The sequence below is a fragment of the Brienomyrus brachyistius genome, chromosome 3, assembly GCF_023856365.1.
Source record: "Brienomyrus brachyistius isolate T26 chromosome 3, BBRACH_0.4, whole genome shotgun sequence".
Taxonomy (NCBI): domain Eukaryota; kingdom Metazoa; phylum Chordata; class Actinopteri; order Osteoglossiformes; family Mormyridae; genus Brienomyrus; species Brienomyrus brachyistius.
Window position 1 is genome coordinate 32,524,000 of NC_064535.1, and position 72,089 is coordinate 32,596,088.

Here is a 72,089-nt window from a genome sequence, read left to right on the forward strand (position 1 = left end):
GTACCTGTGAACAGCTGCATGTCACCAAAGCAGAAACCGCTTCACAGTTAAACATCCAAAAATGCTTTGGAAAGTCACTCCCAACGTGCTGATGCAACATGCTTGCAAGGATGACAGAAAGACAGGAAAAAGATGTTACTTCCTAAGACATCGCGGTGCTTCTTTCAGTCACACGATGGACAGAAGGAAAATTGAATATAGCAGGACCACAGCGAATCACTCATCGAAGGCAAATACTTGGACTATGGGTTTCTCCAGCGGTAACTTGTGCAACAGAGTTGACTCATGGTTAGCCATTGCTGTATGGCATTGCTTTGGCTATCCATGCTCAGGTCTCTGGGGAAATTAGCAGTGTGTAAATATGAGGGGTATTTTCTTTCAGGGTAATTATAGTAGATATCAATAACTGGAAAGTGGGTTACAGCAGGGGAAGCTTCGGCTCAATCGCTGCTAGTCCCATGTAGTGGAATCTTGCAAGCAACTAACCAATCATGTGCAAAGAGCTAAGAGGACCATCGATCAGGTCTCTTGGAGTAAAGAGTAATTGCAGCGCAAAAATTTTTACAACTGCCATGACTGTAAGTGATTACAATGGAAGTGTTGAAGATTTCTGTGGTTTAAAGACTTGCGTCATGTCCAGCACAGAAAAAAAGTAAGTAGCTTTACTTTTAGCACAGGCAGAGTGTGAACCTTTTGTCAAACGATGCCTTTTCACAGCAAGGAGAGGGTTGGTGACCATGGAAATGAAACCACCATGTTGATAAAAAAATAATCACTACACTTTTAGAGAGGGAACAGAATAGCATAACATTGATAGTATCACAATATCTTATAAGCAGTGAGTTGTTTATGCTGTTTAGAAGGGCAACACCTCAACAGTGGCTTATCTCAAGGGCCTGACAGCCCATTAGCGTAATTAGCAGGTACATGTACACCTTCTCTCTGCTGACTAACTGCACTTCCCATTCTGTTCTCAGTCGGCATTAACTTTACTAAATGCAGTTTATCTGCGAAATGAATAGCATGGAGGGATGCAAACACAGACACAAGTTTAGTTTTCACACAGGGATTTGCGAGGAACCCTCAGGGGGTTAACAAACGGCGAGAAGCATGACACGGGAGAGCAAGCAAACAGATGGAAAAAAAAGCGATAAGCCGCAATTAAATTCTTGCATTAATTTACCGATCGGCGCACAGGTTGAAAGCTGTCTTCACACAGTGCCCATGATGATAAGAATAAAGATAATAATCAAAAAATCAAACACAGTAACTCAGCCTCCAATTTGTCTTTCTGTTCTAACAAGCCTCACTGTCTACCTCATCAGAGGGACAACAGCCAGCTGCTGCTGTTTCAGATCACAGATTTTTATATATTGTTTTACAATACAGGTATATGGTATATTTTATATCTTTGTGGTTATTGTTTCGTTTGTAGTAGGGTGTACCACAAAGTAATATATAATCTGGGATTATATTCATATTCTCATTTTTAACAGCATTTACAGTTTTTAGAGTCTGTATTTCTGTTCTTGGAATGGATTTAATTATCGTTGCATAATAGGTACGAAGCAAAAAAGTATCTGGAAAAAGAAGGTCTGCACTGGGAGTCATCGCTGATTTAAGTCCATGTTTCTTCAATGACCAATTATCAAGTGTGTGGAGCTGGCTGGGTATGGTGTGAGCCTGTGAGGTTCAGACCTGTATATCTGACAGACCACCCCGCATCTATGACAAATTGTAGCTCGAACGTGGGGTGGAAGGTCTTTGCCTGCTGTGTTACCATGTCTGTCACCTGTCTGCTGTGCCCCCCCCCCCCCCCCCCGTGTCAGTGACATGCAGGAGCCTGGAACCACCTCCCCGTGATGTTGTTCTTTTCAGTGACCTTAGAGCGTTTGATGAACAGGAGCTCTGGGGAAGGGGGGCTCAGGGGAATGGGGCAGAGGTCGTCACGGAGACGGAAACCTGTAGCTGAAGTACACATATAAGTAAAGGGTAAGGATTTGGTGGTGGGAGACAGGTACTCAATGACGCTTTCATTCTCTGTTTGGAAACACACGTCAGCTAGTGCAACGCTGGCTGTAGGTCGGGGCCACATCCCTCACCTCTTCTCTCAAAGTCCTCTTTCTCTGGGTTCCTTCAGGGCAGATTGCGGAGCAGCTCTCAGCATTCTGGCACAGATATCAGGTCCAGGCTGCTTGTTGGAGTGGGGGCAGGCTTGCAGGCTTGGGGGGGGGGGGGGGGGGCTGACTGGGTTGCCAGAACGGGGAGCCGCTCTTTCTGTGTAGCAACAGTAACCCTGTAACTCTGCTGGCGGCACATAAAAGGCAGGCGTGTGTACCCACGCGTGCAGACACACACACGCACGCACATACAGACACGCACACACGTGTGCATGCGCTCAGAGAGGCGCTCGCACTGACACTGCCGTACACACAGCCCCCACCCCCTTTCTTCCCTCCCTCATTCACTCACTCAGCCAGTATTGTTTCATCTCCCTTGCCGAGCTCCAGCCGTTCAGATCCTGTTCAGTGGACTAAGGACTGACTCTTGTCTGCATGTTACTCTCTGTCCACCTTCCATAGTGGTTTTCCTCAAGTTTTTTGATTCGACTCTACAGACCGGGGATGTTTATGATGTCCGCAGTCTGGCTGCTGAACTGTCACAGGAGTGCAGCAAGAGGGGACCAGCGGGGACACAAGTGACAGAAACGACAATTCCCTCTCCAGCACTTGCAAAGGTAAGTTCACAAAGCTGCGTATAATTACTTTTGAACAAAGCTTTCCAATTTCTCTGCAGGACAAGCTCATCTTTAAGCTTCGTTAGAAATAACTGACAAGTGCAGACACATGTTGTGTCCCTGACACGCCGGTGCCTAGTGCATTCTTGTTCGGATCTCCCCTCTTGAAAGCTGTGAAAGCTCTCTGCTGATCCTCTTACTAACAGCTCTCTAAGTTTCATGTTATAGAAGCTGCGAAACCCCTGTGATTCAGCCTCATTGCCATTCTTCTGAAGCCTATAATTTGCTTTAATTTGAGTTGTAGCCCAGGTCTCTAAGCATATGCTGCATAGCAATTAGGCTGGACTGGCATCGGTAACCAGGAGACCAAAACTTGGGTATGATAGATCGGGTTCTGGCGAAAAATCCCAAGCTTCTTTGCTCAATCACAGACAATGTTCTTAATCACGATCATGAATAATCCAAGCCATGAAATGTGCATGAAAGAGTATCTTCAATCTATTTTTAAGTCTGGATGGCGACTTTTACCATCCAAGGAAAGATCCCACCTGCTTTATCGGGTTCCTCTGTAGTGAAAATCCTCACCAAGTTAGATAAGACAGTGAAAGGTAGCAGATATTTCAGAAAAAAACTCCTGAGCAATCTTTATTGACTGGAGCTGATTAAAATGAGCTGATTACTTCCAACTATCAGATAATATGGAGAATCTCTCGATTTTTTGTTGTAGATAATGACAATTGTTGACCAGGGACTGGTACAATGGCATTGAAATTATTAAGGAAGCAAAACAAAATCCAGCTTGTTAAGTATTAGTTTACTCTAGATGAATAACCAATGGGCAGAACATTATTTCTTATGTTTCTAAAAGTAAAAGCATCAATTAAGCATTGATTAGGGAATAGAGTTGGTAAAGTTTGTTTTATGGTGAAAGTGAAGAATATTGTTTCTGAGATGGCAGTAATAGAATATTGCATTGTTTAACAAAAAACTGGAAAATAAGTGTTAAATAATTATATCTAGTGATGCATTTGCACTTTGAATTTTGATTTTCTGATAACTGGACGAACCCCATTTTCATGATGTTAATTATCTGAATGTGAACAGCCTCTTTATATTGAGCACCGGTTAGGTGTGAGAGTACATTCATTTACAATCAATCAAAATCAGTCGTACAATTCTGAACTCATGGATTAGTGGCCACACTCACTGTTTCATACTAGCTGAAGTGCTGATTTGAGTTCCTGATTTGAGTTCCTCCTCAGCAGCACAATAATAAAATTTATTTATATATATATATATATATATATATAATGTTAAATAAATGTCTGAAAAGGAACTGAAAAATCACAAAACTAAGTTAATTGGACAGGCACTAAACTGGTGAGTGTACTAATTACATAAAATTTCATGGATAGATGATATAATAGGTCAGCTTGGTAGTAGAGCCTAATCTGTGAAAGCTGAAAGTTTCGCAGTGTCCTCCAGAGGGGGGTGATTTCCTATGTTTGGCTTGTTAAATGTATGTGGTATGAGGTCCCTAAAAACACTGTACTGTAACCAGGCTTTTAAATGTTTTATTTTGTATTTACTCGTGCTCAAGTCTAGATGTGCCCACCCCCTTCAGTAAAACTGAGACAACTGGAAGCTAAATTTATTCAGTGAAAATCCCAACTGTCATCGGCATCAGGTGAGAAACAGGCTTTCGAGCCAAACGAAATGGCAGATTTGGTATCAAAGCAGAGCACAGTTCCCTGTGTGGATGGGGGAGGGCTGAAGATGTCTGGCGGGAAATGATAATTAGAGGAACCGTGCATTCGACTCTTAAAAGGGACAGAGAAATGACATGTCTGTGACATGCGATTGTTGATACAAAAGAAGGTGCATGGTAAAGGAGATTCATTAGAGCACAGTTGTAGTGTGATTTAACAGGCCAGTCTAAAAAGGGCTACTGGATTAGTTAGAGGGGAAAATGTACTGCACATCGACATGTGTTCCTCCCTGTGTTACTTTATCTAGTAAAATTACAAAATGATCCACATTTATATAATAAATGTGCCAATAGTGTGCATGTGTGAGTGCATGGTGTGTGTATGCATGGTGTGTGAGTGAATGCTGTGTGTGTGTGTATGTGTGTGTGTGTGAGTGCATGGTGTGTGTGTGCATGGTGTGTGAGTGAATGCTGTGTGTATATGTGTGTGTGTGTGTGTGTATGTGTGTGTGTGCTCTGCGATGGGATAATGCCCCATCCTAGGTTGTTCCCAGTCTAGTGCTCATAGCCTCCTGAATAGGCTCCGGAACCCCTGTGACCCTGAATAGGACAATTTCAGAAAATGGATGGATGGATGGATGGATGGATGTTCTGAAATTTCTTTTTTCCTCACATTAAGACGGTTAATATGTGTTGACCACTTGTGCTCAGAACCCCTTTTGCAAGCTAAGATTCCATGATTGATATGATGCAACTTTTGTCCCCTTTCTTAATAGCTTTTTTCAATAATATTTAAGAAAATAAGAATATTTTCTGAATATTTCCAAAGGTAATTAAATCAGAATTTACGTAAACTCTTTAAATCTTTTTCCCTAGACTGTAAATGAGGCCTGGCTGATTTAATTAGATTCTAGCAGGTCTGGTTCTACTCATACTTCTTTATTTTTACTCACCAGCCTACTTGTAAAAAAAACATCAAAAAAGTCCAGGCTTAGAAATCTCTTTAAAATAGGAAATTGGATCACTGTGAGAACTTCGACCAAAGCGCTTCAAGCATCAGTAAGAAATGATTCCCAAAAAATTTCAATTCTACAAATGTTCAAAAGGGACGGCCTGGCAGCACCCAGCCAACAGCATTTTTTATTTCACTCTTTACGGTCACTCTGCCCTGTTCCGAGACCCTTTTTCTCCACACCGTGACACATAGCAGAAACATTAGCTCAGTTCTGGCTTCATAGTCTTTTCTGCATGCTGGTTATCTTCTGCAAGTTAACACACCTTCATTATGATTAAGACCTTCAGCACTGAGGATTTCATTCTGTCTCTGTAACAGTTAGAAAGAATTAAACAGTCATCCAGAGGAGACTGTCCAGTGCAAGACACTGGTCAATTCTGTGAAATGCGGCAGAAGCATCCGTTTCTTTTAGTGAAATGAAGCTGACTGATGTGCTGTGTGATGTGCAAAGGCTGGTTTCTGGTTTTTAGGACAGAGATACTGATTTCAGGATTCTAGAAGCAGAGGTCTTGGGGAACGTGAGGATGGGGAAGCCTCAACTGTGACGTGAACCTGACAACTAACAATCTGTAGTGAGAATGACGTAAAGGGGCAAACTGCTGTGCATTGTAATGGAGAGGCATCACCTGTTGGACAACAGGGCACAAGAGTCCCAGGAAAGGGGCAATTACGTCAAACGAGTCATGGTTGGCAGAGTCACCACTGGGCCCTTGATCAAAGCCGTTAACTCCAATTTCTCCAGAGACTGGCTGACCCTGCTTTCTCAATTGAATATTGCTTTGGATTAAAGCATCTGCTAAACAAATAAGTGTGATATAATAAAAGAAAGCTCAACAACTTCTCACATGAATGTATCCAGATACTACAGCCATGCAAAAAAATTAAGAGACCACAGCACAATTTTTTGTTTTACTCATTACTCAATTTATGGGTGTGCGTCTGCTTCTAGCAGGCTAGTATGAACTGTCCCAGCAGTGCACTTCACATCTACACTTAATGTTTCCCATTCCTTTTGTAGGTCACTTGATGTCATCCTACAATTCATGAGAAACTATCTGATAAGTTAACAGTCTTCTCTAGCATTAAAATGTGGCTTCTGCCTTTTAGCTGGCTGGTTTCTGGTCGTTCCCAGCGTCTCCTGCTTCACCTTAATCTTGTGTTCTGCTGTCTTTGAAATTTTGAACCTGAAAGCATCCTGCTGCTCAGTGTAGCCTTCAGCGAGCAGAACCACAATTAAACTATGATCTAAAAATGCAGATTTGTTTAAAAATTTATAGTGGCCTCTTAATATGTTTCACAGCTTTATAAAACAACATTCTCTGCTTGATCTTAATAATATTATGTATTGGTTCATGTAATTTGTGAACAAGCATTTCATCATCCAGTCATACTCAGAGGGTTGCTGAACTTGCCCCTTTTCCGCCCTCTTTGATGTTACATACTGCCCCTCCAGTTTGCCGTTTCACACACACTTGGTGAACAATGAGAAGGCTAAATGGGGAGACCTGCTGGGGACACAAGCCCTGAGTGCCTACTGAATGCTCGCGTGCTGGTAAGACTTACAGTTCCGTATTCATGAGATTTACAGCAATGCACTGTGGGAGAAAATTTACAAAGAAATGGCTTATTTTTCAGGTACTTCTAATTCAAGCTTTTGTATAAAGTCACCCATATTTAAAGGTAAATAGAAACTGATATTAAGTGAGTTTAACACCTATCAAAAATTTCTAGAATACACAAGGAAAGTCCAATAAGGTGAATAAAGATCAAAGAAGCTCCTATCAGATGAGGAGTTAAAAGACAGTGTCCCTGCATATTTAGTTTGGTCATCCTGCAGGACAAAAGATACAGTGCCAATCAAATGTTTGTACATGCCAAGCGATCTTAAAACGAGAGCAATGTAGTGTTGAATCACATGACCTGGCACCTGTCCTAAATGTAGCAGAGATGGTTTTGAAGGAGTTCGACCAGAGAGTGAAGGAAAAGAGGCGAAAAGATGAGTGCTCATGAGAGATCCTTCAGGACAGCTAGAAAGTAATCCCAGAAGGTATCCCACATCATGAAACTGCCATGTAGGAGACAGGAGGGTCAGACAGGCCCTGGAGTAATTGGGGTTTAGGCCTTGCTCAAGGGCCCAATAGTGAGATCAGTCTGCCGACCGATGGATTTGAACTGGTAACCTTCTAAGTCCCAGTTGACAGAGCTATGCCCCAAACAAGATTTTTTGGTTAGTGCGTAATTCCCTATATGTTATTTTGCAGTTTTGATGTCTTTATTATTATTATAAAATGCAGTGAATAGTGCAAATAAGCCTTTATATGGATCGGTGTGTCCAAACTTTTTATTCATTCTGTATTCATCAGTCAGGCAGGGGGGGCATACCCTTAACACACCCCTCATACGTTAATCAGTTTTAAGTGGGACAGAAATAATTCTGATGTTGTGGTGTGGGCATGGCTATATGTTAATTTTTTATATTCCTAGTCCTCCAAGGGAGTATTTGGAGACTTTATTGCAACATTGTATTTAAGTAGGTCATAATTTGCCTGACTGTAATAAACATTTACAGCACCCTTAATGTGTCCCTTTTCATTTTGCTTTAGTACTCTTTGGTTTAAAGGTTCATTAGTATTCACACACAGGGCTTGAGATCAGTGTTAGTTGCTGTCTTAGTCATGGAGGGGGTCTTGAGAAATAGTTCAAGTCCTCTGCCTTGGCATAAGATTTCATGCCAAGTGTTTTTTGAGCAGCTAAGATTCCTGTGCTGTTTGGAGAGAATATGGGCGAATTTTCCATGAAAAACCAAGATTGAGCTAACAAGCCTTACCTGGTGTTATGTGGTGTTACCTGATTATGCTTCTGTCTTCTCTGCTGTTATGTTCACAACAGATGCTCCAGTGTTTTTTGTAAAGTCTGGTTTTTGGGCTATACACTGTATCTTTTCAGAGAGTTTGGCTCTTAAATTTCTTGGAGGAAACTGAACTATCAATAGAAAAAATACAAAACACAGCAAGACCATACAATAGTAAATATCACTGAGCAATTAACTGGCTCCAATGTTCCACATAATCTTAGCCCATGTAGATGTTTTAACCAATAATCTCCAAATCCCCATATCTCCTGTAGAGATGAATTGTGAGGAGCCAGAGAAGGTGATGAATTGAGATGGATTGTGGGAGTCAGTGAAGGTGATGGATTGAGATGGATTGTGGGGAGCTAGAGAAGGTGATGGATTGAGATGGATTGTGAGGATCCAGTGAAGTTGACAGATTGAGACAGATTGTGAGAGCCAGTGAAGGTGATGGACTGTGACAGATTGTGGGGGGCAGAGAAAGTGATGGATTGTGACAGTGAAGCCAGTGAAGAAGCCCAGTAAAAACACTGCAGCCATTTCATTCCATTCTGACTCCTGAGGTCAGGTTGTCTTAAACACAGGATTTTGAGGAAAAAAAGAAGTTAGGAATGAATAGAGAATTTTCAAGCTAAATGCACTCAGAAATTTACATCAATTCACCTCACATATGCTGCATTTTTTGTACTGGTAGGACATATATCGTGTATTCCTTACAGCTGTACGAGTTCTGCAGACGAGCGTAAATAAATCACTCAGAGCACCAATGCTGTCAAGATCTCCCAGAAGTGGTGTAAGTTCTGCTGTCTAATAAAAGCTCCATCAATGAAATAAACACTTTGGGGTAGCGAGTGAAATTGCGATTGTTTCAAATCACGATCAATCATTTGCAGAAACAACAGGCAAGCAGTCTAAACTGGCTCTGTGGTAGTGTGCATGTGAGTGTGTGCGCCCTGCGGTGTGTTATCGACAGCCCAGGGTTGGTTCCAGCCTACATCCATTGTTCCCTGGATAAGCTCCGGTCCCCATGTGATCCCAGTTGGGATTGAGCGGTTTCTGAAAATGGATGTATGGATGGAACAGGCAAGCAAAATTCTTTTGGGTATTTTTTATGCCCTACTGGGTATTGCTCAGTAATCTATGGTCACCCATAGATAAATGAGAAAGCATCATCCAGGGACTAATCAGGACCCCACAGCCATAGTCAGCCACATCTGGGCATGGTCTCCTAACAACCAGATCAGAGCTTACAATGCACAGAGAGTTGGTGCTCTGCCAAAGGTTTTTTTTACTGAAAAGTAAAACATAGCCACTCTCATCTGAAATACAGAGAAGGGTGAACTAATTTCAAAGGGCTTTAAAGTGCAAATAAGACACTTTTTTACTTCTTATCAAAAGAAGTATGGTGTTGTAGCATGGCAACGTTTTTAAACAAATTAGGTGTTTTTTTAATTAACCTGATTTCTTTTTGCTCGGCTCACCAATCGCTCTTGAAAAGATTCCACACCACTTCACTGAACCTCCTAATGACTATTTAAAAAGGCAGCACAAAGTGATACGCTCATTTAAATAACTATCAACGGTGTTACCGTTACCCCAGGTTCAAAGGCTGGACAGTAGATATACACTAAGAAATAAGTTTAGAGTCTACTTTTTGTACCTTGAAATTAAGCAAGAAATGAATCAGGCTGTTAGGTGAGTCAGGGGAGATTAGTTGGTTGTTATTGTCAATTTAAATTTTATTTTCTGTTTTATAATTTTTTTTTCTCCATATCTTTCTGCTGGGACAAGATAGTAATGTGTTTTCAATGCATTTGTATTCTCACAAAGCTCTTCGGAGAAAAACTGTAGACATCACCTGATTAAATGTCATGATTTTTTATGTTTATTTTAAGACTTACTGTAAAACTGCTTTATCCCATATATTTTTTATACATCACATATAAAGCAGGCTGGGTTATATTCTATATAAAGCTCCTCTGACCTGTCAAGTTCTTCTTTTAACACTTACAACCAGATGGATTTTACTTGCTCGGGTAGCTATTTTATTCAAAACATCCTCACACACCATTTCTACAGCTTTATTGTAAAAGTAAAGCACTCACATGTAGTAAAGTAGCTAAAGTGCATACAGTCGGCCCTCGTTTATCGCGATTAATCAGTTCCAGACTCTACTGCGATAAGTGAATTACCGTGAAGTAGGATTCTTTATTTATAAATCGAATATTTTTGTAGTTCGAACATAGAAAACCTGTTTACGACCTTCTAAATACGCTTTTTAACATTATTAGAACCCTCTAGACTTGCAATAACACCCTTTAGTCACCATTACTGTTATGATTACTGGACACGGAAGCAGGAACGGGGAGACGAGGAATCAGGATCGAAGGGTTTATTTGGAATCGCTCCAAATGCAGGACACAGAACCACGTAACATCAAAACGTCAATGACAGACCTGGGGTTACAGACTCTGACGTGGACTTAAATACACCGGACGAATAAAACTGACAGGAAACAGCTGGTCACAATCGGGGTAAACACGTGGTTAATAAGGGGGCGTGGCACACAAGAAGATCCTACAGGCAGGTCATGAAAATTACACTCCTATTATCCAATATATTAGACAAAATAAGAGATACATTAGATGCTACAAATATCATGTTATTATTATTGTACATTTAATTACGAAGAGCAAAGATGCTTCCCACGCGTAGCGATGTATCATTTTCAGTCTCAATCAACTTTTTAATGAATATCCAAAAAACCGCGATAAAGTGAAGCCGCGAAGTGGCGAGGGACGACTGTAATCAGTCATGGAAAAAATTAAGAGACCACTCTATATTTTTAAACAAATCCATTTTAAAACCAGTTTAATTGTGGTTCTGCTGGCTGAAGGCTACGTTGAGCAGCAGGATGCTTTCAGGTTCAAAATTTGTAAGACACAGACTTGGAATATAAGGTGAAGCAGGAGACACTGGGTATGACCAGAAACCAGCCAGGTAAAAGGCGGAAGCCACATTCTAATGCCAGAGATGACCGTTAACTTATTTGACAGTTTCTCATGAATCATAGGATGACATCAATTGACCTTCCAAAGGAATGGGAAACATTAAGTGCAGATGTGAAGTGCACTGCTAGGACAGTTTATATCAGCTTCCTACAAGCAGGACTGAAAATCCATAAAGCAAGGAAGAAGCCCTTCATTAAGGAGAAACAGAAAAGAACCAGGCTGCACAAAACCAGAGACGAACCAGGCTGAAACAAAACATTGTGCTGTAGTCTCTTAATTTTCTCTGGGGCTGAAGTGTTGAGGTTTAGACCACCACCTTACCCTAAAGAGGAACACCAGCTACATGCTTCTCAGTATAAAGTACCTTTTTATTGATTTGCTTAGTTTTTTTTAATCTTCAGTACATTCTGACATATGTTCCTTCTTTACTTGGCCTATCCAAGGACTTATCTTCTTTGAAATGCAAACCCACATCATGCAGGCATTGTGGCAGCCTGCTGACTCTGTGGATAGCTCTGTAATCTTACACCTCCAGATTTGTAGGTTCAATTCCCACCCCTGTCTCTGGGTGTGGATGTTTACCTTGTGTTTGTGTAGGTTTTCTCCAGATATTCCAGTCCTCTCACAATCAAAAAATGTGCAGTTATGGGAAACTGTGTCAAAAAATTGCCCGTGGTGTGTGATTGTGAGTATGAACATTTGTCCTGCAAAGAGTTTTATCATTCCATCCAAGATGTTTTCCTCAGTTATGCCCTGTGCCCCCTAGGATAAGCTTCAGGCTAGTCACAACCCTGCACTGCATACAGTAACTGATTATGGAATACAAAAAGCCTTACAAAGACTTAGAAGATGTAATGCAATACATGTTGGAACAGCTGTTCCTTGACAGATGTTACTCTAACCAAGGATCAAACTCACACTGCTGCAAATGACGTATCAATAGGATTCATCCATTGATCTGATGACTTGCATCCCCAAGCTCTCAAAGCTAATCAGATACATACCCTGGTTCCCAATGACAGTTATAACAAATTTTTCATCGTAGGAAAGACTCCATATCATCAGTGGATGTATGGTGGAGAGACTGATCAGGGTGGACCACAAAAATTTTGGAATGAACATGTCTGTGAAAAAAATTCGTTTCCTGCTTGAGTACTGGAGTTTCCCTTATATATTATGGTACACACCTGTATAGTGATTAGTCAGCACACTTTCCTGTGGTTTTAAAAAAATGCATGTGAGATTATATTTCTGGCATCTGAAAATTTACATGGCAGTAACTGATTCTGGAAAGAGTGTGTCACTTGAGATGCTTCACCCCCTCCCTTACACCTTCATCATCTGCTCTTCAACACAGATACGTCTTTCTGTGTTTTACACCAGTGACATAAAACCATATAATACAGATCTCAGTTACCACTAGTAAGATACTATGAATAGGCTGAATTTATGTCATAAATTCAAGAAAATAAATAAACAAACATAAAAGACAATATGCTGCTTTGCTCAATCCTGGAGCTCGGTGCCTTTAATCAGTGCTCAGCTCAGAGCTTCTGAAGAGCAGAAAAAAAGGTGAAATATTGTATTCGCCTTGGGAGATAAGGAACAAGCGAGCTCAGGGGCTCAGAAGCCTTGGCAGTTGTTAAGTTCAAATGGGAAACACAAAGAGCCAAAGACAAAATGGAATCCAATTTATCAGGTATGTCAGCTGCCCCCAAAACCCTGCTGTGTTTTCTATTCAGTGTTGCCACACTGACTTGTTTCCTGTAACTAAAAGAGACAATTACTGTTTGGCCAATCTGCAGTTAACTGTATTTTTTTTTGTTTTCATTTTGCAATAGCTGGTTTCCAGGGTAACAGAAAACTGTTCCCCAGGTACCAATAGCAGTAAGTATAGGCTACTGTTTGGATTCCTGCTGCACAGTCTGTTAAGGCTGAATGGTGCATGTTATCAACAGAAGAAGCCCCCACCACAGGCAACACATGTGGCTTTCACAATGCAACACAATTTGACTTTTCTTGCTTACTGTTTGGACCTAGTGTGCGCTCCAAGACAAACACCACTCTTCTTTTCAGGTCAGGGTGAATCTTTTGATGGAGAATTTGGGTTAGGGTGAATGGAATTTCACCCTCCTTAACCTGTCCCCACATAGAGTAGTCAAACAGTTTGAGTATCCCTGCCGGCCCCTGGAGGATGGGCTCCCCCTTTGAGTCTGGTCCCTCCCAAGGTTTCTTCCTTCTTGAGAGGTTTTCCTTGCCACTGTCACCTTTGGCTTGCTCACTGGGGGCTTTGGGTGCGGATGCTGTAAAGCGCTTTGAGACAATGTAACGTTGTGATAATGCGCTATAAAAAAATTAATTTGTTGTTGTTGTTTGCCTTTCGGAAGTACTTTTATTAACACTTCCAGGGTTATTGTCACGCCCTGCCCATCTGACCCCCCTGTTTCTCCCCCTAGCATGTCCCTTACAAGCCACGCCTGGTGCTTGTTTACCTTACCTCTCATTCCTGCCCTCATGTTAATCACTCCCAGCTGCCTCCTGTTTGCTCCCTTTTAAGCCATGTATTCAAGCGCTTCCCAGTCCTCTGTTTCTCAGATCCATCATTGACATTTTATTTCTGTGTAGCCCATGCCTTGCCCTCCTCCTTTACTTCCATTCAGTTCCCTTGGGAGCCTATTTGTTTTCGGTTATGTTCTTTTGTGTTTGTCAAATTTTAAAAAGCAATAAAAGTCATTTAGTCAGTTATTAAATTTCATAAACTAAGGAACTTGTGTCATGACATCACTTCCTGTTCACATATATAAAAATACGTAACGCACATGCCAAAGCTTTTTGCCATCCAGCCAAAAAACAAACAAAAAAAAACAGGCAGACAGATAGTTGTAAACCTTCGTAAATGGCTACCAAAAGATCCACGAAAAAGTAAATGTACCACATAGCACTGTTAGAACACTTATTAAAAAATTTAAAAGCAAGGAACAATTAAAAACCTGACAGGTAGAAGATGAAAACGCACATAAATGTATCACTTCGGTTGGTTCAACTGGAACACCAACTGCAATATTTTTTTCATCTTTTCAGAGTTTTACTCAATAATGTCATTATTTTTAATTGCATTTCCATTCAGGTATTCAAATAATACTGAATGACTGCCAGGTTTTAGAGAGAACTATCAAAAACTAACACAGGGGTCTCAGGACAATGATGAAGTATGTATTACCATTCTTCCAAGACTGTAACAGGAAGTAGTTTGTGTGTCAGGTGTGCTGATGTTTAGAGGGTCTGCTGCTGCTGTGCTGGTGCCTCTGTGACTGTAAACACAGAGCAGACAGCAGTGTGAGCCCTGAGTAAATAATGAGAGCTGTCCTTCAGCACCATCCTCATCAGCTCCAGTCAACTGAGATGTATGCAGATTTCAAATAGATTCCATCCATCCATCCATTTTCCAAACCGCTTATCCTACTGGGTCGCGGGGGGTCCGGAGCCTATCCCGGAAGCAATGGGCACGAGGCAGGGAACAACCCAGGATGGGGGGCAGCCCATCGCAGGGCACACTCACACACCATTCAGTCTCACACGCACACCGACGGCAATTTAGCAACTCCAATTAGCCTCGGCATGTTTTTGGACTGTGGGGGGACACTGGAGTACCTGGAGGAAACCCCACGACGACATGGAGAGAACATGCAAACTCCGCACACATGTGACCCAGGCGGAGACTCGAACCCAGGTCCCAGAGGTGTGAGGCAACAGTGCTAACCACTGCACCACCATGCCACCCCCTTCAAATAGATTCATTATAGCAAAGAAAGAATTTTCTCCTGCATCATTTACAGCAATATACACACAAATAGTAGGTCACTATTTGTACTGCAAATGAGATCCTAAAACATATAAAACATTTTCATATTATTGCTGTTAAGAAATATACTTTGTCCTGAAGTGAGGCTGTAATTTTTTTCCACCTCATTCCTTTAATCATTCTCCATACTCCTTGTAATCACCTTATAAAATTCAAGGAGAACATTAACTTTAAAGTGGAGAAGTTCCTCTATTCACCTGTAACTGATTTTGCTGGATGTGAAGTTAGTTTGCTGCATGTGTCAAACAACTTGAGTAAGAAATAAGTTACAAATCAAGTTACTGTTCAAAAGCATCAGTGATATTGTGTACAGCATGAGTCACTGAATAAAATGTTCTTACAGTACATTTATTCCAGCAACATTATGGAAATAAGGGAATGATTAGACATGCGGCAGTCAAACAAAGTCTTTGAAATGCATTCCATTTCTTAAACACAAGTGATATACTAGAACATTTTAATAACAATTTAGCTTATGAATTCAAAAAGTCAGAGGGAACTAGTTTTATAAATTCTTCTTCCTTATTAAAAAAAGAAATTCAAAATATGTCAAAACTTCAGTTCTTCATAACCTTAAATCAGAAGTCAGTAAAAGAGATCCTGTATTCCATTTCTCTACTGCTGTCATGCAATAACTAACAGGCTAATTAATTGCTGTTACTTTGTGCTTTGACCTGATGAACTCGCCAGTGCACATCTGGCATCCAGTAATTTGTAAGTGCAAGGCATTGCATATTAAAATGAAACTACCTACTGTAAACTACCTAGCGAGTTAAGGTGCAAATATTAGCTAATATTGACTGATGCAATCTAAAATAGACCTTTGTTAGAAATGATTCCTCAACTATTATATGTGGACTAATCATAAATGATACGACCAGACACAGAAGAGAATCTCAATTTTCTTGTGAGTCTTTATTCCCCGATTGTACTAGTTAAAGAACAGCATTAATTTGCATAATTTTGAGGTTTTGCAATAGTAGCCATACATACATACATAATTACACAAAAACGAAAACTTAATTCAGGACTTCCTACTGACAATTCAATCTACAGACAACAGTAGTGGCCAGTACCTAATAAAGAAAATAAAACACAACACAAAATAAGTGAACACTTCATAACAAGAACACAAACCATACGCCCAAGCCCATGCTCTGCAACCCCATTACAAACTGCCGGACGCGATGATTTTATAAAACTACTCTTACATAGTTACTTAAATGGAACACACACTAGTTCAACAGGAAACAGATTCACAAATAGAACATATTTTTACAACCATTTTACATTAACTCAAAAGAAAGCATTTCAAAAGAAATACATCAACTCACTCGGAAACCAGCGCTAGCTGGAACCCGCTCAGTCGCCTATCTCCCCTCTAAATCAAACAAAAGCATTCACATTAATACAGCCACGCTACCGCTACTTCCTGGCTCCTAACAGGTCTTACAAATATACCGCGATAAGACCAATATTTGGCTTATGATGTCTTACGGATATACCACGTTACTCACGCATACTGGCGCTTCTCTGCTCTTAAAGTGCCAACGCTAACGCCACAGGGCAGAAAACTTAAATGGAAAGAATTACCAAATCAAAACACACCGTGCCATCCAAACAGCTTAAAGGTGCACGTTGCCTAATGTTTACCTGGCTACACATATTTTAGGACTTGACTTCACCTGTACATAAAATTTGGCAAATCATTCTTTGGAAATCCACTCAAAACAAGTAATAGGTTTTTTTTTAATTGAATTTGGATTAAATTTGAGGGTAAGGACCCTCTCACTCGTGTTCTTCCTTTCATTATCTTCTCTATACACTAGACAAACCACAAGCTGCAGGGCTATGACCCTTTTCTGTTTGTAACACTAGCTCCATATGTCTGCTATTGACCCAAAGTAATAGTCATCCACAATAATACTATGTTTGAGTAGGCTGACCAAATAATCCATGTCAGGGAAGACATTTCAAACTACTCCAGGTTTTACAAACTACTTTAAAACTGAAAGGCACCTCTGCTTAGCTAAATAGCTCACGTCTTCTTATGCTTTGACTGGTTTGATTGGAAAACTCATCCAGCTGTTACACATTAACATTAGTGGCACATGCATGATTATAGGAGACTGACCAATCAGCACGCAGCAAGAACTCGGCGCTTGACTGAGATTCAGGTTCTTTTAATTAAAATGGTATCTTAAAAATCCGGTCCTAGCTCAATGTGTCCTCCCTCACGTGGATTATCTGGTCACCCTATGTTTGAGTAGTTAAAAGAATATCCAACATGCATGCAGACAATGTGAAAAATACAAAAGTACTGATAGAAGAAGACTCAGTAGTGTGTAGTGAATGTAACATACTAACATCTAACAAAAGTATGAACAAATCACAACCTTTACCAACCTGAAATGCTAGCACAAGGTTGGAGCACCTGTTCTTTCCGTCGTGACACAAGTCAACTTGCAACTTGCGAAGCCACCACTGGGGTTCCTGTGCTCTGCTATGTTACGCATGACTGTGACGTTTTTCATTTATTTTTGGAAGCCATCTGTTGTTATCCAATCATTAAAAATAAGACTGAATTCATCCTATAAAAAGTTTCCTCCCTTTATGTTTAGACTTCAGTAGCATACTGAGAACAGCCAACAGATTCAGGATACTTCATCATCAAAGGCAGAGGGCAATTTTACCCTATATGAATTATCCTCTAGGTGAAATTCTAATTTAAACCATACTACTGCATTTAAGTAAGAATAAAGACAGCTATAAGGGTGATTAAAACAATACACTTCATACCGTCCACATCCTGGAAAGAATCAGTTAATAACATTTCATTCTGGAACTGTGTCTTAAAATGCCTTACCAAGACTAGTCCATTTAATGTGGATGGAAGGAAAGGGCAGCGGAAAATTGTTTGTTTTATTACACATTTCATCACAAAGCCTTTCACTGGGCTGCTTCTCTTCCAGAGCATCTGGTTTGTGTGCCGATAACCCCCTCTGAGCTCCCAGGGGAGGGCGAGGGAGATGACATTATATCGAGCAGACCACTGGGACTAAGACATGGAAAGCCTGGTACTGTGATAGCCACCTCCAGCTATGCTCTGTATTTCTTACCTCAGGAAACTGAACTCAGGCGCTCTGAGGCCACCCGTGCTCTCAGCGAGGCCCCAGGGCAGGGAACCACCTGAGAGAAAAGTCCCTGGTGCTGGGACACCTCGTTCCATCGCGTGCCGCGGGCTGCGCGCTTCACGGCTTCTGATGCGAAGCTGCCTGTCACCTAAATACTCTATTTATTTCATGGCTCTGTGACTCATGTCCCTGTTAGGTGTGCTCAGACTTCAGTTCCTGAATAAGTCTCTAAGTCACTTCCCTATAAGAGATAGCATAGGGGTATTTTCATCTTGGAATTTTCTCCGTGCTTTGTTGACCTTATTCAACCCTTTGATTGTAAGTGGAAATGCTCCTAAAATATCAGATGATTGATAACTGTATTAAAGACCAGATGGATACAATCTCTCTAGCAAACAGTAAGTATTCCTTCTGTGATTTAAGAGGCTTAGCCAGCATATTAACATGTCATAATCCTACTAAAACCAGTAGAGAATATAAAATCTGGTCTTACTCTATTGCCAAAGACAACATTTTAAATCTTTCACCCCTTTTGTCACTACACACGCTGTTTTGCTAGAGAATCAGACGCAAAATGTGCAATATGATCAGTTGGACGTCTCCTCCAGGCAGGACATCGTAGACCATGAGACGAACCATCAGAAGTGTGCTGCTGCTCAGCTGAAGCCCACTTGGTCCTCTACCTCTGCTTCTGCATGAGAGAGAGAAGATGCACCCCCCAAGCTGGCTGTCCTGTGATCTCCTGGCAGTCACCTTGCTATTGCTGTTGACCACAGGTGAGCAAAGAGGCTCGATAACTGACAGAACCAGCATCCATCACATGCTGCAGGCTGACCAGCATCCTTTCCTCTTTATGACATCATCACACTCTGAATTCAGGACTCCCAGGCTTTAAACACCAAGAAATAATATTGTCAATTACTGTCATTCTATCCATCTCTCATAGCCTAGGATGTGTTGAACCTGGGACCTATCAAAGGAAGCAGGGGCATATAGTCAGGGACACCACGTGGCCCCCTGTTGGGTACTAATCACTAATCACACATTTTACACTGGTTTATAAGTCAGCCAAGGGTGAAAATGTATGCCTTTGCTTCTTGGCCCTTCATATGTCCTTTGTACTTTGTTTATAGTCCTCCAGTTCACTGATAGCCCACTAAATAGCCCTGCATTTAAGTGATATCCATTACACCGTCCTAACTGTTCTGCACTTCAGTGATATCCTTTACCGAATGCTAATGACTCTGCACTTTACTGATATCTTTTACACTTGGCTTATGGCCCTGCACTTCAGTGATATCCTTTACAGCTTGCGAAAGGCCCAGTACTTTACTGATAGCTTTTACAGCTTGCTAATACAATGTTTCTGATATTCCTACACTAACAAGTTACATCAGTTTTCCATTTCTAATTAGCGTACAATGGCAAAATCGTCCCTTTAATTTCTAAATTGTATTGTTTTATGTATTTGTATATGGTAGACATGACATGATAATGAACATCTTGGTAATAACTTTAACAAAAAAGTGACAGATTTAGTTATAAAACAAATTGTCATCCACTGCCACTAAAAGTACTGAGAATTAAGGCATGTTATGATTGCGTCGTTGATTTACCTACGGTTAGTTCGAAATAACTAGAGCAATGTAGTGACATTCCTCAGTTTTTGTCTTAACTATAGTAACCTTAGTTCCTTGCTGAGAACCTAACCTGAAAACTACCTACAATATCAGTCACAATCACCATGGTGTGGCAGACCAGTGGGATTGAGGCAAGACAAGCTAGGTAATGTTATAGTCTTCTGGAACGGTGCTCTGTATTGTGATTACTGCAAAGATAAAATAAATAAATAAATAAAATGAACAGATAATATATATCACACACCTTCACATAGTGTAGAACACCAATTCCCTCTGACTTCTTGAATTAATGGAGCTTGGAGGATTTATTGTGAAGATGTTATGGATCAATGAGGCTTTCCCACACTTATAGAAGCCCTCAGACAATTTGAAGAGAGCCATGCTTACTGAACCATGAAGGTAGAGGGATGTTGTAAGAGGCTCGCACAGACCTTTGGGGGTTTATGAGTCTTCACTACTGAAATCATCAAACCTATGGGCAGTGCTTAATTTGTAAACTCTGAGGTGTTGGAGTGCATAAAGATCATGATGGTGTCACACACACAAATCAGTTTTTTACGATAATGTGCTGTGAATTACTTAATGCAATATTTTCTATGAACACCGGTGAGTTACATCAAATTTTTCATCTGCATTGCACTTTTCTATTTCTTTTCGTGGTCCTTTCTCACTAGCATTAGCACCCACAGACAGTGTGCCTCTCCTTACTATCTCTGAATGTTCTTCCACCAGGTTATCTGGTTCATTTCTGCTCTATTTGGGGTCCAATGGTTTTGTTTCTTTGCCAAAAACTTAAAAGTACTACTTTTTGACATTTTCTTTTAATAATTTTGCTGTAGCAACCTCATCTATTTTAGTGGCCAGAAACTAGATTTTTCTGCACGTCTGGGATGTGTTTTTTCCTTTTCAAATCAAAAGTCAAATAAGTGAACATACTAGTTTAGGCTGATGTATGTCAATTTTTTTTCAATCCATCTATCCCTTATCTTCCACTGGATCCGAGGTCAGTTCGTGGGGGCAGCAGTCTCAGCAGGGAAACCCAGACTTCTCTCTCCCCGGCCACTTCATCCAGCTCCTCTGGGGGAATCCCGAGGCGTTCCCAGGCCAGCCAAGAGACATAGTCCCTCCAGCGTGTCCTGGGTTTTCCCCGGGGTCTCCTCCCAGTGGGACATGCCCGGAACACCTCACCAGGGAGGTGTCCAGGAGGCATCCTAAGCAGATGCCCGAGCCACCTCATCTGGCTCCTCTCGATGCGGAGGAGCAGTGGCTCTACTCTGAGTCCCTCCCGAATGACCGAGCTCATCACCCTATGTCTAAGGGAAAGCCCAGCCCCCCTGCGGAGAAAACTCATTTTGGCCCCTTGTACTTGCGATATCGTTCTTTCGGTCACTACCATAGGTAATCACCATAGGTAAGGGTAGGAACGTAGATCGATTGGTAAATCAAGAGCTTTGCTTTTTGGCTCAGCTCCTTCTTCACCATGACAGACCGATGCAGTGCCCACATCACTGCTGACGCTGCACTGATCCACCTGTCGATCTCCCGCTCCATCCTTCCCTCACTTGTGAACAAGACCTTACTTAAACTCCTTCACTTGGGGAAGGACCCCCTCCACGACCCAGAAAGAGCACTCCACCCTTTTCCAGCTGAGGACCATGGTCTTGGATTTGGAGGTGCTGATCTTCATCCCAGCCACTTCACACTTGGCTGTGAACTGCTCCAGTGAGAGCTGAAGGTCACGGTCTGATGAGGCCAACAGAACCACATCACCTGCAAAAAAAAAATCTTGAGGTCACCAAACCAGACACCCTCAAGGCCCTGGCTGCGCCTAGAAATTCTGTTCATAAAAGTTATGAACAGAATCGGTGACAAAGGGCAGCCCTGGCGGAGTCCAGCCCTCACTGGGAACAAGTCCGACTTATTGCCGACAATGTGGACCAAGCTCTGGCATCGGGTGTACAGGGACCGAACAGCCCTTATAAGGTAGCCCGGCACCCCATACTCCCGGAGCACTCCTCACGTCTCCAAGTCCACAAAACACATGTGGACTGGTTGGGCACACTCCCACGCACCCTCCAGGACCCTGCCAAGAGTATAGAGCTGGTCCACTGTTCCTCGGCCAGGGCGAAAACTACACTTCTCCTCCTGAATCCAAGGTTCGACTATCTGACGGACCTTCCTCTCCAGCACCCCTGAATAGACCTTACCAGGGAGGCTGAATAGTGTGATCCACCTATAGTTGGAACACACCCTCCAGTCCCCCTTCTTGAAGAGGGGGACCACCACCCCAGTCTGCCAATCCAGAGGCACTGCCCCCGATGTCCACACAATGCTGCAAATGCGTGTCAACCAAGACAGCTCTGCAACATCTCATCCACCCCCGGGGCCCGGCCACCGAGAAGCTTTTTAACCACCTCAGCGACCTCTGCCTAAGAGATAGGTGAGTCCACCCTCAAGTCCCCAGACTCTGCTTCCTCATTGGAAGGCGTGTCGGTGGGATTGAGGAGGTCTTCGAAGTATTTCTTCCACTGACCCACAACGTCCCGAGCTGAGGTCAGGAGCGCACCATCCCCACCATAAACAGTGTTGATGTTGCACCACTTTCCCACCCTGAGACACCGGATGGTAGACCAGAATCTTCTCGAAGCCATCCGGAAGTCATTCTCCATGGCCTCGCCAAACTCCTTCCATACCGGCGTTTTTGCCTCAGCAACCGCCGAAGAACAAGAGAATCCCCGGGAGGAGCGCTCTCCAACACCCCTTCCAAGGACTGCAAAAAGGGTAGGTATTCTGAACTGTTTTTTGGTTCATAAGCACGAACATCAGTCATGACCTGTCCCCCCGCCTGAAGGCGAAGGGAGGCTACCCTCTCGTCCACCACGGTAAACCCCAATGTACAGGCACCCAGCCAGGGGGCAATAAGCATGCCCATCCCTGCTCAGCATCTCTCCTCTTGAGCAACTCCAGAGTGGGAGAGGGTCCAACCCCCTTTGAGGAGACTGGTTTTCAGAGCCAAAGCCAAGCGTCGAGGTGAGCCAAACTCAGTCGGAACCTCACAACCTCGCGCACCAGCTCAGGCTCCTTCCCCACCAGAGAGGTGACATTCCATGTCCCTAGATCTAGCTTCTGCAGCCGAGAGTCAGACCGCCAAGGTCCCTGCCTTCGGCTACTGCCCAAATCGCACTGCACCCGACCCCTTTGGCTCCTCCTACAGGTGGTGAGCCCATTGGAGGGGGGACCCACGTGCCTTCTTCAGGCTGTGCCCGACCAGGCCCCATGGGTGCAGGCCTGGCCACCAGGCACTCGCCATCGAGCCCCACCCCCAGGTCTGGCATCGAGGGGGGGGGGGCCCCGGTGACCTGCGCCCGGGCGAGGGAAAACGTAGATCCGTGTTTTCACTCGTCATAAGGGGTCTTTTCGTCTGGTTCCTCACCCAGGATCTGTTTGCCTTGGGTAACCCCATAAAGCCCCAAGCAACTTAGCTCCTGGGATCATTGGAACACGCAAACCCCTCCACCACGATAAGCTCCGGGGGGGGGGGGGGTCAAATTTTTAATTTTTTTTATAAATATACAGTCCTTTATTTCAATTTGCATTCATTCCAAAGTTTAACTTAAATGAATTTTAAGTTTAACTATATTTGGTGTGGGGCAGCATGGTGGTGCATTGGTTGGCATTGTTGCCTCACACCTCTGGGTCCCAGGTTCGAGTCTCCGCCTGGGTCACATGTGTGTGTGTGTGGAGTTTGCATGTTCTTCCCATGTCATCATGGGGTTTCCTCCGGGTACTCCGATTTCCCCCCACAGTCCAAAAACATGCTGAAGCTGATTGGACTTGCTAAATTGCCCGTAGGAGTGCATGTGTGAGTGAATGGTGTGTCAGTGAATGGTGTGTGAGTGTCCTCTGCGATGGGCTGGCCCACCATCCTGGGTTGTTCCCTGCCTCATGCCCATTGCTTCCGGGATAGGCTCCGGACCCCCCGTGACCCAGTAGGATAAGCGGTTTGGAAAATGGATGGATGGATATATTTGGTGTAGTGTGTGAGGGGCCAGAGTGCAGACTGCTCTGAGCCACAGTTCCTGGCAATAGCTGCTGCACAAATGAAGCACTGCCTGTTGATTGTTTGTTTAGTGAGTACTTCTGAATGCTGTTTCCCAGGTTTTCATTATTAACTTCAAAATGAACATGTTTAATGACTGAACAGGTGTCAGATCTCATTGGCCTGTGTGGGGGTATAATTACAGAGGCACTCCTCGGGAGATATGGGGGGGGAGTTTCTGCATAATTACACACATGGAAAGGCTCTTCATCCTGCCTAAAGCAAAATTACTTGATTTAAGACTAGTATAGGAAACCATAATTTGCTGATTAATGAACAGGATCATACTTCAGGTTTTGAATATAGTACAAGGTCTTGTGCTCTGCTCATCCACTGATTAACTTCAGGGTTTATATTTAAGCTAGTTTAATATTAAGCTAAAATCACGTACCAGGGAACATATGATTTGACTGTTTCATTTAAATCATGGAACAATAAGAATAGAATTGTCGGTTGTCACATTGGTTCAAAATACATTTCAAATAGCTAAAACAGCGTGCCAAGTTTTTGGTTTCAGCAGGCATTTCAATTTAGAAGTAAAACCATATGTACTAGGGAACAAACGATTTGCCTTTTCTGGTTAAAAATGGAACGTCATAATATAATATTGTGAAGTCAATTAAAATACATTTCAAATAGCTTATTGGATATGAAAGTGTAACTCTTGAGTTGTAAACATAATATATGATGGATTTAGCATGCATTTTACCCTGGGCTTGAATTTTACACTAAAATGATGTTCTAAGGAATGGATGGTGTGAGTTCTTCATTGAAATCATAGGACACTCGCAAAAGTATCTTGTGATGTCACAGTGATGCCCTTTCCAAATACTTTTCCAGCTGCTTAAGATTAAATAATGCTATCTGTACCAGTACAAAATATAGAATTGCCTTCATTTTTGTGGCTACACACCAAAGTGTACCAAATTTTGCATCCACATTGTTGTCCTTGACTGGAGTGGGGGATCACTAAACTATTAATCACTGCAATGCTCACTATGAAAAGGGGTGTGAAGAAGATGAAAATGAGGAAGATAACTATGAAGCTCTGTTATATTATCTTAGCAGGAGTTTCACTGTCAAATTCAACATTAAATATGATGATATATGTAATTCATCCTTGTTTGATGCTTACCACACCAATAGTGTTTGTGAAATAACAGCTTACAAACAACCTAACTTACAGATAAAATCCAGCCAGCAAAATTGATTTACTAGTAATTTAAAGACTGCTATTCATAATGATGTTAACTCAGCTATCTCAATATCGTCATTATTAGGCCTAAAATATCCAGGTGTGCGTGAGTAAACATTTACACTAATTTAGACAAGCAATTGCCTTTTGTAATTAGCCTAGAAATATCATCACTACTCTGGGTTCTATTGATGCAATCAAAATATAATGTTTAATGTTTATAGAATAATAGTCTAATGGAAGCTATTTTAAATATGTTAGTTTTATGAATGAATATTAAGGCTTTATGAATGAATTTGAATTGCATTAGATGATAGGCAGCATAGCAATTAGATACATGTACTCATAACATTTATACATTTATTTTAAATATATATTTTTTTATCAGATACTTTGTCCATGGTGTCTTTTGTTTTCCAAACAATTGGTTGATTGTGATTGTCTGTTTGTTTGTGCGGTACCCCAGAGTGAGGTATTTAACCCAAATGGTTCAGGTAAACAGTAAGCCAGCACTCTAAAGGGGAATGAATGTAAACAGGAGGTTCACACTGAACCTCCTCTCGGCTGTGCTCCTCACTCCTCCGCCTCCTGCCCTGGCACCGGCTTGTTAACCGGAGACTCTGTCTATCCAACCCTCGCTTCTGATCTGTCAAATCTAATTTCTTTTCATTCAGACCTTTCTGACTTGTTTTTACATTTTAGACAATTGTGTGCTTTTTTTAGATTAGCATGAGTCAGAGGAAATATTTGTGAAACATTTTTATCATCTTTTCGCGAAAGGGCTGGATACCGGTAGAAACAGCTTTCAGCTGTCTGGAATTGTGGTTCCACAAGAATGGCAATAATGGGGGAGTTTTTTGGTTGGTGCTCTAATATGATTTCTTGCTTCACTGTTAACCCTCCAGATATCTGAAGCAATATAGTGGAGCTTTAGTGGTTAACTGTGGGTTCACTTCCTATGACTAGTATTCCTTTGTCCATTTCGGTTTCTGTTCGTGGTCCAGTGAGTTTGCCTGCAGATTGTGAGTGGGTACCCTATAAGGTACTAGCTTATCATTAAGGGTATCCCTTGCCCTGCCCCATCCTGGACATTGATGGATGGATTATATCAAGTTCCACATTGATCTCTTGCTCAAAGAATCCATGAATTTATAAAGCTACATTGGGGAAATATCTTCAATAGTTATAGAATGTGTCACTATTTGCCTGTTCACTTTTATGTATATCCATTTCTTCCTGCTTGCCACTTCGGTATTTGCTCAGACACATACCAGAGATCCATTCCTTAGACTGGCTTCCTCATAGGTTCAGATGTCCAAAAGCAGACCAATACTTTGCCTCACTAAATCCCAGCCTGCACTCATCTGTATGCAAATAGCCTTCTTCTATTAGACCTACATGCAAATGAGCATCTCCGCTTTGCGCCGCTTGCAGGCTGATGGCTTTTTTTGGTTGGTTTCCGGAAAGATCACACAGTTGACCTAATTGGGTGAATATAGACTCATCAGGTTCGTTCATTGTTACTTGGAAGATGAGAGGATGGGGAGAATTTCTGGAAACCCCACTGCATATAGTCTCAATGTGGAGACACAAAACACTGACAACCTCATTTTGATAAATGACCATTAAAGACTATTTTCACAGCATCTTTTTTATTTATTTATTTTGCTTACGGAAATGAAGTCAGCCTCCTACGAATTGCACATTGATTGCATCTCCAGAAAAAAAAATAAGTCACTATCCAGTTTACCATACTGCCTTTTCATTGAGCATTTTTAAACACATGATGAATTATGGGGTTTCACATATTTTATATCCAACCCTCTGTCTTCCAACCGCTTATCCTGCACAAGATCGGCAGGGTATTTTAATGCATTAAACTTCTATAGCTTAGAGGAAATATTAAGGTGAAAAGAACTAGATCTGCTGTATATTATAGAAAAATAACAGAGGTAAAAGGGCACATGAAGAATAAAATGCTATTTTCTGTACCTGAGGGCATTTTATATATCAGGTAACAGGGTAAGGAATTTAGTGTCTTAAATCAAATACAATGTAGTGAATATGTATCTTAACCTAACAGAAATTTGCAAATCAATTGCAGCAGCCTAATGATATCTCTGCATACATTACTGTCATTTCTATTAACTTCCCCAATTATGCATCAGCTTTATTTTTACCACCGTGTAACTTTTCTTTGTTCTGTTTTTTTCTTTTTCTTTGTAGTAGTGTAAGTGAACTTGTTTACTTAGTCTCACAAAGAAGGCTGGTAGAAAAGACATCCCACTGTGACGGACAAGACAAACAAAAGATAATCCCTCCCCGTAATTTAACTAGACTGGGTCCATCTGTCGCTCATGAGGAAAACAGGAATCAAATTCAATTTTATAAACATCCGGATAGAAATTCTTTCATCCTTAATGGTGCAATTTTCTGTTTGCCATCACAAGACAATTGGATTACAGAGCATGTCTCCCTCTGCCATTTCCTTGATCTGTTATTACACTGTTTGCACACAGTAAGGAAACTTTGTGGTGTTTAAAATACTTTGTTATCTGAGGCACAGTGGTAAGACATGAAACAGGCAGGAGCATGAAAGGTTTCCAAACTAATTCACTGACAGGTAAAATGATACTTTCCTGTTCAGCTTTCATTTTGCAAAATGTATGTTTTTGGATCATGTGACATTCCACAAATCAAAGCCTCCAAGTTTTTTGGCCAAGATAAAATTTCTTTTCATGAATTATGTTAAATGTTTATAAGCGATTCTTTGAAGAAAAATGTAGTTTAAATATCTTGATAATTACATAGGTGCAGCATAAACTGTTTTTAAACTAATGCAGTGGTGTTAAGTTGTAATGATGGGCTGAAAGCATCAGTTTCAGTTACAGAGCATACAGAGTTTTCAGTTATTGTTTCTTAAGATTATGCATTCAGTGATGTCTAAGGCAGTTGTACAAGGTTGTGGGACGTCTGCAATCTGGGTCGGACAGGGTTTTTATACAACAAAAAGTAGGATGCACAGTTATAGGCAGGAAAAGCACAGCAATGACCAAAACATCTTCATTGGCTCTCAGAAGTGCAAAGGGAAACACAGCAGCTCACAAAACTATTTTCTATTTTCTGCTGAACTGAGCTGCTTCAGATTCCCAAACCTGAAGATGGTCCAGTTTATTTTTCTTGAATAAAAATCATCCAAATAAAAACAGCTGGGTTTCATTAACTACCATTAGCTTCTTTGCTACAGTTTGTGCAATTTGTGTTTGAAAAATATTATTCACGTTTGATAATATTTGTATGGTAATTTGGATGGAATTGGGTCATTCTAAGGGCCAAGAAGCAACGGCAATATGGCAGCCAAACATAAGCTAGTGCAAAACAGGTGAGATGGGTCTGTTCGTGCCAGGCTGAGGGCAGGCCTGCAGGCTGACCTTCTTCGGCCTCCACTTCCCAGATGACTATGCCAAGTGTGTAACCATGTGAACACTGCAATCAGGTGGGGGAGGGACTGGACTTGCAGCTTAAATGCTGTGATATTCTGGCTGAGGAGAATCTCAGCAGATTTCAACGGCTCTTCAGTGGCCTTTGCTTAGCCTTGGCAGCTTGTTTTGCTTTCAGGTTTTGATTGGACATTATTCTTTAAGACATCAAGTTTGATTAACTAGAGAAATAGATATGAAATATGTTGAGTTTTTAATTATTGTGCTGGATTTAAATATTTCAGTTTTGATATGAAGAATAATGTTCTTGGACTTTTCCATATATTTCTTTAATATCATACTCAGGATATTATTTAGCTGTGTCAGTGCTTTCTGTAAGTTATGTGATCTGTTTGATGTCTCTAACAACTTCCGTCTTAATCCATTTGTTCCTCACAGCCTACTCAGCACACTTCCGGGTGTGTGAACCTTACTCTGACCACAAGGGGCGCTACCACTTTGGTTTCCACTGCCCCCGCCTGTCCGACAACAAGACTTATATGTTCTGTTGCCACCACAATAACACAGCATTTAAGTACTGCTGCAATGAGACAGAGTTTCAGCACGTCATGCAGGTCAACATGACATTGCACCCTGATGGCTTCTCTCACAAGTAAGTTCTGCGCTTTACAGTCCTCATTTATGATGGCAACTTAGTATGCCACATTATTTAAAGCATATTAATAGGCTGAAAATCAGGATAAGAAACACCATATTTAGTATTTTTATTGCTACGATTATTGTTTTTGGTCATATGTAAAATATGATGTAATATATTTATAATAACAATAGGGGGCAGCACAGTGGCTCAGAGGGTAGTTTGTGGTTCACTCCCTTCCAAAGCTATGTCTATGGCATTTTCCTGTTATCCTGTGTTTGGGTTTCTTCTCAATACTCTGGTTTCCCCTCACAGCACACAAATACAGTACTGTGCAAACGACTTAGTCAAAGAAAATATTTAAAGCTGTCTATCTTGGTAGTCAGTGTATATTTGCTCAGAAAATAAACATAATTTAACATTAGAATACATGCAAAGTACAGTAATAGCACCAAAATCAAAATGAACCAAAATTTGTTCTGTTCTCTGAATAGTCACTGATATCTTGTTGGATATCTTGTTCCCAAACCTCTTCTCAGCGACACCCCAACCATTCCACATATTCATTAAATTTCAACACCAGCTCAATGAATGAATTAATTTAATTAGTCAAATGATTAAGTGAGATATTAAATAGATCAATAAGGTAGGGTAGTGGTTGAATCAAAAAATGCATTGGTGTTCTGAATGGTACGGGAAAATACTCTAGTGAATATAGGAGAGGTTCTGAAATGGCTAAGCTGACTCATTTTGACAGGCATAATGTCATAGTTTCATACCAACATGAAGATCATTTAAAAATCATTTCCTTTCCTTGCCTAAGATTTTTGCATAGTACTGTATTTAGGTGAATTAGTGTCTCTGAATTACTGTGCATACTCATGCCCTGCGATGGACTGGCATCCTGTCCAGGTGATACTCTGTCTACTGTCCTGGCTTCAGGATGACTGAGAAACTGTAGTAGATAAGTGTTTAGGGGAAAAGGTAAATAGAAGTTAATTCTCGACTGCATAATGCAGTGGAAACAGTGAGCGTTTGTTTATGACTGTTCTTGGTGATGCACACGTCGGTATGAGGAGAGGGAGGCAGCAGAATAAACTGAAGTGAATCACACTGTCTGCTATGAATAGTAGCAAAGCTCAGTGAAGCAGCTTTAGTTGGTCCACCTGTCTTGTCAAGTTACTGTTTCCTCAACATGCCTTGGACCATTCTGAGAGCACCATAGAGAAGGAAGTATGTACACACACAGCAAAAGTGCAGCCCTTTGTCTGGAAATAAGAGGGCTATTTCTGGGTGACAGAGAGCATGAGTACTGCTTGTTCTTACAGTTTTTAAGAATAAAGTGCTGCAAAGTGTGCACCAGGAAAAAAAAAAAAAAAAAAGCAGATGGAGAGCCGGATTCGGTGATCATCTACATTTCCGAGCCATTCTCCCTTTGTTCATGCCAAAGACATACTGGAAAAACAAAAAGCTCACTGCTTCCCATTAACTCATTCTCTCCTTCCCACTCCTGGTCTCTCACACAGCACACACACATGTATAAACACCCGTGTCTTCAAAGCATTAACTTTTCATTCCCCAGAGCTCCTTCAAAGGCACATCATGCTTCAGACTCCTGGCCTCCACACAATACCGTTCAAATCAACTCTTTTTCCAGCTGAAATGAACATGGAGAGCTCACTTTGCCTTTTGATGTGTACGTGTACAAATAGTGATCAAAGAGTCTTAAGTTGGTGAAAGGCTGTTCCTACTGTACTGCTGACTGAGGACGGGCAGCCAGTGGGCACTTGAGAGACACGCGAGAAGGTGCCAGGACCAGTAGAAGTGGTGTGATGTGCCAGTCAAAATGCTGAGGCAAAGGGGTATACAGACGCTTCTGGTGAAGATATTAAATCTGAGATAGATTGATAAGATGGATGGATGGATGGAAACTGCAGGTTTCCAGAAACATAATACACACATTAACCCAGTAAAAATACATTTTATTATTAACAGACAGAAACAATACATAATAAACAATAACAAACTGTACCAGTCAAAAAAAATATCAAGGAAAGTATTACACAGAATGCAATACTCCTCTTCTCTGTCCAGCACAGCCATACAGCCTTTTAAAAGTGATCTGGGCTAGGAGAAAAATTAGAAAATTAAGATCAAGTTGAATTGGAAGGGTGGCTGAATATGGGGGATATGTTTAATGCACAGCTTGTCCTGATGTCACCAACCCCATGCCAGCTCTGATTTCATGCTCACAATGATCTGCTGGCCATCCGTTGCTAATGAGGCTTCAGTCCGTCTCTGTAATTGTCACTGATGCCACCCTGAGGCCCTGAATAAGTTCAGAATGTACCCTTTATACATGATGGTCTACAGCCGGAATGGAGAGTGCAAATGATGAGTGTTCACTAAATCAACAAAATAAACAAACCTATAATAGATCACATTTACAGTATTTGCAGTGGACTTATTGGATCAATAGAAAGTTTGTAAAAGTTTAGAATATTCATGCAGTCATAATAGTAGCAGTACAGCTAGAAAATGATCAGCAGAAGCTGTGAAACATTTGCTTGTGTTGCAGCAAACACAAAATAAGGCAGCAATTTGGGGGAAGTGATCATACTGCCCTCCTCACAAGATGGATGTTTTTTACCCATCAGTTATTCAATTTAAAGAGGGGAGGGGCAAACAAAGTGAGGTCTTTTATATTTAAATAACTGTGTGTCTTTATGATATCTCTATTATACATGTAAGTACTACTGGCTACAAAACAAATAAGCAGCAGGAACAAAGTGCTCTGTTCTGCAGGATTTTAAAAGGCCATTCGCCACTGATGTGGAACACTGACCAGGGCTCTGCCTCCCTTTTTGTGAAGACATGTGGCTTCCTGGCAGTTCGCCTGAGGATGCCTTTCCCAGCCCATTCAGCCGTACACTGGAGATGCGCCTATTCTGATACAACAGGGGTGATCAGCCCAGAATGTTTTTTCTAAGCTACATTTTATATGTCAAATATAGACATATATAACCTTTGACTTAAATGTAAACAAGAGTCGATGCTTGAATTGATACTTAATCAGTTTTACTGCTTCAAGGCCACGATACGCTCAGTCAGTCTGTTTTTCTCCACTGTTTTTCTGTGGGGATTGTGGGTTTTCTTTATACTTTGGTTGATTGCACAGGCTCAGAAACCAATTTGAGCTGAGAATCTCTCCTTTCCTGCTAAAACCACTGGCTGCTTTTTAAGTTTTCACCACATCCAGGTAAAGGGCTTTTAAGGATCATTATGCTTTTTCAGTTGTTACTGCAATTGTTTGTTATTTAGCCACAGTAGATTAAAACCATGCCTTAATTTCATATTAAAAGATGAACATTTTTACAAAAAGCTGAACATTTTCTGCGATTAACCTTAATCCTTTAGATGGATATTCCCCTAAAATGAGTCTTATTGTAGGACGTGGACCTTCGACAAACCTGACTAGGACAAGCGGTTTCAGAAAATGGATGGATGGGTGGATGGATAAGGGTTTATTAAGGGTCTATTGAGTATATAGATTAAGCTTTTGATATTGCTCTGAGAAATATTATATAATCAGGAGACCATTAGTACAATTCCTAAGAGCACAGAAAAACAATGAAATATGATTACCATATCAACAGTCCAGTATAAGTCAATTTTTGAACTCATTTGAACCATTTTTGAGTTTCTGCAATCTTTCATCTACATTCTTGCTTTTCATAATTTTATTAATTTCTCCATTGCTGTACTGGACAGTACGTATGTACTGACATTAATATAAATCAGTTTTAATAGGATGTTTACCCTGTATTGCATAGATAAATTGTCATCAGGAGGCTTTCATCATTTTCCTGGAAAAGTATGAAGGACAGTGAGGTCATGTCAACGCCTTGATTATCCTCTGCCTGCTTGTCTGTGCAGTAACTACAGCGCCCTCATCGGAGTCTGGGTCTACGGCTTCTTTGTCATGATCCTGCTGGCCCTGGACTTCCTCTACTATTCAGCCATGAACTACGAGCTGTGCCGAGTCTACCTGGAGAAGTGGGGGCTGGGCGGCCGCTGGCTGAAGCAGGCCAGGCGCCAGTGGAGCAGCCCCACCCAGCGGGAGGACCAGGCCCAGGCTCAGGCCACACGCTCCAAGCTTGGCCTGAGAGGGGAAGCCCAGAGCCCCACGCTGTCAGCCCAGCAAACCTCCACAGCCTGGTGAGTCCACAGCCAAGCCCACCGAACCATGCGCTAAAAATGAAATACAGTAGGGATCAATATGTACGCTGTACGTGGAGGGCAGGGCCATGCAGAGACCTTTTGAGAGCCAGGTGCTCAAAGATGTTTTGATAAATCAAAGGCCCTGCGGAAGGTGTTGCCCAGGGCAACTGCTCATCTTACCCTTGCCAGCGGAGCTATGTACCTATAAAGGGAGGTACTTTTAATAATTTTGTTTGGGTTAACAGATCATTTTTAATGATTTCTAATATCACAGCTAATAGTGGGAAAAATAATAATGGGTAAGAGGGTGACTTGACAACTGACCCCCCGTAAGGGACCCAAAGTATAAAACAGGAAACTACAGCTTCCAGACAGAAGGGGAATCATAAAAACATCGCGAGGAAAGCTGAAGCATGACTTCACTTTGAGCGAAACCATGCGTGTCTTGGAAAGCGAATGTGTGAAACCATCCGTGCTGCTGCAACATTTGGATGCCAGTCACTGAGACCCGGGTATGAATGGAATCTGTCCAGAAATGAGAACTTTCGCAGTAGAACAGACATGGACGAGGAAAATCATCACAGCTGAACATGAATACCTACCACAGACAAACTGATATTTATAGTGGACAGTGATGTGGGCAAGAGCGAGAGAATGAGATGAACTCTATTCCTCTCTCAGACCCATCAGCTGGTTGGTGTTTAGCAACGTGGTCACAGATCAATTAACCCTTAGATAAATAAATATCGATAAAAAACTACAAAGAGTGAACTCTTTAATAGCATCTTGTATGCAGTTACAAACATGAAGCTCTTTTATCTTGACAAGCAGTGTGAAAAGAAAGAGAAGAGACTGTCATACTCACCAATTGTCCTTCACACCAAAATCCCAGAACAGGCCCAGAATCCTTAAATGACAAGATAACAGAGTCTGAAACCAGAAACGTAATATAAGGTTAAATATCAAAACTGACTATACCTCAACATCTGTTTTATATTACAAAAAAATCCAAAATCTGGGAAGATGTTTTTTAATATATATATATTTTTATTTTGTGTTAGTTATAATGCTTAAAAATAGTAGACAGGTTAATGGGGAAAACAAGATCACATGCCGTCAGACATACGCTACTATAATGTGGTGATTATGTGCTGTAGGATGACAAATTATGGCCATGTTACTATGCCTGCTCTTTAAAGAGAGATTTTTTCACTAAGAATAGCAACATAACATCATGGAAGGATTATGTGAGGCCATCTGTTCTTGATAAACTTTGTTTCTCTTTCAGTTTTCACTGATAAAAATCAGTTGGAGATCTGTCAGATCTATCATTTTACAGCTTTTCTTGGTTGCTTTGGAACATTTCAAATCAACAAGTGTAATACCCACACCATAATGTTACTTCTGAACAGCAAAACATCATTTCTCATTGCTTCACACAAACTTCCAAATGTTTTAGTACATATATGTAAATGGTTTTGTGTTGTTGCTTTATTGCCTTTTTGCTATTTTTCATTTATACAGTGTCGTGTGGCTTTTTTGTTTGCTACTGTACAGTGTCTTGAGATCTGTAAAAATCTTGCAAGTGCTTTCTTTCAACAGTGAACTGTACACACTGTAATATGGAGCTTAGCAACGTTGAAACGGGTGTCTTTGATATTAATAAGTTTGTTAAGGAAGAATGATCAGTCAGTGACAATGAGAAAGCGGGAACCAACTGTCATTCAGAATTGTGGAGTTCAGGAGCAGACTTACACTGACATACTGGCCATATATCTAAGCATTTTGACTCTCAGGGTTAAAACGATGCTGATTTTACTTTTCAGTATGGTGGCACTGACTAACTCATTAGTGTTATTTGCTTTTGAGCTATGAATTAACCATTTTGGGTAAGTTACAGGCTTTTACATTTAAACCATAGTGTTGTGCTATATATATGAAATGTTTTGAGAAATGCTCTTAGTCTTGAGAAATGTGCCAAAGCAATTTAGAAAAACTGTAATATTTATTGCTGTTCTAGTTGTGAAAAATCATAAACTATAGTATATTTCTACTGTTCTCTCTCTCTCTCTCTCTCTCTCTCTGTTTCTGTTGGGTGCCCGTGGTTTTCATGTTCTCGGCCTGTTTTTCTGATTGGTACCGGCTTTACTCGCACAGTTAACAAGCATGCAGTTAAGTGTAGTAACTGTGGCCCAAGATAGACTGGTGTCCTGTCCATAGTACTGACTGTTCTGTGCTTCCTGGACAAGGCTCCAGTCTCACCTACTGCAGTAGTAATGAAAGATGAATTGATCTTTTAACATGGGTTTCATTTCGCTTGTCTTTCCATTAGATTTATCTTAGGACAGTTTTTCATTTAATTTACTGAACTTAGATTATATTACAATCTAATTGAGCTCAAAGTGTGCTGTCCACCTCTAGTATTTTCAATCTGCTAGTGAAGAGGTGTGAAGTAATCATTTAAAATGAGAGCTTAGATAGTTTAAAATACACAAGTTGTCATGACTAAACCACAGAATAACACAGATCAATGGGCACCCACGCCCTCTGCTGTATTACAGGTCCTAAGACTTGTGTTATGTTAATCAACATAATTATGCCAGAGCTGGCAGACTTTATTGCTGAGCATGGAGACTCTTGCTCAGTCACTCGGGTTTCCAGTTTCAACAAGTGCTTGTTCCTAATCCCACACACATCAGATCTGATGGACTCGTCCCATTGATGTCTGGGAAAGAGTAGCACCAAATTCTTAAATGAATTAATGCTTTGTTGCATGTTACACAGTAGCTCTCTATAAAATCCCTCTGGATTTGCCATTCTTCAAATATAACCATCTCATATGAAGTTATTACATAATGTTACAATCTTATTTTGTGGCCTATTTCAAAACATGACATTATTTGGTTACAAGTCCTATAGGCCTGGGCACCATATAAATTACAAATGTAACATTTTAATAAAAAAATCAGGATAAACAATAATATCAAACTGTAGCCCCCCCACACACATGGCAGCAGCAAGCAGAGCACTTACTGTATAAAGTTTTAGACATTAGAAAAATGTAACATCATGAACAAACAATATATGGTCAAACAACCAGCGCTAAACTTGCTGACGGGGCTGGAGAAGGGTGATTCTGATCATCGTTTTGTTACAAAAGATTTCATTATGATTTATAAATGTTGCAGACTGTATAAATGTTTGCATACACTGATATATTTGCATCCAGTACAAGAAAAAGGTTAAACTGAAATGCAATTCATATTTTTTTGTTATCTTGCTCTTAATGTAACACTTCCTCGACAAAGATGATAATCACCTGTTAGTCACCATCAGATTTTGACACTGAGTTGCTTGTCTCATTTTCAAGTTTTGGGAGAAAAGTGGTTAGAACAGTTTTTTACTCTTTTACCAGAGTGCCATGTGTAATTCTTTTCAATGGACTTGAAAATATTTTGCATCGTCTCCTCAATTGTTTTCACACCGTAAGAACTAAAATCCTTGGGTTTCACACCAGTGTTTGATGGTTAATGTATTCACATCTACATCCCAAAGAGGGAAATGGCCTGCTTATTCTGCTTACGGTCCTTACCTGCAGTGGCGGATCTACAAGGTGGCACGGCTGCCACCCCAGTTTTAAGTGAGGTAATTATTATATAAATGAAACTCAGCATAATTAATAATTAAATTTCAGAAGAGTTTTCCAGACTTAAAGCATGTCAAACATAATCTCCTGAGCTCAGAGTACTGTGTCGGTTTACCCTTCAATAAATGATGGTCTATTCCACTTTAGTCTCCTGTCCCCTTATTGTCCTTTAGCTGCAAACCTGTCAGTGAGACAGGTAGCGATAAAAAATTATGTTCTTATTATGTAAACATAGTTTACATGAATCAATTACGAATTAGTAAATTACAGTATGTTGTTTCTCTGCATCCTCTATATATATATATATATATATATATATATATATATATATATAAAGGGTGGTCAACTCCATATTAAAGCCTATGTATTAAGAATGGGATGGTTCATGTGTAAAGGCAGGTGTCCCAATACTATTGCCAATATGGTGTGTGTTTAGATGTGTGTGTATGTATGTGTGTATACAGTACAGGCCAAAAGTTTGGACACACCTTCTCATTCAATGTGTTTTCTTTATTTTCATGACCATTTACATTGGTAGATTCTCACTGAAGGCATCAAAACTATCACTGAACACATGTGGAGTTATGTACTTAACAAAAAAAGGCGAAATAACTGAAAACATGTTTTATATTCTAGTTTCTTAAAAATAGTCACCCTTTGCTCTGATTACTGCTTTGCACACTCTTGGCATTCTCTCGATGAGCTTCAAGAGGTAGCCACCTGAAATGGTTTTCCAACAGTCTTGAAGGAGTTCCCAGAGGTGTTTAGCACTTGTTGGCCCCTTTGCCTTCACTCTGCGGTCCAGCTCACCCCAAACCATCTCGATTGGGTTCAGGTCTGGTGACTATGGAGGCCAGGTCATCTTCCGTAGCACTCCATCACTCTCCTTCTTGGTCAAATAGCCCTTACACAGCCTGGTGGTGTGTTTGGGGTCATTGTCCTGTTGAACAATAAATGATCGTCCAACTAAACGCAAACCGGATGGGATGGCATGTCGCTGCAGGATTCTGTGGTAGCCATGCTGGTTCAGTGTGCCTTCAATTTTGAATAAATCCCCAACAGTGTCACCAGCAAAACACCCCCACACCATCACACCTCCTCCTCCATGCTTCACAGTGGGAACCAGGCATGTGGAATCCATCCGTTCACCTTTTCTGCATCTCAGAAAGACACGGCGGTTGGAACCAAAGATCTCAAATTTGGACTCATCAGACCAAAGCACAGATTTCCATTGGTCTAATGTCCATTCCTTGTGTTTCTTGGCCCAAACAAATCTCTTCTGCTTGTTGCCTCTCCTTAGCAGTGGTTTCCTGGCAGCTATTTGACCATGAAGGCCTGATTCGCGCAGTCTCCTAGACAGTTCTTCTAGAGATGGGTTTGCTGCTAGAACTCTGTGTGGCATTTATCTGGTCTCTGATCTGAGCTGCTGATAACTTGCGATTTCTGAGGCTGGTGACTCGGATGAACTTGTCTTCAGAAGCAGAGGTTACTCTTGGTCTTCCAAGAGTTTTTATCTAACCAAGAGGTTACTCTTGGTTGGTCCTCATGTGTGCCAGTTTCGTTGTAGCGCTTGATGGTTTTTGCGACTCCACTTGGGGACACAATTAAAGTTTTTGCAATTTTCCGGACTGACTGACCTTCATTTCTTAAAGTAATGATGGCCACTCGTTTTTCTTTAGTTAGCTGATTGGTTCTTGCCATAATATGAATTTTAACAGTTGTCCAATAGGGCTGTCGGCTGTGTAGTAACCTGACCTCTGTACAACACAACTGATGGTCCCAACCCCATTGATAAAGCAAGAAATACCAGTAATTAACCCTGATAAGGCACACCTGTGAAGTGAAAACCATTTCAAGTGACTACATCTTGAAGCTCATCGAGAGAATGCCCAAGAGTGTGCAAAGCAGTAATCAGAGCAAAGGGTGGCTATTTTGAAGAAACTAGAATATAAAACATGTTTTCAGTTATTTTGCCTTTTTTTGTTAAGTACATAACTCCACATGTGTTCAGTCATAGTTTTGATGCCTTCAGTGAGAATCTACCAATGGTCATGAAAATAAAGAATGAGTACTATATATATATATATACACACACACACACACACACACACACACATATATATATATATATATATATATATATATATATATATATATATTTATATGGAGTTGACCCACCTTTTACAGATATAACAGCTTAAACTTTTCTAGGAAGGCTGTCCACAAGATTTAGGAGTGTGTTTATGGGAATTTTTTATCATTCTACCAGGAGAGCATTTGTAAGGTCAGGCATTGATGTAGGATAAGAAGACCTGGCTCGCAGTCTCCACTCTGTTGGGTTGAGGTCAGGGTTCTGCAGGCCAGTCAAGTTCCTTCACACCAGACTCGCTCATCCATGTCCTTATGGACCTTGCTTTGTGCACTAGTGCACAGTTATGTTGGAACAGGAAGGGGCCATCCCCAAACTGTTCCTACAACGTTGGGAACATGAAATTGTCCAAAATCGCTTTGAATGCAGCAGCATTAAGAGTTTCTTTCACTAGAACTAAGGGGCGAAGCCCAACCCCTGCAAAACAACCCCACACCAAAATCCCTCCTCCACTAAACTTTCACTTGGCACAATACAGTGAGGCAAGTACTGTTCTCCTGGCAACTGCCAAACCCAGACTCTTCCTTCAGATTGTCAGACAGAGAAGCATGATTCGACACAGAGAACACGTCTCCACTGTTCTAGAGTCCGTTGGTGGCGTGCTTTACACCAGTGTATCCCAACACAGTCCTGGGGCAACCCCACACAGTCCACGTTTTTGTTCCCTCCCAGCTCCCAGTCAATCAGGAACACCAAATACCTGGTACAGGTGCACTGGGAGCTGGGAGGAACCAAAAACATGGACTGGCTGGGGTTCTCCAAGGACTGGATTGGGAAACACTGCTTTACACCACTGCATCCGACGCTTTGACTTGCACTTGGTGATGTAAGGCTTGCATGCAGCTCCTCAGCCATGGAAACCCATTCCATGAAGTTCTCCACATACTGTTCTTGAGCTAATCTGAAGGCCACACAAAGTTTGGAGGTCTGTAGCTATTGACTCTACAGACAGTTGGTGACTTCTGCATATTGTGCATCTCAACATGTGTTTTACCCATTCTGTGATTTTACGTGGATGAGTTATTGTTGTTCCCAATTGCTTCCACTTTATTATAACCCCACTGTTGACCGTGCAATATTTAGTAGCTAGAAAATTTCACGAATGGACTTATTGCTTAGGTGGCATCCTATCACGGTACCATGCTTGAATTCACTGAGCTCCTGAGAGCGACTCATTCTTTCACAAATGTTTGTAGAAGCAGTGTGCATGCCTAGGTGCTTGATTTTATACACGGAAGCTGTGGCTATGGAAGTGATTGGAACATCTGAACTCAATGATTTAGAGGAGGGTCCCAATACTTTTGGCAATATAGTGTGTGTATGTGTGTACACATTAAATCCAATTCCCCCTACACACGCACATGGCACTGTCTAAAACCTGGCTGGATACCTCCATTATAGCAAGCGTTCACATGCACTGACACTACTGTATACCAAATTAAGAGTTAAAAATTTCAGTGTGTGTGTGTGTGTGTGAGAGAGAGATTTTTTTAACTCAATAATGTAGGCTAGAAGAGTGAACTAGAAATGTACAGTGGGAGTAAGAGACAGGTAGCCAGCACTAGACATATTCATTTGTTGGCGGGATCAAATGGTCAGAATTAAACTTAAGCAATAAATATGGGATAAACAAACTATATCTGTACATCTGTTTGAGTGTTTTCATGTTTTTCCCCTTAAATTTTCCTTTAACATTTTCATGCCAGTCTCTCACTATCCATGCAAGGTTTACTAGATGCACCCCTGCCTACTTGCATTTATATTTGAATATCTGTGGTATCCTATAGTCCAGCAATCCTTATAACTAAAAAAATGCAGAGATTACGAAAATTCTGTCTTGCCAGTCAAACATATTATAACGTCGGTGGGGTGCATGCCCTAAAATGCCCCGCGTGCAATTGTAAATAGCTCCAGTCTGTAATTGTACATAGCCCTTGTTGTACAGTTGTTGCATTTTCCTATTGTCACTCATGTGTTTGCCTGTATCTTGTGTGTACTGTCCGATCCGTGCGTTTACTTAGCTCGTGTAGATCTTCCACTGTGTGTGCACCTTACAATTCAGCATCTGATAACCTTGTGTTTCGGCTGTGTGTAATTGGTCCGGTGCTCGTTGGGTGCCTGTTACAGTCCTGTTAAGGACTGCTAATAAAGAGCACGTCTTCCCAGGCAAGCAAGTCTCCTTGTCCTTCTCTGCTCCCACGATGCCGCCGTCTGCCTGGTACTATCATATTCTGTACTGAATAATTTAACAAGGGAATATAGTGGTAGTTATTTATCATTAACAAACAATAGCATCCATTACTAAGTCAGGGAAACCTTTGAAGAGCATTCAGTGGGCTTTTTCTACAGAAATTTGAATGATACAGACTGGTTATTATGCTATTTTAATATTCCGCTCATACTGACCAGACTGAATTTCCAGGCTGCAGTCAGTAATTACTTTTGACTGAGAGGTTGTGACTGAGAGGTTGTGGCAAGCAGGTTAAACGGTCAGTGTGACATAGATAATACGTGTGGTGCTGGCTCTGGGTAGGTGGGTGGGCTTGACCATTCTGCCAAAGGTGACAGAACTGAGCAAATATTAGGCAGCTCTAAGTGTGCATAGCTGATACAGGAAGCACAGGCTTCATATTGGGCAGCTAGGGGTGATAGACACTCCAATTCTGGCTCAGTATCCATCCAGAATTAAACACTGCCACCTGTGTATGATCAGATGGGTCACAGATCAGGGCCCATGACAGTGCACCTGTCACCCAAAACAACCTGTTTGATCCATGTCACAGTCAAACTTCACTTTCCCTCTCTAAATTGTAAATGAGATCATAGCTCTCTTCATAAATGGCCTTTTGCCATATGATTTTAGCCAAAAGTGTTCCGGTTCTTAAAAGAAGGACTAGACTCCTCAGTAAACATATTTCACAGCTGAAAGTGTGTTACAAGGTTCCAGGGAAAAGCTTTCAGACAGAAACACACAATCTGCTTTGTCTTTTCTCTGGCATCTGTTTATGTTGTACTCAAGTCTTTCATATGCCATTTACAGTGTAGAGAAACATTTATTCACAGATCTCTTGCATATTATCTGAAATGTTATTTTGCTAATAGCCTAACGCTCACATATTACCGTTTTCTTGTACAATTTTCTCAGAACCTATATTTTAACATGTTCTTTCCAAACACAAAGATCATACAGAACATTATATTCCATTCGTCATCCATGCTTCATAATCTCTTATCGAGCTCATGGGCACAGAGAGCTCAGACAATTTCTACAACGTTCATAAAATGCTCTTAACTAATGACATTTGCATGCACAGAATTATGTATCATTTAATACTGTTTTATTATTTACATTAAAGCATGGAAAAAACACACAGCTAGTTAAACACCAGTAGCAGTTGTCTCTAAAACAGTCTGTTATTAATCTATTTGCTTTTTCACCATTTTCTATTAAAATCTACTCTCCTGCTGCTTCTTCCCATGTCCAAAAACACGTTGTGCCAGTTAGTTTTACTGCCGTGCATTGTCACCAGTTTGCTTATCCCTGTGGGAAGCAATCATGTAACAAACAGGAAGTGAATTAAAATAGCAACCTCTTCCATTTACTTCTAGCTACTCAAGAGGTCCTTAATCACTCTGCTTCACTTTACTTCTTTCAGTAGACTGTATTTAAAGCACTGCATTAAGTTTGATGCAAAAAAATACTTCAAAATTTAAATACTTCAAAAACATTTGGGTAAAATACTTGGGTACTGATTTAATTGCATCTTTATTTACATTTTTATTGAAAAATTATAATATCACCTATGATCTGGAAGGTTTTAAAAAAATGATATAAGGAAGACTAATACTTTTAGTTTCCATGTGCTTAATTTACTTAGATCTCATTATATCTGTATCATAACTCGCTGCAGAATTCTGTAATGCCTTTTTTAGATACAGGACATACAGGAGCTTGTGGTTCTTTTATATTACCTGACTGCCCCAGTTCCATAAGATGCCATTTCTTGGCAAGGTTTCCCTTTGCTGAGAAAAATGACACAGTATTTGCCGGGGGCCACGTATCAACCAGGTACTTCACATTGTCCTTTTCTTATAAAGAAACAGGAAGAAACTTGTCCCTATGTGAGAAATATCACCAGGCTTCTTGGGGGTGCATTTCCTGGGGAATTGAGGTTGGGGTGGCTGGAGGAGGAGGGGTGATGGGTCTCATAACAGTCCCCTCCAAAGATCTCCCGCTGTCTAGGCAACGTATGTGAGCAGACACGGAGACACAGCCTATAGCAGCCAGCCTGTCTGCGAAAGCAAGATGCTAGAGGAACTGCAAACCACACGAAAGAGAAGGACCACATGAGCCACATCAAGGGCAGTGGCTGCCCTTGCTGAGGTTATGGGTTTGATTTCCTGTGAGATCTGCAGCTGTATAAATTGCTGGTGGCTTTGAGTACAAACAAAAACTACGCAATGATGTGACTTCTCTGATTCTATTTTTTTTTCCAGAAAAAAAGGTCCTTTTGAGAAAAATGAAGTTAAGGACAAGAACAAGAAGAACAGCGTAGTTGACCACCTACTTCTGGACAGCTTATAATCACCCCTCCACCCACTCAATCTAGTCTGTAGTAGTGCCTAGTGGTCAGGGAGTGCAGTGCACCTAGTGACCTTGGACCACTTCTGACACTGACTCAATGGGACTGAGAGTGGGAAATCCATAAACACCCATAGGAGGACATGGGAAGTTGGGAAGAAGACTGGAGGACACGCAAAGTGACCCCACCCCCCAGCTACAGTTCTTCAGCCATCCGTGTCATTTGCACTAGTGAGTCTAACTTTGTAAACTGAAGTATTTGCCCCAGTTATATTGATATCAGTAAGTCTTGGGGGAGAGGTCAGAGAATAACATGATAAACAAAATCACAAAATGAGAGTAAACTTTTAAAAATCCTGCCTTATTTAGTTATCTGTGTACTTTGGAACAAATAAATACTTTAGACAGTGGAGGTACGTCTGTTCAGCCCTATTTCTCCCAAAGACTTACTTTTTATAGCCTCTTATAAATATAAGGATTAGTTCTTTTACAAACCTGTGCTAGAGTTAAATGTGCTGCTGAGGGTTTCGACCAAGGGTCGTTATAGTGTCGGATAGCCGAAGAAAAATTGTGCTAAATGTCGTCTGTGTTGCCATTGCCGTCTTGTAAGAAAAGTGTGTTTGGATATGACGGTAAACATTTACTCACTAGGGTTGAGGTTTTTTGCTGTAGAAAAAGTAGCAAAACAAAATAAGTGTGTCAGTAGAAAACATCCGTGAAACAGCCCGATTTTATTTTTCGGCTGTGAAACTTAAGCTCAGAGAGAGGAAAAAATGAGACCCAGAGAAATAGATGAAGACATCCCTGGTAATTTAAGGATCCTCCTCAACAAGCAGAAGTGAGTGCCTGGCGTCCTGGGGCAGCCTTCTTCTGAAGTCCACTCACTGATCTCGCCCAGGCTGTCAGTTTTAATGAATGTACCCCTGGCACTTGCTGCCCGCAGACGAACTGGCGACAAGGGTAACTGTGGGCCTAACTCTAAGGAATGGAGCGCTCCTCTGCAGAGAGGCATTGCCAAGTGAGACCGTGAGCTTGGGGTACCCATCGTGGACGGGGGAGCTTTCTAAGGGTGAAGGAGACGCTGGCAGCGTTTAACGAGAAAGCCTGAGACTCTGGGCAGCTGGTGGTTCTTCCAGCACCATCATCCACAGTTCGGGTTAAAAGGCAGCAGGTATTTACAGCAGAACAGGTGGGCTGTGAACCACTTATGCCACCGTGAAACATATTATGGTCGCCGAGCTTATCATGTCAGGGAGAACCTGCGGCATGTCTGATGTTCACAGCACTGGAAGGTGAGATCACAGCTTTTTCTTCCAGGCTTTTTAGGGGCCTGACACGTTTCTGACAGAAATGTCTACTTCGTTTCCATGTGACAGACAACAGAACCAGCGGGTTGCAGAAGATATTTAGGAGAGCCACATGTCACCCTCAGATGTCCACTGGCAAGCAGCTGCCGGGATGATGTTAACAGCTCTTATCCACGACTAGGTTCATTCACATGTTGACCGCAAGTGGCAGGGCCATTGCATTGTCACATGACCAATGGCACATTGATCCTTACGTGCATAAGAAGCTAATCAGGTGTATCACAGCAGAACCAGAATTGTGGCAGAAACATTTTACATGTTCTGCAATTGTAACTAGTTAGAGATATCACTACAATAGCATCTGCTGTCTTTGAGCTCCCTAGCGCCATTCCATCTGGTATGAGTGCAGTATCTGGGTGCCTACTGACTAACTGAAGGGCTGTTCCCAGCACATGAAGTGAGTTCTGGCTCTGATCCAAATCCACCTCACCACCAGCAATAATGCGAAGATTGTGGACCCAAAGTCCTCCTTGTACTTCGGCAGTCATTAACACAGTCTTTGTAATTATCCACAATCCTTTGGAATCCTTTTACCAAGTTGCCGTGTTGAGGAAAGATATCCCACTTCAGATTAATATGGGCCTCAGATTAATATGGGACCTCACCATGAGGAAACAGCACAGGAGGCAAGGGGGGGGGGGGGGGGTTAAAAGCTGTTGGCAAATGTGTTTAATTGTTTCAGAGGAGGCGTGAATGCTGAAGAGCAGAGAGGGCCTGGAGTGGAGTGCTGTGTGGACTGTGCTGCTCATGAATGGAGTTTCAGGGTGGAATGACATGTCAGTCATGCATAAATCCGGCCACAGCTGTGCTCCCTAATGTCTTCAGGATTCCCAGAACTTCTGGGAGAGGTGGGATGTTTGATAATGCCAACCACTCCAAAATCCAAAAAGACTTATTTCAGTTAGAGTCGACCAAATCGACCATTTACCCAATACGGAGTTCATACATTGTTTTTTTTTTTTTGTAATGTGATTTAAATGATCTAATAAAAAACACTGGGAATATTTGTTGTGTAAGTACCTTTTCAATCATATGTCTCTACATTCATCCCCCGAAAGGGGTTCTGGCTTGACCCTCATCAACAGGGTTAGAGTTAGTAATATGGACATTGCAGGCTGTGTCACGCAGGGCACACGGAGGTCAGGTGGGTAAAGTGTCACCCAACAGGACACACACGCACATCTATGGACCCTCTTTTTAGATCCTCTGAAATGTTAACGACTGAATAAATTTACATCAACGTGCATTAGAGACACCGGGTCGCTGTTGCTGTCTGGATTGTCCGTGACTCCTTTGAGGTTACATCTGGTGGACAGAGCCATCCTTGGTGTGCAGCAGGAAGAGGGTCTTCAGACACAAAGCTGCCATGGTAACAGTTGCCTTACAGTAATCTGCACCTGCTCACAGTAGCTTTGTACAATATATCAGTACAGGGGTTGGTGTTCATACATATCTACTTTTGTGTGTTTTATTACTAGATAGAATGTACAGTTTGAGTCGAATTGTAATTGCAATTGTTAACTTTGTACCGTTACAACAGAGAGAAATAAAGATCTATCTTTTCCAGTGTGTTACCCTTGGTTGCTTGTCTTTGTACTTTCTAATAATACTGCTGAACACTCAGAAAAAAAAGTCCATATTACCACACAAATAAATTACCATACACAGATTGTATGCTATTTTCAGAAAGCAAAAATTTATGTCATGCATAATGCCACCCTACATATCAATTTAGCATCTGCTGCACATGGAGAAAATCCAAGATAATTTGCTATATATTTAGAGACACTGTTAGATGTCAGATATAGCTTTAATGTACAAACTGCCAGCATGATGAATATTTGCATAAGTGTACTTGGGCATCAGCCATGGGCACCCAAAGCATTGCTGCAGATCCAAATGTGTTTCCACAGCTAGAATCTGTATTCCACTCACAGCAGCCATCTCTTTAAAGTCTAACTAGACAGATTAGCTCACCTTTATGAGATGATCTAGAAGGATGCACTGCTCCAAAAGGAGCAGCAGCATTCCAGCATGTGCCAGTCTGGCGTTGGTAACTCCATGTAACATGTTCCCACATTAAATGGCTGCAAAGCAAGAGCTCAAGGTTTTAACCAAAAGGGGGGTGATGGTGGCACCAAGACGGATGGAATCCATCACAAATACCGCAGGGTCATTGTTACAATAATAATAACTCTTAAAATCACACCCTTGGTTAGTTTTGGGTGCCTCTCAAAACTAGTTACAGAAACTGGTCGGCTCCGTTTGGAAAAGCTAGGAGCTGTAGCTAGCTTAAGTAGGTGCACCGGTCTTACCATGTGGGCCAGTCTGTCTGGAATAACCCTCTGGTGTTACAGGGTCAGACGCATATACTCGAGATGAGGAGTCAGACATGAGTAAATCATGAAATTTGGGGAATACTTGAAGTCAAGCTTCTTCATCATATGTCACAGTATTGGGAAGCGAAACTGACCCAGTCTTCACATAAAACAATGGATATTTCTCTAAATTTCTAAAACTTACAATGCTCATTCATTTTCTTGAAGTTCATCCCATGAACTGTGTGAGTTTTGCAAATCTGCTCTTCAATAAGAACCTCATTATGATGAATTTACTTACCCTGTGATATTTGCAGAAAATCCAGCAACTGCTATATGCAATATGTGTACAGTGATCTGGAAATGCATGTATACAGCCACCCCATCTGGGATGCCAGGTCATTACAGGAAACGCTCAAGCACTATGGGCAGTTCAGTGATATCAGTTAGCTGAACTGCATGTTTTTAGGCTGTGGGAGGATTATATACTGTAGATTTGGATCTGAACCCCAAAAGCTATAGTTGTGAGGTAACAGTACTCCTCACTATCCTGCCCTCTGTAAGAACATTATTAATAAATCGATGCCTTTCTGAGCATTTCAATCCATTCTTCTGACAGAAGCTAAGTTGAGGTTGCATTGATTAAAACATACATTTTGTTTTTTATCTAAGTGTTGTCTATTCTCCACCATCCATTCACTCTCCCCTCTGACCCTCCACCCCTGAACCCTTTCTAAACGTGCCTTCCACCTCAGGCCAGCCAGTTTAGCCAAAATATTTTCATAACAGATTGTAGAGTTGAAGCAAAATGTCTGGAATGTGCTGCTGCAAAAAAATGGAGGGGGGGGGGGGGGTGAGAAATAAGGGCTATGGCTATGTTATTAGAATGTCGTATGGTGGGTGACAATTCAGGAATAAAAAAAGTCTATTTTACCTTTTATCTTACCTACTTTGTCACCATCTGTCACCCATAACAATTTCCAAAAGAGAAACCTCATTAAAGTGAAAGAATTTAAAGGCTAAAGCCATGATGGCAGCCAAGTGAAACAATGCAGCTGATGGATAGAGGACAAAATCCAAAGTGATGCCCCTCTTCCATTAACGTGTCCAGGTGAAACAAACTGCTCCTACTCTGCTTCTGCTGCCACTCCGATAAGGAACCTGCAGCAAGACTGCGTGCAGACTGAAGGGCTCCTATGTTTAATGCTAAGTCTTTGAATGGCATGGCTGACTTGCTTCCAGCAAAATCATAATTACGTGCAGCATTTGCAATTCACAGCTGTGACATCTTCCCTTAGAACATTATGTGAATCCACTGAATGTGGGTGAAGCAGAATCTCAATTCACCAAGACTGTTAGGACGTCTGAATCCATCCATCCATCCATCCATCCATCCATCCATCCATCCATCCATCCATCCATCCATCCATCCTTCCATCCATGTACCTGGGGCAGGATCGGGACGGCCACTACTCTCTCGGCTGTACCAGACACTAAGATGCTGTACAAGAATGAAATAAAAACAGAGTAAAGACAAAACAGCAGTATTTGCTAGAGAATGTAGGCAGTGAATTTGGAAATGGCCGCCACTCTCATACGCCATCTGGCCTATAAAAGTCGGTGAGCAGAAGCACAGCTGCCGAAAACAGCGAAAAGGGAGAGGAGTCACCAAAGAGCACAGATCACTGTTAACTACCGACCAAGGGACTAAGTAAAGCTGACAGCATAAAATGAACCAGCTTACTTCAGCAGGAACAAAACTGTGTTAAGCAAAGATTCAGAATTCACTAGTACTGCCCTGTCGCTACAACGCAGAAGGAAACCACTTATGCTACAAAGCTAAGATCCAGGGACAAGTCTCACAGTGCTAACCCTGAGATAAAACAAGCAATACCAATAGCATTAAGTTTAAGCTTGTTGAAAAAAAGCAGTAATATAGCACCATGACCAGCCAGCCAAATTGCAGTCCATTCCACCAACATCGAAGCTGAAATGTACAGCCAGATAACCATCACCCGACTAGATATAATGCAAAAAAATCCAGCTTGTAATTAAGGTGCCTCTGAATCATGAAATGCAAAATGAAAGCCAATTAGGTGAATGAATTAGGTGAATGCTACACATCCATCCATCCTCCATATCTACATAGGGTCACGATAACTCCTGTACCTTTCTTCATGGTCCAGAAGGTTCCCTGGACACCCTGTTTCCATTCATCAGAACTACATGGATATTGGCCCTTGTGCAATTTCATGTGTTTGTTATATTATTGACGGAAAACAGATTTTCCATTTAGCGCACTCCCAGATTTGGGAATACCGACAACAGCACTGTACACAACAGGACTCACGCTGCTAATGCATTTAGGAATCATGGGAAATCACTTCCAAGGAGGCATGACCAGAAGCAGTGTCTGCTAAAGTAAATCCAGATATTAAGCAGGACCCAAAGCTGAGCATTTTAATGAAATGAGGCCTGATTCCAGAGGCGCAGTGCAAAGGGATGGACTGCAGAACTGGGGGAACCACCAGGGCCCAATCCTGGGAAACCTTTGGAGCTTCATTAAGAATATAAGCAATCATGAAAAAAAAATTACATGCAAGAAAATTTTAAGTAAATCTATAAGACTTTATTAACAAAAGCCTGAGTTATGGTCATGTCTTTTAAAAGAAAAATGTGATTGAGTGCTGCCATTTGAAATCTTCCAATAAACTGTATTTTTAGACTATATGTTAAATGGTACATCATCGGCATTGTTACGTGCAGAGCCTGTCACCGAACCCCTAATGCCTTATTGTGTCCATCAGTCCCGTTTGTTTTGTCTTCCGACTGTTACCGGGCGTTTGACAACATCAAGGCATAGTTATGTACAGCTCCTGTCCTTGCTGCTCCTGACCTGACCAGACCTTTTAAGTTAGAGGTTGATGCTAGTGGAGTGGGGGATGGAGCAGTTTTGCTGCACGGAAAACACTGATGGTGTTGGCTACCCAGTGTGCTACTTTTCCCAGAAATTTAATAAACATCAAGTGAGGTATTCCATTATAGAAAGGGAAACATTGGCATTGTTAATGTCCCTGCAGTATTTTGATATGTATGTAAGTTCCAGTTCTTTACTCCTAGTTGTCTGTTATGGACCATAACCCGCTAGTCTTTCTTTTCTGAATGTATAACCAGAATCAATGACTCATGCGATGGTCTTTGATCCTCCAAGACTACAACTTGGAGGTTAAACATAAAAAGGTGACAGAAAATGTCATTGCTGACACTCTCTCTCAAATCTGAGAATGTTGTTCACCACACAAGTTGCTCTCTTGGGCAAGCGCAATGTATTTTATGTTTTACAACTAATGTTTAAACCAGTTAAGTGTTATTTTACGTATTTTTTCGAATTAGATACACTACTTAACACTTGTTAAGGAAGCTCTTTGGTTTTGTTGTGTACCTTTTGCACCATCCACAAAGATTTTTCACTGTGTTTTGTGTTCAGTTAGTCTTTTGCTGAGTATTTCCAGTGAAATAAATGTCCTGTCTTTACTCCCCGGCTGTAGAACTGAGTATGTGTGTGTGCGGGTGTATGGACTGTTTGTAGAGTTCCTCCTACTGTCCGCCTCTTACATGTTATTTAAGCCCCTCCATCCGTAGACATTATCCTGAGGGCGCGTAACAGGCATCATTGAACAAATGGCAACATGCATTGTGTACGCCTGACCCTCCTGTCTTCTCGCTGACATGGCTCTGATCTTACCCCTTGTTAGTCCTTGTATTTAAGTATTTGTTTGTCTCGTCAGCCCCAGTCCAGTCATTAATGTTAAACCTTCCTGTTGCATGTGGGCTTCCCTGTTTCCAATCCACCTGGTTTGGATCCCCCTGTTTATTTTGAGACTTCATTTAGTTCAATAAACCCCTTTTGTATTCAGGGCTGCCTGCATCTCTAGCCGCAGGAGGAAAAATTGGAGGAAGCTGCCTGTGCCTGTGGCTGCCTCCTCGCGTGATCTGATGCCTCCAGAGCCCTGCCCAGGGGAGGTCTCCGCTCATCCCAAACTTCTGGAGTTCAGCCCCCAAGTGTCCGCTTGTTTCAAGCCTCCAGAGCCCAGCCCAGAATAGGCCACTACTCATCTTGAATCTTCAGAGTCTGGCCCACGGAGGCTCACTCCGCCCATCCTCACTTTTTCTGTACCCCCAGAGGCCGTCCTCACCTCTGATGTTCCCCCAGGGGCAGTCCTCACCTCTGATGTGCCCCAGGCTCCCAGCTGAGAGAAGGTAACCCCGCCCGAGCCCTCGCTCCTGGCCCAAGGAGGTCTCCTGCATCCCGCTCGCCTCCAGGTGACCTGGCTGCGCCCCGCTTGCCTCCAGGTGTCAGGGCTTTACCCCACTGATGTCCCACTAGCACCCGCCTTGTCTCCTGATGTCCTCCTGGTGCCTGCCTCATCTCCTATCATCGCCCTGGCACCCGATTTGTCTTCTATTGTCACCATGGCACCCTCCTCACAGCCTCTGGGCTTGCTGCTGGCAGTTTCCCAATCCTCTGCCAGCCACCGCCAGCCCTACACCTGACTCCCCGGCTGCCGCCACACTGGATTGGAGTGATCCTGGGGATGCCCTTGTGGACTTGGAGTTCACCAGACTGGATTGGAATGATCCAAAGGATGCCCATGCAGAATTCGAGTAGGACCCTCTGGGTCTGGTCCTGAGCCCCACTCTATGGGTCTCTTTCTCAACCCACAGCATTTGTCGACCTGGTCCTAGGCCCCGGGGCAGCTACCAGTGTTGGCTGAGGCCAAAAAGAGGGGCTGGCCGAGTCTCCATCTCCCAGAGAGGTAGACAGGAGCATACCATCTATGCCGACCTTCCAGCCTTCTGTCTGCCCAACGCTGCCTGTGAAGGTCCAGAGGGAAAAGCCCTCAGCACCCTCCTGCTCCTGTCCTGCAGTCCCCTCAGCACCCACCTGCCCCTGTCCTGCAGTCCCCTCAGCACCCTCCTGCTCCTATCCTGCAGTCCCCTCAGCACCCACCTGCCCCTGTCCTGCAGTCCCCTCAGCACCCTCCTGCTCCTATCCTGCAGTCCCCTCAGCACCCACCTGCTCCTATCCTGCAGTCCCCTCAGCACCCTCCTGCTCCTGTCCTGCAGTCCCCTCAGCACCCTTCTGCTCCTGTCCTGCAGTCCCCTCAGCACCCGCCTGCTCCTATCCTGCAGTCCCCTCAGCACCCTCCTGCTCCTGTCCTGCAGTCCCCTCAGCACCCACCTGCTCCTGTCCTGCAGTCCCCTCAGCACCCGCCTGCTCCTATCCTGAAGTCCCCTCGGTGCCCTCCAGCTCCTGTCCTGCAGTCTCCTCAGCACCCGCCTGCTCCTATCCTGCAGTCCCCTCGGTGCCCTCCTGCTCCTATCCTGCAGTCCGCTCTGTGCCCTCCTGCTCCTGTCCTGCAGTCCCCTCAGCACCCGCCTGCTCCTATCCTGCAGTCCCCTTGGTGCCCTCCTGCTCCTGTCCTGCAGTCCCCTCAGCACCCACCTGCTCCTAACCTGCAGTCCCCTCTGTGCCCTCCTGCTCCTATCCTGCAGTCCCCTCGGTGCCCTCCTGCTCCTGTCCTGCAGTTCCCTTGGCACCCTCCTGCTCCAAGCTCACTGGCCCCTCAGCACCCTCCGGCCCCACTGGCCCACTGAGGCCCTTAGGTCGCCATTACTGGTGAATGGGCCCACGAGGGTCTGCATCCCAGGATCATTACCCAGCTCCCCATGGTCCAGAAGGTTCCCTGGACACCCTGTTTCCATTCATCATGCCTCAGTCCCTGTCCCAGTGCTCTGTCTTGCCTTTGTTTTACCCTGGCCTATGTCCCTTAGTACCATGGGCATGGGGCCCCCTTGGTCCCCTCCCTGGTTCATCCTTCGTGCCCTATTTCCAGTCCTCCCATTTTAGATCCCTTGGCGGTCCTGTTTGTTTCCATCATCTTTGTTCATTTAGTTCAATAAACCCCTTTTGTTTCGGCACAATGACTGTCCTTGAGTCCTTCCTCCCTCAAGTCGTGAAATCATGAGGGAAAAATGAAAAGGCAGAAGGGTATATAAAACAAATGGACGTGACTTCATGCCTAATTCCCCCATTATGCCACATGTGTTCTGTGGCCAATGTGCAGTGCCACGTGTTTTATAATCAAAAATAAGAATTACTGGTTTACATCTTAGGATCAGGATACATTTCACTGCATGTTGTACCTGTATAACTATGCATGTGACAGATAAAAAATTTTGAATCTTGAAAATAATCAAAAATGTGACAATTATTTAATCTTCAAATGACAGCAGCATTAGTTTTCTATTTTTAATAGAATTTATTAGTCCCACAGTGCTGAAGCGTTAAATCACTCAATTCTTAAATGGCCTTTCCTTTGTGTCCCCTGGTACGCGGTCCTGAAACAGCCCTGCACGCTTACTCTGAGTCACTCATCATCCGCTTTGTCTTACAGGCCTGTCGCTGACCCCCCAACTGTGCGTTTTAACCTTCTGGAGTCAACGGCATCATCGGCAATGCCACATATCTTTCTCGTGTAATTCAATTCATAACTCGCTAAAATCGTATTGTAGAAACATGAAAAAAACGCTTACTAAATCCGTAATCTGTCTTCTTTTCAAAACATCAATTGTGGGAAGTTGTATTAAAGTTTTTAAAATTAGGTATTTGCCATGAATTAAGTTTATCATATTGAAAGAAATGTGTGACCATGCCCCAGTCAGTGACAGCGTGCTCCCTACGCCTAGACCTCAGAGGGTTAAAGCCTCTGCTTGCCAATCTGTCAATGCAGAAGCACACAGGGGAGCAGTGGGATTCATCGTGGAACCTAATGAACAAGCAGGTAAACTAATCACTGCCATTTATCACCATGGTGAAGCCCGTCTCCGCTCCATGGCTCGCTCTGTCACCGAGGACCACATTCATCCATTACAGCCAAGGCTGTTGCTTTCCATCATGAGGTGCACATAAACAAAATATTCCAAAGCAGCATTAAGGTGACTTTAAGGAGATTATGAGTTAGTGTTACATGCCTTTTTAATGTGATAAAGCCCATTTGGTTTCCCAGGTCATTGCTTACGTTGGCTGTTAATGTGTCCTGTAATTGTATCATGGCTCTGAAAGAGAAATGTTTGCTTCATCTTGAGAGAAGTGCTGCCCAAAAAGTCAATGGAGGTAAGCAATCATTAAACAAAATCAGATATTCCATTGTTAACTACTGGATTTTTAATCATAGCAATCCATCTTCTCCTCCTCCCACATGCAACTGGGCTTGAATATGAATATGTGTCTTAGGGAAGAGGTTACATACAGTGTGTTCCCTGAAAGCATGCCAGTTGGCACGTACAACTTCACTGTATTACTTGCACAAAAATCTATTTTAAAAAGAATGATAAAAGTTCCAGGAAAAAATCTTGATCTTTGTAATTAATGTTGGGAAATAGCCACTAAACATCCATCCATCCATCCATTTTCCAAACCGCTTATCCTTCAGGGTTGTGGGGAGTCTGGAGCCTATTCTAGAAGCAATGGGCACGAGGCAGGGAACAACCCAGGATGGGGGGCCAGCCCATTGCAGGGCACACTCACACACCAGTCACCCTCAGCATGTCTTTAGACTGTGGTGGGAAACCATAAATACCCGGAGAAAACCCCAAGACGACATGGGGAGAACATGCAAACATGCACACGCAACCCAGGTTGCCCCCCCCCCCCCCCACTAAACACGCCTATGTGAATTTAATAATCAGACCAGAATGAGAAATCTGGGTCCAAATTTAAATGGCACACCTTATGATGTTGTATGATCTGCAGATGTAGACAGTGGCTGAGTTAAAGGGGGAGGTGGGGTGGCATCGAGGCCCCCCTGAATTTGGACTGGCTTACTGAAAACCCCATTCAGTTTCACGAATTTTGAACTTTTAGTTTATCTGTTTAACTTTTTTGGAAATAAAATTTCCAAATGCATATATTTGTGCACATCTGTTTCATGATTGTCTATTATGAATCTAAATGTTTCATATGTTCTTTAAAATTTTTTCCCTGTTTAAAATTGTACTGTTTCTGAATAAAAATTCACACAACAGAAACACAAATAGCACAAGAAGCGTCACCTGCTGCATGGCAGCACATGAATCCCAGTTTGAGGTGGCAAGATGACTCTCTTCCTCTGTTGTTGGGGGAGCTTCATAAACTCTGGTGGAAGAACACTCTGAGGTACACACACCAGGGAGTGGCCAGATATCTGTAGGTGGGTATACCTACTTTTGGTCTGGTCGGTCTGATGGCTGTCATACTCAGGGAGTAGCTGTTGCTGTAGTGGATCAGCTCCTCCCAATGGTGTCTGATGTCAATGAGCGTATTATGAGACTCAAACTAAGGCACTCCTTGGGTGTGTGGTCTGTTGTCTGAAGCAGGGGTGGGATGAGGTACCAGCCAGTGTGTTCTCGTTTTCTGGGATCATCCAAAAGTGGTATAATCATGTCAGAAGATGGGTAAGCTCGCTGCCGAATGAGAGCTGTGACTGGGAATGAGAATGGGAACTTAATTATGTATGTGTTTTTATTTTAATTTTGGGTCTGCAGTTCAAAAAAATAAAAGTGTAATCTTTGTTCAAACAAAACACAAGTTACAGTTTTTGAAGTGTTATAAAATGTTCAAATAAAAGGCACGGCTTAAATACCTTTAACAATGCACCACTGCTGTATAGTAAAGGCTGTTAGATTCATTACCAGGCTACAGGTATTTCTCCTTGCCCATGTTGCTGCCGGCATACACTCCTTTAAAAGCACCACGGTTCTGGTCCAAGGCCAACCACAAAGAGAGGAAGGAGATGGTGGTGGCGGAGATGACAAGGATGGAGGAAGAGCGCTACTACACATGGAAGTTGGATGACCTGGGAGGGAGTCATCAACCTAAACATCAGTTGGACAGATCTTTGAAAGATCCCGCAGGCAAGGCTGAGCTTCCTCATCCACGCAACATATGACATGCTCCCCTGTCCAAGGAACCTTCAGCAGTGGTTCAGCAGCGAGGAATGCTACACACTCTGCAATACCCCTAATGCAAACCTCCAGTACATCTTGTCAGGTTGTGAGATTGCGCTGTCCCAGGGACGTTATAGATGGCGCCACGACCAGTTCCTAAGGAAGTTAGCAGAGGTGCTGGAGAGCCGTCAACAGCGTAGCAAAGGGGCATCACCTGCGGAGAATCACAGCCTCAGCAGCTTTGTTGTGGAAGGTGGGGGGAGGAGGAATATTAGGCCAAGGGAAACACCTAGGCCATTTTCCCCTGGCAAGGAGTGGAACATGAGAGTTGACCTCCATAGGCAGCTCTGTTTCCCAACCGAGATCACTAGTACATCTCTCCGCCCTGACATAGTGGCATGGTCCACCAAAGCAAAATCCATGCACTACATCAGCTCACGATACCAGCAGAGGAGGGGATCAGGCGCGGGAAGGTCAGGAACAGACTCGTCGGTCACCTGCGGGTCCCCCCACTCTGGCTTGTCGGTGGATGGCGCCATCGCCTGCTGCAGCTTCCCCTCCCTCCTTGCCTTCTCTGGGGTCCCCTCCAACTTCCTCCTCGCCTCCCCTGGTGTATCCACCAACTTCCTCCTCACCTCCTTCACCTGTCCCTCTGACTTCCTCCTCATCCCCTCCACGGTCCCCTCCTGCTCCGGCCTCACAGTCGCCTATTGCCCCTGCGGCTGCTAACTTCCGCCTGCTAGGGTTCCCTCGGGCTCCCCATTGTCCCCCGTCCTTTCCCTTTTGGCCCCCTTGCTTCGTCCCTTCTGTGTCTGCTCCTCATACTTCTGTGTCTCCTATGTTCCCTCCTGGCCCTTTTGTTCCCCTGTGTCTCCTTTTCTGGTGCCCCTCTGCCTGTCTGCATTCCCTGTGGTCTGTCAGTGGTTCTCCTGTTTCTTGTCCTTGTGCCTGTTTTGTGTGTCCATCCTGTTCCCGGTGTCTCGTTGATGGTTTTGCTTTTGTCTTCCAGGTCCCGTGTCCCTGGGCCCATCTCATCCATCGCCTCCCCTGAGGCACGACCAGAGTGCGCACCTTTAGGAGAGGGTTCTGTCAGGCCAGGCTCAAACGATCCTTCTATGTGCCATGCCCCCTCGTTACCTGTCAATTTTTACGTGTCAATTCCTGATTGTATTCAGCTGTTTCGTATTATTTCTGAGTAGTCCTGTGTATTTAGTCCACGTTCAAGTCCGTTTCCCCAGTCCGGTCATTGACGTTGTCTACCGTGTGTACCTTGCCTTGCATTGCCTTAATAAACCCCGTTTCCTGGATTCCCGTCTACTTGATCCTGATTCGCCGTTCCCTGCTCGTTTTCCCTGTGCACAGTCGTAACACTCTTCCTTTTGATGGAATCTTCCATCAAAGGGGAGTGTGAATGGCAACTACCCACTCAGCCCATTAAGTCACGCAGCAGTTAATATTAAAAGTCTTGGCTTGGGTACGCCATGGATCTTTGTATCAGCAACCAGCCTCACTCATGTGTTAGCTGTCTTTATGACTGTGGAATATTATGTTTCTCGCATTATTAGGGATGCCTATTATTTGCGCATTTTCACATTCACAGGGACCTTTCCCGAACCCTCATGAATGTGAAGGGGTTACTGTAATATTTGCCTGGGTGGTATAGTCAGCTGTTCATTTAGTCTACAGTTTGCAGTATACTCTGCCACATATATTAATAAAATAGTTTTTGTTCAAGGATTTAAAAAAATGAATATATTTTACTGAACTTTTTATAGATAAACACAGGAATGATGTCATAGCTATAATTATTGTGCAATTTTAGAAAATGTTGTGTTTTTTTATTTCGTACCTAAAGCAGATAATAGTCAGTGACAACCTTCATCCTTCCTTGCATGCCTTCCCTGCCTGTCCCATGAAAATAATCTGGAGCGACCACTGCATGTGGCATGTTACTAAATTTAGGAGGATGGATTATTTCCCCCTGATCTATTCTTTTTACAATTGATATTAGTTATGTTTTAAAAATTGTACAATTTTATTGATTACACATATTGTTTTGCAGCCTTGTCAATAAATATCTAAAACGTAAAAGCTCTGTGACCATTAAGTCATTAGTGCACATCTTACAATAAAGGGAGACAGCTTTCTGTGAAATTCTGTAAGTACTTCAATGCGCTTGGATTATGGTCTCAGCTAGACAACTGAGAAAAAGGAACATCTGTTGGTGTAGCCTTCAGACACAGAGCCCCAGAAATTGTGCATGACTTTACTCTCAGGGCAAGATTTTGAGCGGAGCCATGTGACGTAGGGATGGGAGGAAAGAATTGGGACTTTACTGGGATTGGAGTGGAGACAAGGTTAACCAAAGCTGGGGAGGAATAAACACAAGACAGAGAAGTTTCAGGATAAACACAGTGGGAAATACAGATACATAAAACGCAGAAAGTGCAAAGGATCACGGGAGAGCTGTGTGTGAGGGATGGCTAGGAGATGGTGGGGGGGGGGGGGGGGGGAACCTCAGGCTTATATGACATATGGGAACAAGAAACAATTGAATTGAGTCAATTGGCTTATCAGCTGATCTTGCATCACCTTATGCTCCCCCCCAACTCCATCTTATACTTGTATTCAATTACATACTTTATAAATGTGAGTTTAAAAGTGATTTCATTAACTTTTCCAAAATGGTTTGGACATTACCCTGAGGGTGTCATCTCTTGGTCCTGTGGTGCCTGTATTGCCTTCAGCCTGGGCTTATGAACGAAGACTATGGACAGCAGGGGGGTGATTATCTCATTTAGTCTGTTGTCCCCTCTGCTAGACCACGCACAAGATGAATGATAGTCTCGTTCACCCTTTCAATCCCATACTCCATAGGACATTGGAATTTTACTAAAACAAATATCCAGAAGAATTTATTTCTCGAAGACCAAGACTATAGCAGTGATCAGGCAAAACAGACTCTACCCATACTGATTCACAGTTTTATCACTGTTCCTCTCTCCAAGCTCATCATGCACATATATATTCTGTCGATCAGGGACACCATTAGCTTGTTTTGTCACTTCTCAATATCATGCCTGCACTCCACTAGGAACTGAAATAAATTGGTTTTTAAAGAGATATGAAACTCATTTTTGTTTTGTTTTTTTTTTTGTTTTTTTTTTATCATATTACCTTAAGTGACTTTAAATTAATTTACGGAAGGACTGCCAAAATAAAACATAGTCAAAGCTAAATAAAGCAGCCATCTAGATGAAGTATGACTGTGTTGTTAAGAAATGAGGTTGTGCAGACATTTTGTGTGTGTATGTGTTTGATTCAAAATGAATGATAACTGTATTTTAGTATCTTACCCATCCATGCACCTATCCCAGGCAGCATACTTCATAGGCCAGGATTTTAGTCTATCACATAAACATAGACCTCTGCCAGTTCAGTGATACCAGTAAGCCTAACTCCGTGCCATGAAATTGTATGGAGGAAGCCCACAGATCAGAGGTAGAAAGTGTTGATCAACCCATTATGCATCATAGCTGGCTGGCTAGGATGCCATTTTATGATGGTGAGACGGCTTAGCAATCAGATTTTACTTTTTTATGGATGGTTGTGGTGGAGGGGGGGGCATATTGGGTTTGATCAGTTGTGGGTGGAACATCAAACTCTATGGATACAGCAGAAACAGGATTGAGACACCCAAGTGTAAAAATTAGCTCAAATAATGTGTCTCCACCAATATGTAGGGAAACTAATGATTAATTGATTATTAATTAATATTGATTATTATGCCTGAATGGTTTGTTTCTCCAGTAAGCAATGTTATGGAAGTGCCAAATATTAAGTTACTGTAGCACTTATCTCCAGAATTTGGATGGAATTTATTAATCACAGTATAACTACTTAATCTGGGTTAGAACGTTCGTCCTGTGAACGTAACTACCGTCAGATATCTAGCAACTCTGTAGCAAAACTGCTCATGGAGAGTCTCGCGATACTTTACGGCAAGCTTGCAACTTAAGATTCTTAGTAGCGATTTCGCACTAGCCATGCAAGTGAATTAATTCTGAAGCAATTATTCAGTGGAAGATTCAAAATGTATAAAAGGCATGCATTTATTTTTAACACCACAACTAACACACAACAGACATTGCACTTAACATAAAACCAACATAGAAAAACAGAACAAAACAGAATAAAATCAATGGGCAATATGGAATATGGGAAGGCAGTAACTTAATTCAAATGGGTATCCTTAAAGGAAATACTGTTCTGCACAGCAAGCCCTTGATCCTAAAAGCACGACCCAAAATTATAAAACAGGTTAGATTAGGGAAAAGGAATTTATGTGGTTGCGGATGGAGTCTTTGGAAGCTTGTACTGTATGGAGGTGATGAGATGATCAAGAGATGGATTTCTGGGAAGGATCTTAGTAGCTTCACGGCTTTGATGTTTTGTCTGTAATTTTCGGCTGCTTCACCCCCCTTCACCACCCTTCATGGCTGGTCTACTGAGGTGTGTTTCTCTTCTGGTTATGCTCCAGGCCCGGAGGAATCCGAGGTCTGTGATTTTAAAGTCTAAAGTCCCTGAACATTGCTCACTGGGAACTGGACACTTGGACCAATGATCTGGGACATTCAACCGGAGTCCTTTTCTAGGGTTGTGTAAAGTGGTCCGCTGGATTTACGTCCGGATACAGAAGCAACTTTAGAGCTAATTTTGCTTGAAGTATTTCACTTTAGATACGTAGAATTACGTGATAGTTCCTACTCAGATTCGGGGTATGAGAATTTTTCTGTCAATTTGATACCAAACATGACATCGCAATCTGGAAGTTTACACATCGTATGATCTGCATTAATTAATTCATAATTTAAAATACGTCGTACATGCTGGTTATTCACATAGCACAACCGGTTATGTTACACATCACCAGATATTTGCGTTTTACATATGTTATACTTAAATTCTATTCCAAATTATAAACAGCACATATTAATCTTTGGTTTACTAGTTGCAATAAGTTTCTTGGAGCATCAGATTAAATTGAGCATTTGTAAATTACAATTTGTGCTTAACTTTGGCGTATTTCAATAACTGTTAAATATGATATTCATATTTAACAACGCACATATCAATTCATTCATTCTGTGTAAGGAGTGGACAAGAGAAAGGGAACGTGAAAAAAGGTTTATGACGCCTGTGAATGCAAGGGGGGTGTCTCTGAATTAACATAAAGAAGTTTAACAGGCGGGGCGGCATGGTGGTGCAGTGGTTAGCACTGTTGCCTCACACCTCTGGGACCCGGGTTCGAGTCTCCGCCTGGGTCACATGTGTGTGGAGTTTGCATGTTCTCCCCATGTCGTCGTGTGGTTTCCTCCGGGTACTCCGGTTTCCCCCCCACAGTCCAAAAAAAAACATGCTGAGGCTAAATGGAATTACTAAATTGCCCATAGGTGTGTGTGAGTGTGCCCTGTGATGGGCTGGCCCCCCATCCTGGGTTGTTCCCTGCCTCATGCCCATTGCTTCCGGGATAGGCTCCGGACCCCCCGCGACCCAGTAGGATAAGCGGTTTGGAAAATGGATGGATGGAAGTTTAACAGGCCTAATAAGTGATGCAAACTGAGACACATAGTTACATTTCTTTAAATACTTCCTAATTTCTCTAAGGTAGACGTGAGAGTAAGTCGATATTTGCACATATGCCTAAGTGTGCATCCCCCTTTAGAATAGGGGTACCAACTTGCTCTAGTCCGGACCTTTAATCAAAGCCCAGGTTGTTATTCCTAGGGTTCTAAATCTCTGAGCCATACAAGTTGGAACGCTTGCCTTCCTTTGCCTCCATTCTATCTATTTTCATCAAGTATCATAAAGTTTAATGAGCAAATACCCAGAACTCATGACTCTTCTAAATGGGGGTTGTCTGGTGATTGAAAGAAACATGACAATTTCTTCATGGAGATATTCTATTATTAAAATTGTGCATTTTGATTGCCTGTGGGCAGAGTGGTGGTTCTGAGGCTAAGGACATGTACCAGTAACTTTAAGGGTGCTGGTTCAAAAACTGTCCAGAGTGATTCTACTCCATTTGGCCCTTGAGCAAGGCCCTTAACCTACAATTGCTTCATCCTGGGTAGGATGTTAATCTACATCGAGCCTTGTAAGGAACTTCTCCAACTTACAGGGAAATTTAGGGGTTGGTGGCAGGATTGGCACTCCAGCCAATGGAAAAAAACTCACACTGGTCCATTTGGACTAGTGTGGTGCTGAGGTATCACCTGATGCATAGCTACACTCAGGTTCTCAACGCTGATGGGTGTGGCAGTGTACTGTAATCATTGTGTGCTCCTTACCTCTGACTATCTGGGCATCCCTTCCAGGGCATGGTCCACGCCTCATGGCCTGTGCTTCCTGTGGTAGTCTGCTGGAGCACTACGACAATTTACATTTGCATTAACTGGGGTTAAAATGTGCTATCTTACCAGTAACTACTAGACTTTTTAATGAAGTGAGTTATTGGCCATGGGATAGGAGGAAATGAGGGGACTAAATGTTGATGACTACAGGTGACATTGTGTGTAGATCGCTCATTAATAATGTCCTTGTCTTAGCAGTACACTAATTTCCTCCATGGACTGTGAAACGCATCTGAGTGGGGACGGGGGGGGCATAAAGTCTTGTCCACCTGTCTATTTATTTTTGAAAAAAATAAATAAAAATCAGACGTAACATTAAAAAAAGAACATGGCTATCTGGATATTTTAGTCTTATTGGTTTGCATTAAATTACTTGCAGGTAATGTTTTGTATTTTTATCTGAGTGTCCTGGATAGAAATCAAGATCCAGGCCTTTAATGAGTTCTTAGGCCCAGCCCTCAGTACCTCAGCAGTGACATTCATGCCTTTGGTGAATCTTCCTATGAAGTAACAGACAGATTGGGAGATATGTGGGGTCATGAGGTCACTGGAAAGGGGTGTGTGGTGATCCTGATATCTTTGAAGGAGGACGAAGATCCAAGTATTTATGAGGACTGGACTCCTTTGGTACTGTGTCTTTTCAGAGAATCCTTGGGTATCGCTGGTAGTGTTGTAGTTCTCGAGACCAGTGTTTTGTGGTCTTGGTCTTGTCTTGGTCTCGACTCTATTTGGTCTCAGTCTTATCTTGGTCTCAGACAAAGCGATCTCGATGGGATGGGGAAAAAAAGTGAAACCAGCGCATTCACACACATTTTGTATACATTGTATACATTTTCTTAATGGACACCACCAGCGCTTCACAGTCTGAATGCATCATACAAATCGCATCATAGTGAAGTCAGCACAGAAATGTCCGAAAACGTCCGCGAAATCGTCAGTAATTAACTTTGGCTTTACAGAGCACAAAGAGTATATTTGCGAAACGTCCCAGAAAAAGAATCATTCTGCTGTATGCCGATTTTGTCGAACCACCTTGACGGAGACTGCTGTGTGGGTATATTGTTTAATTATTACAGTGGTGGCAAGCATTCGTTCTATGCTATATGGTAAGTAATTTTAGTGATGTTTATATCGAAATGTAAAGATTACAGTGGGATAGTTCCAGTTTATCTATTAATGGATACAACATAGTGTACAGCATAGTTATAATTCAAATAAATTAGGTATTTTACATTCATTAGAAGGCACGGTCTTAGAGGTGCAAGTCAATCTGGAGGCTCATTCTCTCTAATTCAAAGCAAGGGATCATTACATAGCCATATTCATAGCTTACCCGAGGCCTCTGTCCCTAGTATAAGACACTTAATATGAACATCTTTCTGGTACATCCCATCTCTTTCCCTTGACGAGGTCTGATAAAATGGTTATAGGAGAGGATTTCTGCGAATATTATTTTCCATCAGGCCTTCTTAACTGTGACAAATCTGGAAGATGTTAAATTAGAGACATATGACACTATGGCCATGTGGCGTGATTTCCTGAGAGTGATCCACCTTGCAGGATCCTGATTGTTGAGGACCCGATCAGGCTGCAGGCAACATACTGCATCAGCGCATGCTTCCCAACCTGACCTGAATGTTTTTGTGATTGTTTATAACTGTATACTTAATGATGCTTTGGTGTCCCCCCAAGCTGTTTAACAATATTAGTTGTAACCTCACATAGGAAAAGCACTATTCTTACGAAACACAGATTCACCGATTGATACAATAAAGGTGTTGCCACGCATCAGCGGGAAGGCAGTATTTAATTAAGCAGGGCATTGCTAAGACAAATGTGAAAGTGTTAATGTCTGTGTATGGGATGTATCATGTGAGCAGGATTTAATAAATGTAGTCAGAGTGTGCCTTTAAGCTGTTTGGATGGCATGGTATGATTTGGTCTTGCAGTTCTTATACCGTTTTAACTTTTCTGTGCTGTTGTGGTAGTGCTGGCACTTTAAGAGCAGCGAAATGGCAGAATGCACAAGTGGGCTGTTAGGTGCCAAAAAGTGGTCATAGCGTGGTAGGTTCGTAAGACTTTTGAACAAGGAAGTATTGGTAGCGAGGAGATTGGGGCTGCAGAGGTGCTAAACCTACATGTAAGTTGGAGAAATATACTAATTGACATTTATAAAATACCAATATGGTCACCATTGTCGGTAGATAAAAGTATATACTCGAGCTAGTATGCAAAGGAAGATGAGTAATGGTTTTGTTATTTTTGCCGAATTCCGTAGATTGGTAAAACGTGCTAGATGTGTGATACCCCTAACATGCTGAGGGCAATGCTGAGCAGTGGGGCAACGTAAGTGACAGTGTGCTGGTGGATGGAATCATCCAGTGTTTGTGGATACTAACCTTAAATAAGCTGTGTTAATGTTTAATGTTTCTGTTTAATTTAAAGGGGAGATGGATAACCGAGTGGGTTCTGGGTTCGTATGTATCCTAGCTTGCAAGCTACGCATTGGAGTCAGAGTGGGTTGAGGGTTTTGTTTTGAAACTATGTAAAAATATATTCTGTTTATGAATATATGTTCCCGGTGAACTAAAGTATTTTTTTGTGAGATAACTACACAACAGAAGTTTAATCAACTTATCTAGGTCGGCACTTTGTAATCGGGGTGCGGATCACGGGCTTGGGTGATCCTTGACTGGTTCATGGCTCATGATGGTTTTATGTGTGGATTGGTGCAGGATGTGTCATGGGTTCCTGCTGCTTGCCATGAGCTTGCTTGTGGGGTTGCTGTGGCTTTGCGTGGTTGCCTTGTGCTTGCTGGGTCGTCCCTTGGCTGGTGGCCTGTTGGGTCTGGTGTGGTTGCGTGGGGGTGCAGTTGCTTCATCGCTGGTTTGTGGTGGGTGGTGGGGATTCGTGGTGCATATCGTGTTGGTCTGTGCATTGGACCGTTGGGGTCATGGTTTGGTTTGGTGTTGCTTAGGTGTATGGTTTGTGTCCTTGTTATAAAGTGTTAACTTATTTAGTTGTGTTGTATTTTATTTTCTGTATTAGGTACTGGTCCTTACTGTTGTTTGTAGATTTAATGTGCCCTTTCCATCAGATCGAATTGTTAGTAGGAGGTCCTGAACTAAGTTTTTTCCTTTTGTGTAATTATTTATGTATGGCTATAATCTCAAACCCTCAAAATGATACAAATTAATGCTGGTCTTTAATTCGTGCAGTTGGGGAATAAAGACCCATAAGAAAATTGAGATTCTCTTCTTTGTTTGGTCATATCCTTTATGATCAGGCCACATAAAAGTACATCAGCCACAAAGGCAAAGACAGAGCAAAGCACAGTGAGACTGAAGAAGGATGTGCAGCACTTTGGGCTAAGACAGAGCAAAGCACGATGAGACTGATGAGGGATGTGCAGCACTTTGGGCTAAGACAGAGCAAAGCATGGTGAGACTGATGAGGGATGTGTAGCATTTTGGGCTCTCCGGTAAATGGAAGGAGGACAGAGGAATTGCCTTCTGGGGACATGGTGGTTCATAATGCAGCTGTGGCTGCCTTTTTTAAGGTAATTCCATCCAAGAAAAATATGAAGCAGTGAGGCAAACTATACTTTCATGATAAAACGTTATATATTCATGTTTTAATGTTCGAGTGGTCAGACAGTGGAGCTCTTTACATTATTTACATTCTTAAAGTGGGATGTTACCTCAAAATAAATAAAACATTGGACTTTTGTCAGGTAAAACATATGGATTGAAAGACAGAAAACTGGTCCTTAATTGTAGACCACATACATCTCTTCTCAAGGTGTAAATACAAAATTATCCTTCATGAGAGTAGCTAGTCATAAAAAATATCTATTTTTTTTTAAATAGATATAAATCAGATATAAAAAATATCTGATTTTTTTTTGGAAAATCAGGTTACTATAAAGCCTGTCAAGCACTGTCAAGCACAGGGCAGCACCTCATATCAAGTGACTGACAGGCCAAACACAAGCTCATCTCTCTGGATTACAGAGACCTCAGGTTTCAGCTGAATTGTCAAAAAAAACCCATTAGACCAGTGTGGACTATGGTGTATATACCAAAGGTAATAGTTTGCCCTTTCTGTTCCTTTATAAGGCTATCATGGGCAAAGGAAAATACAACAAATGTCAATGCAATAAGTCTCATCTTTTTTTTTTTTTTCTACTGAGGAAACATAACAGAAAAATCTCATTTTCTCTCAGGGAGTTGACCTGGCCAAAATGTGGTATCTTTTTGTAGAGAAGGGTGAACTGTTGTCAGCACCTTCTAGTAATTGCATTATAAATCTATAAGCTAACATAATGTCTTAGCTGCTTTTAAAAGAGAAGCGAAGACAAGTGCAATCCCATTTAAAGGAACACTTTTTAGTCAGCGTATAACATAAAGTCAATTAAACTTCTAGGATATTGATCTGGTCAGTTAAGTAGCAGAGGGGGTTGTTAATCAGTTTCAGCTGCTTTGATGTTACCGAAATTAACAACAGTTGCACTAGAGGGTCAACAATGAGACAACCCACAAAGGTTGTACCTCAGACTGTCCAGAAGCTCATTGATGCCCTGGTCCATATCTTGGAGGAGATCCCCCAGGACACCATCCTTTGTCTCATTAGGAGCATGCCGTGTCGTTGTCAGGCATGCATACAAGCACATGAGGGCTATACAAACTACTCAGTACAGTTTTGAGTTGCTTCAATGAAATTTCTGCAAAATGGACTAGCCTGCCACATCATTTTTGCACTTTGATTTTCGGAGTGTCTTTGAATTCAGCCCTCTGTAAGTTGATCATTTTCATTGGCATCAAATGATGTGGCATCCTTTCATTCCTAACACATTACCCAGTCCATATCAGTATAGATATCAAGCATGATTTTTTTTTCCCATTGAGATCTGATGTGCTTTCAAAGTCTTCCTTTAATTTTATTGAGCAGTTTAGATTCTGTCAATTTCTATTGATTGGGAATTGAATATAGAAATGAAATGTGGGCTGTAGGGGCAGCATGGTGGTGCAGTGGTTAGCACTGTTGATGTGTTTTCCTTAACAATTTAAAGTTGGTGGAGATGTGCAAGAAACCCATACAGTCACACAAACCTGGGGTCTACCAGAGGCACATTATCCTAAGCCCACACTGCACCCTAACACCTTTCCTGTAAGGTTACATATTACACCAAACCCCATATTGTATTCCCCCATATGCTGTAATGCTACACATTACCCTAACCTCATATTGTACTTTAATACCATACTTTACCCTAATGTTGCATTGCACTCTAGCAACATAATGTTACCTCACACCATCCTGAACCCTAACACCAGACTGATATCTGTCAATACTGATCTAATTTTACAAATAAACACAATTCTTATCCTCAAAACTATTTTTTTATTTCCACCTGCATACAGACACATTTTGCCTCGATGGTAATGGACTCTCCTCTTAGCCCTCATGAGTCCTGATGTTTCTTATGAAGAGGAGGAGCTAAATGAGGCAAAAAAAACCCTGGGGGAATAAATAACACTAAAGAAAGCAATGATTAATTGTCCACAAAAGTAAATTAGCACTGTTGCCTCACACCTCTGTGTCCCAGGTTCGAGTCTCCGCCTGGGTCACATGTGTGTGGAGTTTGCATGTTCTCCCCATGTCGTTGTGGGGTTTCCTCCGGGTACTCCAGTTTCCCCATGTCGTCGTGGGGTTTACTCCGGTTTCCCCCCACAGTCCAAAAATATGCTGAGGCTAATTGGAATTACTAAATTGCCCGTAGGTGTGCATGTGTGACTGAATCGTATGTGAGTGTGCCCTGCAATGGGCTGGCCCCCCATCCCGGGTTGTTCCCTGCCTCGTGCCCATGGCTTCCGGGATAGGCTCCAGACCTCCCGCGACCCAGTAGGATAAGCGGTTTGGAAAATGGATGGATGGGTGGATGTGGGGTGTACATGTGTTAACATTGGGCTGGATTAATCCACTTTTTGGAACTCAAATACTGTCTCCATCACTGTTGAATTCTCTAAACAATCTACAGTAACCAAGGTGGCCATTGTGAGTGTCTAATGATAACTGATAGCTGCAGACCTTCTTCCACATGTAGGAATGCACCGATTACACTTTTTCTGTCCCGATACAGATACCTGGGCTTTGGGTATCAGCTGATACCAAGTACTGGTCTGATACGAGTGTTTAATTAGTAGGCTGTAGGCTGTGCTTCTCTGTGTGGAAGAGACTGTGATCATTCTGTTATGTGTAAGGCCGCACCAGGCTTAACTTGTAACATTTTTCTAACCTTGTAAAACAAGATGTAATACCTATAACAATTCAGTACATTTAACTGAATATATATAACCTCGGATTGCGAGCACAATTGGTTCCGGAAATATGCTCGTAATCCAAAGCACTCATATATCAAAGCAAATTTTCCCATTAGAAATAATGTAAACTCAGAGGATTCGTTCCAGAACCCAAAAATTTTCATATAAAAATGATTAATACAAAATATAAAGTAAAAATACATAAAACAAATTAACCTGCACTTTACTTTTGGAAAGAATCTTGGATGATTAAACAGATTTGTCACTCGCACTGCTACGCCCTAATTCAGGTGGTGCTTTTCTACTAAATTTTGACTATACGAGTGAGGCACGCTGACTGAGCGCGAGCATGGGAGATGATTACCCACAATCCCAAAGCAAGAGTGAGAGAAAAACCATCGGCTCAGTTGTGATTACGTGAGGCTAGGCAGACAAAGTGTATACATAATACTCATATTGCTAGACCTCGCTCGTTTATCAAGTTAAAATTTCTTTAAAAATTTTGCGCATCTTGCTAAACACTTGCAAACCAAGTTACTCGCAATCTGAGGTTTGACTTTCATCGAGAAATATATATTAAGAATAAAGTCAGTAGGAAAAGGGCTCTCTTCCACAAATGGAAATTAACTAATGATTTAAAAACTAAGCAGGAGTATCTAAGTCTACAGGTTGAGTTAAAAAACAACATTAGACTCTCTAAGACGAATGTCGAAAGAAAAAAGCATTGGAGGCTAAGGATGACAATAAAAGTTTCTTCCAATATTTTAACTCCAAAAGAGTTCTAAAAGCTGAAATCACTCATATGCAGGATAGTAAGGGCCTTATAATTGAAAATTAAATTGATATAGTAAATGAGTTTTATGATTATTTTACACTGGTTTTCACAGTAGAGAACACGAGTAACTTACCAAAATTTTGTACGAATACAGCGTCGTCTTTGACCAATATATGTATAACTGAGGCTGATGTGGTACTAAGCCTAGCTAAGCTCAAAATAAATGAATCGCAGGACCCTGATGGCATCTTACCTATAGTTTTAAAAGAGATGTGGAATATTCTTAGCCAACCTTTAACATTAATATTCCAGAAATCGTTATCTGCGGGTGTGGTACCTTCTAATTGGAAGCATGCTAATATAATGCTCATATTCCAAAAAGGGGATAGAAGTAACCCAGCAAACTATAGTCCAATCAGTTTAACTAGCATTACTGGAAAAATAATGGAAGCTATAATCCAATTGAAAATGGTAGATTACCTGGATGCAAATAACATTCTGAGGGATAGCCAACATGGATTTAGGAGAGGTAGATCCTGTTTAACGAATTTACTTGAGTTGTTTGAGGAAGCTACAACAGAAATTGATAACAAAAAGGCCTACAATGTGATCTACTTAGATTTCCAGAAGGCCTTTGATGTCCCCCACAAACGACTCTTGCTTAAGCTCAAAGCTGCAGGGATTTTAAGAACTGTAGCAGCTTGGAATGAAAACTGTTTAACTGACAAGAAGCATTAGATAAGCATTAGGAAGCATCTAGTTATTAGAGACACAATGTCACAGTGGGCCTGCATTCATAGTGGGGTACCGCAGGGTTCAAATTTAGGACCATTATTGTTCCTATTTACATTAATCATATTGACATCAATACATGCAGTAAACTGGTTAAATTTGCAGACAATACCAAGGTCTGTGGCAGTAGAGAGGCTATAATGGGATCTGCAATTAATTAGCGACTGGGCTGATACCTGGCAGATGAAATTTAACGGATAAATGTAAAGTAATCCATGCAGGGAACAGAAGTATAGAGTACAGATATTTTATGGGTTCCACTGAAATAAAGGTAGCTGATTACGAGAAAGATCTCGGTGTGTATGTTGATGCTTCCATGTCCCACTATCGCAAGTCTGGGGAAGCAATAAAAAAGGCCAATAGAATGTTGTGTTACTTCTCTAGGTGTGTGGAGTTTAAGACAAGGGAAGTGATGCTACGATTATATAATTCCTTGGTAAGACCCCAATAGAATATTGTGTGTAGGTTTGGTCGCCATACCTTAAGAAGGACATTGCTGGCTTGGAAAGGGTGCCACGTAGGGCTACGAGAATGATTCCTGGTCTTAGAGGAATGTCTTATGAGGAGAGGTTAGCTGAGATCTATCTATTTAGCCTCGAGCAAAGGAGACTAATGGGGGACATGATCCAGGTATATAAGATTCTAACAGGTCTGGATGCTGTTCAGCCAAATGGCTATTTCAATATTAGTTTAAATACTTGAACTCATGGCCATATGTGGAAACTAGTGAGAGAACATTTTAAAACAAATTTGAGGAAGCACTTCTTTACACAGCATGTAGTTAGAGTATGGAATAGTCTTCCTGCTAGTGTAGCGCAAGCTAAAACTGTATTCCTTTAAATCAGAGCAAGATACCATTTAAACAACTCTTAGTTAAGTTCTCCCCAAATGAGCTTGATGGGCCGAATGGCCTCGTCTCATTTGTAAATTTCTTATGTTCAAACTCTTATGTTCAGACTGTGTTAAATGACATGCTGTTTCTTTCTTGACAATTTAGCAGAACAGACATTACAGACTAACAGAATGTCGCAGTTTTGAGTTTTAGCATAATGTTGCAATTAATTATCTGTTCTTGGCATCCGACAATTTTTACGAGTATGACTTGTATACGAGTGCAGGATCAGCCCAACTTCCGGTATCGGTGCTGTCACGGGACGCTGGAAGCCGGTAAGGCGAACAGGCAGGC

At 42.0% G+C, this 72,089-nt stretch overlaps 1 protein-coding gene across 1 annotated transcript; it reads left to right on the forward strand.

Annotated features, from left to right (window-relative positions):
• Positions 1–2,384: 2,384 nt before the first annotated feature.
• LOC125739147 (protein shisa-like-1a) lies at positions 2,385–46,855 on the forward strand. The gene is made up of 5 exons (XM_049008968.1): positions 2,385–2,737; positions 18,927–19,094; positions 29,131–29,344; positions 33,266–33,547; positions 43,843–46,855. Coding segments are annotated over exons 2-5 (564 nt in total). The 5' UTR covers positions 2,385–2,737; positions 18,927–19,027; the 3' UTR covers positions 43,844–46,855.
• The last annotated feature ends 25,234 nt before the right edge of the window (positions 46,856–72,089 follow it).

Excerpts from the sequence above, each read along its gene's own strand:
- LOC125739147 (XM_049008968.1), top strand. The coding sequence starts at position 19,028 with ATGCACCCCCCAAGCTGGCTGTCCTGTGATCTCCTGGCAGTCACCTTG. Across the intron at positions 19,095-29,130 it reads GCTATTGCTGTTGACCACAG|CCTACTCAGCACACTTCCGG; the intron begins GTGAGCAAAGAG and ends TGTTCCTCACAG. Across the intron at positions 29,345-33,265 it reads CCTGATGGCTTCTCTCACAA|TAACTACAGCGCCCTCATCG; the intron begins GTAAGTTCTGCG and ends TTGTCTGTGCAG.